This window comes from Rhipicephalus microplus, chromosome 1, assembly GCF_043290135.1.
Source record: "Rhipicephalus microplus isolate Deutch F79 chromosome 1, USDA_Rmic, whole genome shotgun sequence".
NCBI classification, from domain to species: Eukaryota; Metazoa; Arthropoda; class Arachnida; order Ixodida; family Ixodidae; genus Rhipicephalus; species Rhipicephalus microplus.
In genome coordinates, this window is record NC_134700.1 from 131,970,992 (window position 1) to 132,043,080 (window position 72,089).

At 45.9% G+C, this 72,089-nt stretch overlaps 2 protein-coding genes across 2 annotated transcripts; one reads left to right on the plus strand and one right to left on the minus strand.

Annotated features, from left to right (window-relative positions):
- The first annotated feature begins 2,865 nt into the window (after positions 1-2,865).
- Positions 2,866-22,727, plus strand: LOC142765723 (uncharacterized). Its single transcript, XM_075867221.1, has 3 exons — positions 2,866-3,508; positions 20,477-20,664; positions 22,550-22,727. Exons 1-3 carry the CDS (start codon positions 3,431-3,433, stop codon positions 22,725-22,727), a joined length of 444 nt encoding a protein of 147 aa, XP_075723336.1. The 5' UTR covers positions 2,866-3,430.
- A 31,498-nt stretch (positions 22,728-54,225) lies between these two features.
- On the minus strand, positions 54,226-55,404 carry LOC119172062 (piggyBac transposable element-derived protein 3). Its single transcript, XM_075867228.1, has 2 exons — positions 54,644-55,404; positions 54,226-54,472 (listed from the first exon to the last, which is right to left on the minus strand). The coding sequence occupies exons 1-2, from the start codon at positions 55,402-55,404 to the stop codon at positions 54,226-54,228; spliced, it is 1,008 nt and encodes a 335-aa protein (XP_075723343.1).
- Between the last annotated feature and the right edge of the window lie 16,685 nt (positions 55,405-72,089).

Sequence of the window (72,089 nt, forward strand, 5' to 3'; positions counted from 1 at the left end):
GTTCACATTCATGAAACATCGCTAATTTCTTGAAATTGCTTTTTCATTCTGACATGTGGAGCTGACCAGCTAGCCAGTTGAGTTGGAATATCTAAGTCCTTTATCTGAGGGCTCCACCCTGAGTGCAATATACCACAACGTATTGCAAATAAATGTTTGCCTTTCCTCCATCTCACTTAAAGAGATACTTAAGGCGGGCGAATTATCCTCTGTGCATGGTCTTTTCATATAGGCCACGCTGTTTGCGTTATTGTTATTTTTCAAGGAATGTTCTGAGCAGTTCTGGTGACATGCACAGAAATATGACGTAATAACAGTTCTGGCACAGTAATTTTCACCTGACCTCTCTTTTCATTAGCATGCTGCCTTTGTGACTAGTGAAATTCCTCTTTGCACCAGATTTTATATAAAACCACGTCAAAAAGAAGTGTTTAATTACGGGACAGTGATTATGGTGGTTCAGGTTCACAATTGATCGACCTTACCAGAACTTTTTCACGTTCAGGAACAAATAAGGGGAACAGATTGAACGATGGACACGAGTTGTCATTCATGAAGCTTGGTGCGAATTTCTTCCAGACACGTTGGCGCAACGACTGCGAAGTGCAAATCCAGGGCGATCTTGATGCTGACGTTCTTGCGGAGAGAGAGCTCGTGCAGCGAGAACTGCGAATGGGAATCGATCCGACACGGAATTCTATGATCGTCGACAATGTGCAAAAACGGTGCGCGCGTTCACTTCAGCGTCAGTAGTGTCTCTTTGTGGGAAATTGTGAACTTAGAGAAAGTCGAATGTACTTCCTACTTGGACCGACCTTGTGTCTGTGGTACAGTTGAACCGTGTTGCAACAAAATTCTGTATAGCAAACATGTAGTTATTGGTAACTAAATACGTAGCTTGATTGGTCTTACTGCATTTCACTTATCTTTATTATGCTGATAACAGCAAAAATGGGAACATGTACACTTTTGTAAGCAGTAATAAAAGAATACTTGGTGTTCACAAAGCTAAATACTGAAAAGCTAACCTCAGTTCGACATAGTTATTGCAAAACAAGGCACAGCCACAATTTTACTGGATCGTAGCAGTAAATGTGGAGGCTATAGTCTTCTCTGTCAAACGAACATTTATATATTGTCATTTCTCGTCATGTTCCCGGCTGTTTAGGTCTATTCACTGAATTGTGCATGCACCCCAACCACGGTCAGCTTTAAAATATACTCATTTGTTTTCATAGGAGCAATATTTATTGTTAGTCATACGGCCTCTGAAACCAGAATTTATTTGACACTGAAGTTTATTCAAAAGGCCTTGAAATTTTGATCATATGCGCTTGTTTTAGCGTGCACCTAAAGCTAAGCCCACGGGCCTCTAAAATGCGGCCTTCATTGAAATACTTTCTCCACAACCGTACTTTACTCCCGCGACTTCGTGTCAGTAGTAGGGCATCATAACCATTCGACCACCGTGGAGGTGGTTTCTTGCCACAGTAAAACATACGCGATAAATTTCCTGTTTCATTGCAAATGGCCTCCGAGAATTCAACAGCGACAGCGCCAGGGCTTATTCCGAAATTCAGAATCTTCCCCAGTCGTGTTTTACGTTTATCTGAAGTGTGCACAGCCGGCAACAGTACCTCATCATCAGTTTTTAAAGACAGCTCATGGACGCACGCATGTTTATTGACGCATATTGGCTTCCAAACGACACACGTCTTGTATCAAGATAGTGATTTTCATGTACAATTCTCGCTGCACATTTTATGTAGGGCTTGGTGTTATTGTTCCTGCTGCTGTGATGGTATGAAAAGTAGCGAGAATTGAAGCTCAATGCAGCCTACGTGGTCATGCCATTCAACTTTATCGCCAAATTTTCAGCCAAATTGAACAGGAGTGGTAGTAACAGTAGTATTTCTATGATTTTCCAATAGTTGATACTTTTTTCAATGAAGAAAACCACAAAAATAGGGGCACATTTTCACCTCATGCCTGGTCGACCAACTAGCACGTCGAAATTAAAATAAAGAAATACTATACGTGCAGTGCTACGCGCGTGAATAATTTACAAAGAATGCCGGGACTCGCAAGATCCAAAGCTCTTTTAGTAACATTCCTGCAAACAAGTCAGAGTGCTCATTAAAAGTTGAAGCAGCTTTTCATTGAGGCCGCAGATTAACATTGATTAGTGGCCCTAAAGCTTACACAATACTAGTCTAGCTTCTGATAGTCAAATATCAGAGCAGTGAAGCAGTGAGCAGTGATAGTCAAATACCAGAGTCAAAGTGAGCAGTGAAACTTCCTTTTGTCTCGCATTTCGTATTTTAAAAGTTCACTCGTGTACACTCGTTGCGCGTCTTAACTAGAAAAAGAACTAGAAACTCGCGCGCAGCTTCAGTATAAATAGTGGGCCAAATCAGCAGCATGCAGGTTATACATTTGCCGACGTGCGTATGACTTCGCCACTTCAGACGCCTCGTGCGTTGTACTGCGGTACCTCGACTAGTGTGCTGGTGTGGTAGGATGCATGCGCGTATCGGTTTACAGGAAGCGGTGGAAGTAGGGCGGTTCATCTGCAAATAATACTGAACATCGCTACTTAACACAAGAGAAAGAAGTTAAAGGTGGCCAGAAAGTAACTATGGCGCCAACTAGAAGTTTTTGTCGTGTGACAGTGTTGTAATATAGCCAAGTTGATGCAAAGTAGCCACCAACGGCAATGCTCCGTGCAATGATATTTCAAGTCCTTATCTGTGTATACACGTGGGCATAATAACGAGGGTGGCTTTTATTTAAAAAAAAACTGGTACTCCATGTCTTATTTCAAACTTCAGGTTGTTAGCGAATCGGCGCATTTCTGGTGTGGCATCAAGCCTCTGAATTATCCCCACTCTCAAAACCTTATACAACAGCTATAAAACGAGTGCCAAGGTCTGCCAATCTCTCTCGTGCAGTTAGCGCGCGCTGTTCCGTGATAAGAAGGCGTCGAAATTTCGACTTGACGGGCTTATAACCTTATAATGAAGTGTTGTTGCTCACATTTGCCGAATTCTAGTAATAGTGCTGCTGTGAACTTCCAGTGAAAGAGTTTGCAGTGCGATGGCGCTCACCAGGTGACCCTAGAAGATTGTCAATCAACTATCATGGTGGTGGCCGACAAAATGCCCTGCGAACACGCCATATGAACTTCTTGTCGGTATAAGAAGGCTCGGGGTCAGCTGGGAGCTTGAACACTATTGGTAGCATGTCGGCAACTGCACATCAATGAAGTGCATGCGGCAGAAAGAAATACAAGCATGTAATATTCAGCAACATTTCCTCACACAGCTATGGACGAGCGCACGTCGTACGCGGCGTGAGTCTGGCGGTGCGTCCAGGGGAGTGCATCGGCCTGCTTGGTGCGAATGGAGCCGGCAAGTCCACCACATTTCGCATGCTGGCTGCTGTCACGAGAGTCTCCGAGGGGGACGCCTATATGAGCCAAGCCGTTCTCTCCAGGGATCCACGCCAGGTAGGTAGACAGATGAGAGAATGTGCTCAATACTTTTCCAAGAGAAGAACCCACGCTTCTTTGTATTTATGACCGCAAAGTATGTCTGGTCACACATTAAGCTTACATATGTTTCCCACGTCAGACAACCTTCGCAAAGATGGTCGACTGCGATAGTTGATGCTGGTGACTACCAAAAACTTAATACTGCCCCCAATACTTTTGGGAGCTTTCGTTTTCAACACTAAAATATAATAATAACGCGTGCCTTGGTGAAGTCGTTCAGAATAAATTAGACGACCTGGAGTTCTCCAATGTGCAAATCAATTTAGGTGCATCGGTGCGTGCACAGTTCAGCGCTATTTATATACATATGACAACGCCGAATGTAACTGCACCCATACCGTGACTCCGCCTCTTTGGCTCTTTTTTCAGCGGCGCTATAGAAATAATACGGCTAATGATACCCATAATTATTCGTAAGCTAGTGGAACACGTTGACAATAATACAACGACTTAGCCGAAAACTTATATGCTACGTACCCACCAAACTCTCTTTTCTATTGCAATATAAAAAGACGCGTACCATAAAGAAAGAAAAATTAAGGACGAAACATATTTTTTTTATTTCTCAAGAGGCGCGTAGTTTTGTGTTTCAATGACCGTGTACCAATTAGCCCAACCAAATATTTTAATAAAGCCCATTTTCTGTGTTCACTTATAGTGACCGTAGGGGCATTTTCCTACGCAATCGCCATGTAAGTGACCCTTTTAATCTAGTATGAACTAACTTTCTACCGGGTTAACAAAACTCTTTCATCACTACACATACCTATCAGGATTGACCCAATTCTGTACAACTACTTCGACCATTTTGATATCTTGCGTGTTGATTCAACATTTTGCGGATCCCGATAGGCTAAGTTCAACGATAGAGACTTTCGCCGCTAGAAACTATCGACCTCGAGATCTTAGAGTGGCACCCTCTCGCGTGTGACGTCAGTTTGTGGACTCCGCTCTCAACCGCGCTGCAACAGCCACTGCTCCTGTGCGCGGGCCGCCTGCTTTGGGCGGGAGTTTTGTTGAACGAACAGCCCCGCCTGGGTCGGCTAACACCCATAACAAATCTTTTCGAGTGCTATTATGAATTTGTTTTAGTTTCAGCCCGATCTGGGGCAAGGATACCTCTTAAATGGCCGATAAGCACGCTGATGCTGCCGACTGCATTACTCGTCAGAAAGTGAAACTACATGCGCGAGTGTTCTTGCTCGTCATCTGCAGTTTCCGCCGTACGATACTAAGTAGTTCGGGTGTTTCTACAGTGTGCCTTTCTCTAGCATCTACAAGCATGTAAATTCAGCAAGCGAAATGTCGCGGCGTCTCATCGATGTCACAGTGGTGTACGGTGCAGGCCACGTTGTTCTATGTGGGCAGCCGATGCCGTCAATGAAAATCGCATAGCCGTCGCGGCTCTGGTCCTGAATACACGTGGACTTGCGAACCCGCCACAGAACGTCTCCATGGCGAAGGAGTGCTGTGCAATGGTGAAGTACTGCTCCGTGTTGCGGTGCGCTTCTTCCGCCCGTAAAAAGGACGATAGTTTTCATAACAGTCCTCAAAAGAAAAGCACGCCTGCCCTTTTTCTTGGGATTTTTTTTGCAATGCAACGATAGTGACAGTGAACACTGGAATATATGTGAGAATCGCTTATTTCTGCCACTCTGGCATTCGCTAACAACACATGAGATAATTTCTTTAGAGCTTCTCTTTAAATTGCTGCTTCGGCAGTCAATAGGCCGTTCATGGCATCTACTAGAGATGCAAATCAGCACAAAAAACCTAGTTCGAGATAATCGTGCTTGGATTGCAGTTATAGGCATCGGCAGGGTACAAGCCCGTGTTGTATCACAATAAGAAACGTCTTGAGGAGTGGAAGCGGGTGTGACTCGGTAATGGGGCAGATTCCGGCTTAATGCAACTGCAGGCCGATCAAAGTCACTGCAGTTTGTCCCAGTAATGTTTGTTCAACGACAGCGACATCATGAAAAAGTTCATAATATTATCAAACAGGGCCGTCACTGGGGTATGATAAGAATAGCTATCGCTGATTGTATATACCGCGTACAGTACCCCAAAGATTACGTGACACCCTTTAGTGATTGTGCACTGAACATCGACAGCAGGTTTCGCTTGTGAACTTTTGGTAAGCAGTGCGCTAGGGACACGTTTGTCTTTATCAGTAAACTACGCGTATATGTACGTACACCATCCAAATAAAGCTGTAGCGTCAGGTGTCCTGCGCCTCTCAGCTGCACTCATGTGGTGTGCTTACTCGAGGCCATTCAGAGACCGCGTCGTCAACTCCCTATCCAGGGGCCTCCGCGGTGGATGTTGGGGTGGAACCTAACCTGGCGTAAGTCCCATACGCCTGTCACCTGCGTGCAATGATTGGCCTAAGCACCGACAAAGCGCTGAAACATGGTTGAAAGCTTACCGAATTGTCGTGGGTAGGGCGGGTGTAGTAAACGTCGCTGTCAGCGAAGTGCCGGCTGCACACTGTCTGTGAAAGCGTGGGGTCTCCGAGTATGATTATCTTTCCGTCTCCGAGTATGACCATCCACTTCTTCCTCTGCTTCGAGTCCTTAGGATAGCTATGAAAGCTAATGCTCTTTTCACGGGTGGGGGATCATATAGAGTCGCAGAGCAGTAGTCCACCATTGCGGAGCACTCATCGTGAAGACAAGCGATGGCAGTTTTAAGAAATGAAGCTCCGTGCATTTAAAATGAACCTAAAAAGCAGGCACCAATGGTTGTTAGATCAGCATCCGTAGCTACCACACGTAAGGCAGCCAATTGAACTGCGTCTTTGCTGAGTTTTACCGCTATATGGTTTCTATACAGCACCGCACCTCTTAAGTGCACGAATCCTCACACTGAAATCATACAAGCGTGGTTCATGGTGCCGCCATCGGTGGAGCGCCGACTGCAATAGTGACGCTGGAGCGAGGCGAAATGATTACATGTTCTTCCAGGACATTCAAAGCATGGTTTCCTGATGGCGTGCGCGGCGGTAGTGCTTCTTTTGTGGATAACGTTATCGACTTCGTTCTTGGCTTCGCGACAGCACCATGAAGGCATAAGAAGTATATGCCAAGGATGACATCTCTCGAGCAACGCTGTAGGACTACGAAGTCTGTAAGACAAATACGGCTGTTAATGGTGACTCTCGCTGTGCAGATTCCTGCTGGTGTTACGACATGACCTCCGGCTATGCGGGATTCGGGGCCTTCCCAAGCTGTCCTAACTTTCTTCTTCGCGGCGAACGACGCACTAATGACGGAATAGTCGATGCCAGTATCGACGAGAGCGGTCACACTGTGGCCGTCGATAAGAACGTCGAGGTCGCTTGTTCGCCGTCTTGCGTTGCAGTTAGGCCATAGCGTCGAGTCACGGTTTCTTCGGCTTGTTCCGCTGCGTCTATGTTGCGTCGAAAGGTCACCTTCGATGAATGAGGTTTCGTCGTCAAGACTGCCTGGTTGGCGTGGTGTTCGGAAAGCTCCATCGCGTCGTGGTCGTCATCGGAGGATCTTCGGTAGTTCACCGCACAGCAACCGCACCTTCATAGGTTGCTGCCCTTAGTTTCCCAGATACGGGCTAGGAGACCAGCCCCGCGTTGGGCCAGAGTACTGCCGGTGGTGCGTTGACAAGCGGCGGCTGGGCGACGGCGAACGGAAAGGACGTCGTGGGGCCCACTGCGTTCCTGTCAGGTAGTTGGCGATGTCGGGTGGCCGTTCCCCTGGCTACGGACGTAGGGCATTGACGGCGAAGCCACGCAGTCCCATCTGACGGTACTGGCAACGGCGGTATGTGTGCCCGGCCTCACCGCAGTGGGTGCGCCCAACGTTGGTTTTCCACGGCGCACTGCGCTGACCCGCTGGCGAACTGTAGGTCATCAGGGGAGATGGTGGCGGTGGTGGCGTCTGGCGATGGAAGTGCGATGGGGCGGCGTTTTGGCGTACGCGTGGAGGAGGGGCGTGGCGGTGGGCTGCTGCAGCATAGCTCATGACTTGCAGCTGTGGTTCTTGAGGCTGAGGAACGCTCAGCGATTGCTGGATCTCCTGGCATACGACGTCCGCGATGGATTCCACGTGAAGCTGCGTAGAAGGAAGTAACTTTTGCGGCTCCACTTGCACGATCACTCTGATGGTCTTACGCAAGCCAGTGGTTCCTAGAGCTTGAATGCCGGCGTAGCTTGTAGACGAGAAGCTACGGTTCTAATGCCGCGTGCGCATCTCGAGCGTCTTCTCTATCCTAGATGCTTCTGAAATGAATTCGGTGACCGTCTTTGGTGGGTTTCTGATCAGCCCGGCGAAGAGTTCCTGCTTTACTCCTCGCATGAGCAGACGGACCTTCTTCTCCTCGGACATGTCGGAGTCAGCGTGGCGGAAGAGTTTAATAATATCTTCCGTGAATAGCGCCACGTTTTCATTTGGCATCTGCATGCGGGTTTTGACGAGAGCTGCGGCCTTCACCTTGCGCAACACGCTTGGGAAAGTGGTGAGGAACCTGGCGCAAAAGACGTTCCACGTTGTAAGGCTTCGCTCTTGCTTCTCGAACGAGGTCCGAGCAGCATCTTCTAAGGCGAAATACTCATGCCGGAGCTTGTCATCGTCTGTTTAGTCATTGAAGGCGGCGACGTGGTCGAACCTTTCGATCCAGCTTTCCGGGTCTTCCAGTGGCAAACCGCGGAATGTTGGTGGCTCTTTGGGTTGCCGGAGCAGGAGTGGTGCGGGTGGAACCAGCGTTGACATGGTCACCGGTGTCGACGTCAACGTCTTGGTTTTCTGAGCCTTGTCCAGTAAAAGCCGGTACTCTGGTGGCAGACCTTGTTGTCTGCGGCTAACTCGCTGCTCTTTGCTGGCGTCGGTGTCTTCACGGCGTGGCCTGGGTTCACGGCTTGACAAAGGCGGCCGGTACTTGGAAGAAACAGCACCTCCACCAGATGTCACGGGGTCGTGACGTGGCCGAAGAAAGAAGACTTTATGTTGGGATTTAACTGTTTATTTGGGTGAACCTGTGCCCGGTAAACGGAAAGTCCGATTACAGTAGCAGTCTTAGGCAGATAGCAGTGAATGGAGCGTCAACCGTCGATAACTACTGACAAGCGGTGAAGTGCGTCGGCATTTATACTCTTGCCATCGAATGTTCTAGCCAACGTTACTAGATACTTTTTTCAGTTTGCAAACTGCGGCGCCGCGAGTGTCACCCTTCCCTGTACCGGTAAAAAAGCCGCAAGCGCGCCCCCTCTCGGCAGTGCCCGGACCCACGCCGGCGGAGTTACTGCAGTTGTTTTCTTATGCCGGGTGCTGCTTTGTTGCTTTCAAGTGTGCTTCGTAGTAATCGCTGTCACTGAGTCCCAGCAAGATTTATTTCGACGTAACTCGCGTAGTGTGAGCTCTCGCTGCAACTTACTACGGTAGCGATCAACGTGGTGCCCGGCGTGGCACTGACGCTGTCAGCGTTGGCGTGATCTGCATGGTGCTGGGTGTTTTTTAATGTCTTCAACTCAGTCATCGCTTTCCCTGTGAGCTACACAGCTCACATGTGTCATGTGACGGTTCTTGAATGTGAGCAAACATGCCTCGTTGCTTTGTGAATGGTTGCTGAAGTGGGTACGATTCGACGAAATTCGCGGCCGAAAAGAGACATTTTTTCAAGCCTCCCGCTGACGAGGTGCGCCTTCAACTGTGGCGACGGGCTATACCGAGATCGGATAAGGAACTGACAAGCTATCCGGCGTCATTAGATGGCTGTAGTGCGCGGCTCATCGTACAATAATATCGAAGGTTCTACGGGCCAAAACCACGATATGATTATGAGGCACGTCGTAGTGAAGGGCTTTGGAAATTTTAACCACCTGGGGTTTCTCTAACGTGCACCTGAATCGAAGTGCATAGCCCTCTAGCATTTAGACTTAATGCTGTGGCCCACTGTCAATGGTTTTTTTTTACATAGGCAATCGAATTTTAAAGAACAGGAACGCAAAAGAGCTGTATGAACAGAAGTCCCGCAAGATTCGGGCATCGCGCTCACGTCTCTGCCGTGTGGCATCGCCTTAGCGGCTCAACTGGGGATTTACTTGCACACTCGTAATAACCTTCGCTCACCCTCTCGGGAAATAACTCCCATTACACAAAATTAACCGCGTAAATTCCGTTTAACATTGCGTGAAGGCTCCGTTACGATGCGGCGACCGGTCAAATGGCGTCGGAAGCGCCACCTAGAGAGCGGGAAACGAAGGGGGCCGCGTTTCGCCACCGCATCTTAGTGGAGTTTGCAAACTGAGGTAATCTAGTAACGTTGGTTCTAGCGTTATCGCTGGCGGTGACGAGTGTTCCAGAGTAATCTTTACAGTTCATGGAGTGGGCATGATCTTATCGAAATGATCTACTACAGTTGCGAAGCTTCACAAAAACTGCATGCGCGGTTTGCGCTGACAGTTGTGTAGTGTATTGGGGCAATAACAAAGGTTGAGGAATGGCACATGGCAATGTTATCACCAGCGAGTCGTGTTTTTCGATCAAGTCGTAACGACTCAAAGACCGTACTATATAGAGAACTGGGGAGGGGGGGGGGACAAAACGCCGATTGAAAAAAATCACACCATATCCTCGAGGTGAATGATGACAAATACGGCTAAGTGGACGAACGGACGGATGAACGCATGGACGGACGCATGAACAGATGCAGGGCAAGTACCGCCATCTCGCATCTTTTTATCATATAATCATCATATATAAGTACCACCATCCAGCGCAAATTCTAACGACAAATGAGAGGTGCCTATTAATACGAAGACGACATGGGACATACGACCCGTGGCATATGAAGCTTCACCCCTAAAAGCCAAAACTGGCATTTCGGCAATTTGGATCTGGTCAAGATGTGCAGCGCTTCAGCACGGAAGTCAGGTGGCAAGCTTTGTTATAGGAATGCGTTCAGGTGGCATATATTGTGCTTTAAAACATATAGTTGTCTGCTAATAGCTGTAGTTGTAAAAAAGGGTAGCGTTTGGCTCTTTTTTTTTTCTTTGGGCTCTTTGGAATCGCGTTGAACTATTGAACATATTGAATAAAAAATCAAAGCATATGCACGGAGCGAATGATGATGACTGGAGTGAAGCATCCATCTGTCCGTCCGTGCATCCATCTGCCTGTCTGTCTGTCCGTCCGCCTGTCTGTCCATACGTGTGTCCATCCGTATGTCCGTATGTCCCCCTGTCCTTATGTCCGTCTGGCTGTCTGTATGTCTGTCCATACGGCCGTCTCTCCATCCGTCCATCCATCTGGTAAACCCTTACAAGTAACGCCACCTCGCAGCTTTTTCTCATATATTGATCATACACAAGTACCGCCATCTAGCGGACATTCTAAGAACAAAACGAGAGGTGGCTACCTACTACATACACGAGGACACACGACCCACGGATTATGAAGCTTCGCCCCTTAAAGGCATTTTCAAGGAGCATGATACTTGTAAAAATAGTCCCTCACCAACGGGCAGAAAAAGCGATACTTTTTTGTGCTATAGCTTATGACAATGGTTAGATGGTCAGCTTTCATTTGAAGTTTACGTGGCTGCTACAATGTCAGGGCTTCTAAACGATGAATATGTTGCAAATGGCCATCAATTCACAATACTGTTATGTTTTATTGAGGAACCGTTAACTTTGGACGGCAGTCGCTTAAGATATTAATGTGTGAATGTTCTGGAATACCGTTATCGGCTCAGCTCTCGTGAAGGGCCTCTCACCAGGTGGTGCAACCAATTTTAGCTAGGCTGTGGAAGTTGTTCCTCGCCTAATAAAGAGCATTTCGCTGCAAGACTGTTTGCGATTGGTGTATTAGGCGATGAAAAAACAAATGTTTTGAATCAGTGCAAAACCATTGTGTGAATAGAAGAGAGTTTGAATCGACTGCGCTCAGCCGGCCCGTGTGGCTTTCGCAAGGCCAACACCTTTCCTGTCCTCCTCGGCACGTGACCGGGTGGATCACATGACGCATACCTGTTGCACACACAAGGTCATGAATACATGAAGTACCCGAAATAGCTTGAGCCCCCGATACGCCAGCGGTGTTCTGTCGGCCTTCTCTGCGCTTCATTCATGCAGGCTAGGTCGAATGCACTCTCGCATATCACTGGGCTGTCAACCTAATATTGAGTATGAAGTACATTATATACGAACTTGCTTGTTGGATTCCGTGCTGAACGGTTGTGTCATGTGCGATCTCCTAGGCGCCATTGTAGCTCCCGCCAATCAGCAGATACTCCTGGTGCCGTTTAGCTTTCGCCGAGCGGTGCCCCGTCCTAGGACTCTTTCGACCGTGTCGCACCCTTTTTCTTCTCTCAATCTTTACTTCTAATTCTACCATTTTAAACTTTCCCTATCGCATTCCTTCGTGAGGCACTGCTAATGTGTCGCACTTAGATGTAGACAGTTGAGGGGCTAACAATTTTCTTTTTACTCCTATATTAGAACCACCTCCCCGTGTATATTTCCGTACGCAAGACTTGCGGTATCACCGGGAAGTGCAGCATTAGTTTAGTTATACTCGCCGACACTTTTTCTTTGCATTGAAGCGGTGACTACCGAGCCAAATAGCATGAATCCTACCACCAGTGAATGTAGTTCCACAATAGAGACCCTATTTTCTACGTGAAATATTCTACGTACAGCTTTCTGAGACAGGATGCAGCACACACAAACAAGACAGTGGTATTTATTTACATTTACAGCGCTTTCGGTAGCGCGAGAAAGTGCTGCCTTTTTGTGTGTACCTCAAATGCTAAGCGGCGCCTTCGTCTACATGAAACGCTGATGGTGCCCCACCGTCACTTTCCACAGCGTTACAATACACGCGCCAGTACTTTGTGTAGGACTACATGTGCAGAAGCTCCGCTCCCGTAGCTTACCTTTCCATGGCAAGAAAGGTTGTCGCCGAGTACATACGCGGGAGGATAAGTGAGCCGAAGGAACGCTGGAACGTTGTAGACAATTAGCTCCGCTGTAAGGGGGGGGACCTGCACGAAGTGCAAAAGCGAGCATAATAAAGCATGCGAATAGGGAGACAGACTACAGTATCGTATCTCTGTGAGAGCTAGAAGGCTGGGCTGGGCTGCGCTCCCGCCATTTGCATCTGTGTGATCTCTGATGTGCCAACACTCCAAATATGAATGTGCCAACTTTCATCCGCATTTTAGGGGCGAAGCTTCTTAAACCGTGAGCCATGCGTCCTCGATGTATGTAGTGTATGTATGTTGTAGCAGCAGGTAGCCACCTCTGGTCTAGTCTTTGAAACGTCCGCTGGATTTCAGTAGTTATATATGAAGAATATACGATAAAAAGATGCGGAATGGCGGTGCTTGAAGTGTTCACTAGGTGGACAGACGAATAGACAGACATACTGACAGACAGACATACAGACAGATGCACATCAAGACGCGCGGATGGACAGACAGACAGGCAGACAGACAACATACTGACAGAGAAATGGACGTGCAGACAGACAGACGGACGGATGAACGGACTGACAGACGGACGGAAAGACAGACTGACGCCTGGATGATAAGACAGTCAGACAAACGGACGAACGGACGCATGGGTGGACGCGTGGGCTGATCAACGGATGGACGGATGCACGCATGAACGGACGAATGAATGGACGCATTAATGGACGCATGATGGATGTATAAACGCACGGACAGACGCACGGATGGACGGACGGAAGCACAGACGGACGGCTGCTTCGCTTCATTCAACCTCATTCACAAATTGATATGTGGGGTTTATCGCCCTTAAACCGTGACATGATTATGAGAGACGCCGTAGTGGAGGGCTCCGGAAATTTGGGCCACCTGTGGTTCTTTAACGTGCACTCAAATCTGAGCCCATGGGCGTACAGCATTTCCACCTCCATCAAAAACGCAGGTGCCGCCGCCGAAATTCAATCCCGCGACCTGTGGGTCAGCAGCCGAGTGCCTTAGCCACTAGACCACCGCTGCGGGACCTCATTCATTCCGTTTATATGCTGTGATTTTTTTGTTTCCGTTCATCGAGTGCACTTTGTCTACCCGGTCCCGAGGAAGAGCGGATTGTCGTCTTTGAGTGAGTTTTGGACACTTTTCGTCACCTGTAACTTCACGCCTGACCTAGTTACAGGAAAGCCAACCGCTCTAAATGGCATGGGCACCACTTTACTTTCAATAGCGGGGAGCGCATCGACGCCACTTCTGTCGACGCCAAGCATCTGCAACCCTATCGAAAGGAGGGAAGTAGACTAAATCTTAGCAATCGAAAGAACTGAATGGCAAGTGGTTCAGTCGGAGTTGGCCTAGAAGAAGCACGCGGCGTCAACCTAAAGCTTCACGACGATTCCAAGACTACGCCAAGGTTGGCGTCAAAAGCAGCCGCCGGGCAGCTATTTTAAAGAGAGTGATCACGGCCTCCCATGCCAGGGCTATGTTCTACGTGCCAGAAGATTATCGCCAGGCTGCGAGATGGTCTGGATGTAAAAAAAAAGTTGCCTCGGCATTTCCACTGCCATCTTCATGGCGGCTGGTATAACCGTCATCCAAGCCTCAACCGATTTGACCTGCACCTACGCCATGCAAATCATTGCTGTGTTTTGCCCCAAAAAAGAAGACGACACCCGCAAAATATTGCCTCTCAAGAACATTCGCGTCAATGGCAAAGAGCACGAAGTAGTGGTGTACGCCACTGCCGAAGGCAACTATGTTAAGGGGGTCATCCGCGACGTGCAGCGTGGCATGAGCGATGCCGACCGCACAAGGCTCATCATAAACCAGGCAAACCCCTCGGTTGCTGGAGTCAACAAGAGCTCTCGCCAGTGGTGCCCCGTCCTTGCGCTCCTGCAACCGTGTCCACCTTTCCTGTCGTCTCCCTGCTTCTGTCGTTCGGTGTCGCTGCGCCTCGCTCTCTCCTTCTTCTCTCTCTATCTCTTTACCTTTTAATTCTATCCCTTTGGTTCCTTCTCTACCCCCTTCCCTCGTGAGCAATTGTAGAGTTGTCCTCCCCCTTAGAGACAGTTACGGGGCGCACATTTTTTTTTCACCTGAAATCACTTCCTCGAACGCATCTTGGAAATCATCTCGGTGATAGTTCTTTTCACGCGATAGCGTTGAAGAGCTCGTGTCGCAGAAAACCCGCCGCTGGCATCGGCCCAGTTGGGTGTGAGTGAAAAATAATCCAAGTGTCTGTGACCAAAACATTGAGTTACTGAGGTAGCCGTGGGAGGCCGCTACTTGTCCACGCGTGCGCGCAATCACACTGAGAAATCCGCGCATTTGAAGAAAAAAAAAGTGCTCGGGGTCACAAGGCACGGTAGTTTTTTTGCCTTGCCACCCCTCCCTGCTTAGCTTCCAGCGCTTCCGTCAAGACGAGAGAAGAGATAATGCAATTGGAGCAAGCGAAAAACCTCTGTAGCTCCACTCGCACTGGACAGATTCTTAAAATTTTTGCGGTGTTGAATTTGTGAGGCGATAAGCTCTTTAAGTGAATTCCTCTCATTGTTACTTAAAAGGTGTTTCAGGGCCCCTTTAACGCATTTTGTTTGGCTGGTGTCACGAGGAAAACGAGCAAATTCGGCTATAATAGCGCGTGCTGGTCCAATGTACTGTGCGCGTATATGTGTGCGTGCGTGTGTATGTAGCAAAACATATCAATAAGTATGCACTTAGCGGTTCAAGGATGCACTAGGGTCTGGATTTCGCTATCACGTTCAACTCCTAAAGGCGAAGCTTAAGGAATCCCCAATTTTTTCACAGAGGAGGTTTGCCAAGCTACATCAGAGTCAGTGAGAAAATAGTCTGGTGGTACCTTAATTAGATATTCATAGCTAAATCTCCTAATTTGTATGCTGCATTTGGATTCAAAGGATGAGCGTGTCGAGAGAGCGTCGTTCACAAATGGAAAGTGTATTCAATGCAACAACATTTAGGATGTTCTCTTGTACACCTGTCTTGACTTTACAAAACTAAAGGCATTTAACTAATGCCCCTTTGTAGAAGTATGCGGATGAATTCGTCATGGTAGTTTAGAGGTCATGGTGGTCGAATGCTGACCCAAAGTTTGGGAGATCGAATCTCGGCCGTGGTGGCCGCATTTTTGATTGAACCGAAGGTACCTTAAGCCCGTGAACTAACATTAGGTGCACATTAAGAACCCCAGGAGAGAAAGATTCTCCGGAACTTTGCAAAACGTGTCACTCCCAATCATAACAAGACTTTGGGCCCTAAAAGTCCAACAAATACTAGGACAGGTGTGGATACGTCTGGTATTTGAGCACTACATGATTTACTGAAATGGTGTCAGGATGTCATGCCATGCTGGTGGAAGCGTCCTACAAAAGTAGATATTCGAGTCAATATAATTGGGTTAAGTAGCAGGCTTAGAGCCTTTAAAATATTCAGGCTATTCTGTACGTGCTGGGGATTCTGCTCCATGTTGTTTTATATGTGTGTTCCAAAATATTTCGATGCATTTGTGCTTACTGACTCAAATACTCGTTTCATGTGATCATTGGTGCTTGTGATTCAAGAAGCAATCTATAAAGCAAATCCGAGTCTATGTGATAAAGTTAAGGCAGAACTTATTAGAAACGTCGCGCTTAGATTGCACACAGTTATTCGGGGAACCCATGTATAATCTGAGCGCTGGCTTGACATCCGAGGTAGCTGTGACTAGATGGTATGAATGTTTTATTTGGGGCTCTGCTTTTAAACTCTACTTTTTTGAATTCAACCTATTCTTTTACGGCTTTCCACTAAAATAAAAGAATGTTCTTCGTATAAGATAATTTTTAGCTTTTAGGTTATTATAGCGTGTTTCAAGGGTGAATGTGAGGGCACTCGCTACTGTGATTCATTGAGAAATTAATTTAAACACGAGCTCTATATAGAGACATGTATAACGTCACATAAATTGTACCTTAATCATGTGCATACAAGGTGAAGACGAATTGCTTGCAATTTTATTTCCAATGGTGGTCTGCGGGTTACCAATTTATCATCGACCAACAGCTTTGTAACACGGCTTTACACAACGGAAGAGACAGTTACACAGAGGAAGGGACGGCCACATTTTGTTCTGTTACGATAAATCGCCACATTGTGCCCCTAAAGCAGTACGTTGCCGTAGGTGCACAATGTGTTTCGAGGTGGCAGGCACAAATAAATTAGTAATAAACTAGGCTATAATGCACACAAATTATACAAAACATGAGCTAGCTCTCAGACAGAGCGCTCAGATTTATGATTTCTACTTTATTGCATACGCTTTACTGGTGCCTCTAAGTAAACTGCAACTGATTTCCCCCACCTACTCCCGTTAAACTGAAGCGGGAAAGGAGGCCAGATAACATGATGTGTCAAGCACACCGTTGGACTACCTGTGCTTTCACAGGCCAGTGCTTTTTCCTAGTATCTGCGGTGCCATGTCTTTTTACGGGAATTGACGCTGCCTCGTGGACCCTAGTGAAAGCGGTTAGAAGGCACTCAATAGGACAATTGATATCCTGCGCACTCGATCATAGGGTGAAAAAAGAACATTCGATGGGACATCACCGTGTGTGTATCTTCTGAGTTGGGTTCTTATTTGTAGTGAACTTCGGTGACTGTGAGCGCATCTGTCTATCTATCTATCTATCTATCTATCTATCTATCTATCTATCTATCTATCTATCTATCTATCTATCTATCTATCTATCTATCTATCTATCTATCTATCTATCTATCTATCTATCTATCTATCTATCTATCTATCTATCTATCTATCTATCTATCTATCTATCTATCTATCTATCTATCTATCTATCTATCTATCTATCTATCTATCTATCTATCTATCTATCTATCTGTCTGTCTGTCTGTCTGTCTGTCTGTCTGTCTGTCTGTCTGTCTGTCTATCTATCTATCTATCTATCTATCTATCTATCTATCTATCTATCTATCTATCTATCTATCTATCTATCTATCTATCTATCTATCTAGCTAGCTAGCTAGCTAGCTAGTTAGTTAGTTAGTTAGTTATTTAGTTAGCTAGCCAGCCGCCTACGTCTTTTAGCTCTTCTGGCCGTTTCGCACGTTAAAGAACCCCAGGTGGTCGAAATTTCCGGAGTCCTTCACTACGGCATCTCTCATAATCATATGGTGGTTTTGGGACGTTAAACCCCACAAATCAATCAATAAATCTTCTAGCCGTTTGGATAATGCTGTCGATACCAAACTTGGTATGGAATAACATAACTGTATGAAGAACATATTTCACTAGTCATAACTTGAAAATCATGACGTGTATGTCCTGAATGTCATAATTTACATTTTATGGTCCTGCAGTTGTTGTAATAGTTTCGTTCACATGGCATGTTTCAAAACTGGTAGTGTATGACACCATTGCATGACGAACACAAGCGACCGACCCTAACACAAAACTCATGTCATGCGTGTAATGTAACAACATGACTACATGCCAAGCTCATTATGCGTTGGTGGCCGATTCGCTAACTTCCCTTATACTAAATTTGGTATTACGGGACGTGAATGGATGACGAAGGTATGTGACTGGTGCAAACATTATAATCGTGAGATGCGTGTCATGTAACCACATGACGACATGCTACGCTCATGAGGCGTTCGCGGCCGTTTTTCTAGCTCCACATGAACTAAACTCGGCATTACGCGATGGGAACGGGCGACATAGGTAACTGACATATCCAAACATAATAATCATGACATGCGTGTCATGTAAGAACATGAGCACATGCACCACTCATGATGCACTCGCGGCCATTTCGGTAGCTTCATATATATATAGGCCAAATTGCGTATTCATCATCATCATCATCATCATCAGCCTGACTACGTCTACTGCAGGTCAAAGGCCTCTCCCATGTTCCGCCAGTTAACCCGGTCCTGTGCTTGCTGCTGCCAATTTATACCAGCAAACTTCTTAATCTCATCTGCCCACCTAACCTTCTGTCTCCCCCTTACCCGCTTCCCTTCTCTGGGAATCCAGTTAGTTACCCTTAATGACCAGCGGTTATCCTGTCTACGCGCTACATGCCCGGCCAATGTCCATTTCCTCTTCTTTATTTCAACTATGATATCCTTAACCCCCGTTTGTCCCCTAATCCACTCTGCTCTCTTCTTGTCTCTTAAAGAACTGCGTATTAAGCTACGTCAATAGATGACGAAGGTATGTGACTGGTGCAGACGTGATAATTATGAGATGAGTGTCTTCTGAGAACATGACTACATACCACAGTCAAGGCCCCAATAAATTTCGACGTGACGCGGTGCGCGTGCTCGCCGGCGTTTATTTTATCGCGTCACGCCGGCCTTGCAACGCGAGGCGCTAGTCCGCACGGCGTTGCTTTGACGCATGCGCGTTTCAGCTCGTCCGGTCCGGCGTCCCTCCGTCACAAAAGATAGATACGCAGTGTTTTCTGGGTAAGGTGTTGGCGCGAAACGCAGCATGTCGCCTTTAGCGCCGGTTGCCGTCGGGCCACGCCGACGGATGCTGGTCGCGCCGGTCGCGCCTAGCGTCCGACTAAAGGCTAATGCACACCGGCGACTAGCAGTGGTCGTGCGACCATTTGCGATTGGCGACCGAAAAACGAATGGTGTTTACACCGGCAGAGGCTGCGTGAGAGCGACCAGAAGTCGCAAAACCAGAGAGTCACGTCCGGATCTCGTTATCAGCGACAACTCTGGAGACCGGCGCCGATCAGCTGATTTGCGAGAGTCGTACGTATTCATAAACGGTCCATAAACTTGACTTGCCATAGCCAACAATGCAGCACAAACGCGTCTCGAAAGCGGCTTCTTAAGTCGTTGCCAACGCATGAAGCATAAACGCGTTCCAAACGCGCTGCATTGTAAGCGGTGACAAGTCAAGTTCAAGACGAAAAAAAAAATGTTTCTGAATATGGGGAAGAGATAGTGCACAATTTAGTTTCTCATTGCTTTGACGTTGTTCAGCTTCTTGCGATTGCCGCCACGTGAATTCGACACTTTGCTCGTGCAGCTGCGCCCCACCGTCTTCAAGCCAAGTATTCCGTGGTGGTCATGGTACCACAGACCCAGAGGGACGCACTCACTTGTATCTGGTGGCAGATAGTCATTGCAATAAAAAAACAAAAAAACAAAGGTAGAACATCGCTGATTGGTTCCAGCAGCTTTGCGACTGCAGTCACGCGACTGAAATCGGTCAGGAAGCGACTAGCCAAAGCAGTCGCTTTGCGACCGTTTGCGACCATTTGCGACTGTTTGCGACCAGTCACAAATGGTCGCGTGACCGCTCTGAGCCACCAGTGTGCAGCAGCCTTATAGAGTGCTCGCGGTTTGCTAACGTAGCGTCGCTGTGCCCAGTGTGCACGCGCGTCAACGCTACATTGAAGTATATTGGTCCCTTCATGATGCGCTCGCAGCCATTTTGCTAACACCACATATAGCGAATTTGGCGTTACGTGACGTCACCGGATGATGAAAGTATATGACTGGTACAAACATGACAATGCTCACAAGCGTGTCATTTAGGAAAATGACAAAATACCACGCTCTTAGTGTGCTCGCGGCCGTTTCGCTAACTCCACATATACTAAATTTGGTATCACGTGACGCGAATAGATGTCGAATGTAAAGACAAATTAAAACATGATATTCATGACAAGTAAGTCATGTACGGCATCACTTACCTCCACCTCGTAACATTGTGCTAATTATAAAGGGACATATTGACCTTCCTCTTTCGTGCTTTGCATATCATCGACTCCCACTGCACGGGGGATCTGCCAATTGTTTTTTTAATGTCGAGCAAATCTTGAGCTTTGTATTTCTATGACAGCATGCCAAAAATATTGTGTTACTGAAATTAAAGTAACCTGTGAACATTCGTTTGCTTAAATTTTGCAGTGGCAGTCAGCTATTGGCTACTGCTCGCAGACTGATGGGCTCCTGGACAGCTTGACTGCAAAAGAGTACCTACGCCTCATTGCGAGGCTGCGTGGCGTTCCTGAAGGCGACATTTCGAGCCTCGTGGATGACCTTCTCTTTACCTTCAGACTATCAGGCCACGCAGAGCGAAAGTGTGGGACATATAGGTGAGAAAACTATCACTAAAAGTAGTTTTTGAAAGGCTTGCTTCTCTGGACAAAAATTGGTTCCTGCTAAACGTAAATTTGGAATATAGATCAATATCTTCAGGGCTTTCATTATCAAGTGGTTGCTTGAGCTAGCACTGATGCATTTGCAATAATTAACAGGCAAATTGTCAGCCTCCTTTATGTGAAAAAAATTCCGCCATATCCACGAAGTGAATGATGATGAGTGGGCGATGCTCCGGAGGTAAACCTAGTAAACCATGAATCCTCTGTACATTTTGCCCACTCGATTTTATTACATCGCTACCCCTAGCGTACGTCGCCGCACTAAATCGAACGATTGCCTTCAACCAATGACACGCGCCATATGTGACATCATTCCTATTTTATAAGATCTCGCGTCTTTCATCAACTACAAGTACCGCTTTCTAGTTTATAACATCTTGCATCTTTTCATCATCAGCTACAAGTATCACCATCTAGTAAACACTACAAGAACTAAACGAGAAGTGGCTACATACAAGAGATTGTACCGCCATCTAGTGACCACTGCAAGAACTAAACTTGAGGTGGCTACATACAGGGGAGCGTACCGCCATCTAGTGAACACTGCAAGAACTAAACTAGAGGTGGCTACATACAGGCTACAGGGGACGCACAGCCCACGCCCTAAGGAGCTTCGCCCCTAAAAACTCGGGAAGTATTGTTGAGAACGACGTAACATGTGATGCAACGCTAACATATAGGAATAATAAAAGAGCCAGAGGAACAGCTGAAAACATTGGAGAAGAAAGAGGGGTAGCTGGCGGTCAAAAGACAAGTAAGTAGATCTTGTGATGTCAAGTACTGCGGATGACAGACAACCTCCGGTCAGTTCGATCAACGCAATAGCAGGGAATGCGAGGTGTAGCTGACTGCATTGGAGGTCTACTTGAAGTGATTAAATGGGGAAGTTGGCAGAAAAGAAATAGAAAACAGCTGCAGCAACTTATGGTAAAATGTAAAAGGAAAATTATTTATCGCGTATAAGTGGATTACAGTTTCAAAATACTCAAAAAACTTACTCTTAGACCAACAGGACCCAAAGTAAACTAAAGAACTCCCGAAAAAAGAGATGCGAATGGCAACACCACTTGAAATTCTCGCACTAAATTACATGACGTCAAAACTTTTGATGGCATAGAATAAGTCGTACGAATTTCGTGATCAGTAAAGAATAAGTACAGCATCCTCTAAAGGGACCATGGACAACAAGTTTTAGGAAAATTTGCTGAGTCGATATCGGTAAAATACGCCAATTCCGTTTCGATGCTCGGGACTTCTCTCGCGAGTTCTATTACGTGAAATTTAAAATTTCATTCTGTTTCATTAACATTGTGACAAAAATAAGATGATTAATGTTCTCCACCCATTTCAGAGTTTCACTTTGGCGCGCCCTCCCTGAGCAAATCCGTGGCATTGAGGTGGGCACCAAGTAGTCTGATTGTGATGACCGCACATTTATGAATATACCGCACATAGGCGTCGTGTTAAATGTGTCCGCTATGGCTTCATTAGCCTTCTAGTGCTTACGCAATACTCATTGAGTTAGATTATGCATTATAAATAATAGGTTAGGTATCAGTAAAAAGATTAGGGGCTGATACAAATCTAATTGGTACAGTAGTTACAGGGTTCGCGAAGTATGATTCATTTCGGTAGTTTTTTGCACACGATTTTTCCGACAGACCAAATATAAAACACTGGGTCAGAAAAGAAAAAAATACCTTATAATAATTGGCCATTCATGACAGTAAAATTAATCGTGATGTACGTCCTTATGCTTTTTTTTTCTTTCTTCGTGTCGACCTTCGGGGCTATACGTTCTTTCATGAATTTCACTCAGTGGCGGCAACCGGCGGAAGCTGTCCGTGGCAGCCGCACTGATCGGCCAACCACGTGTGGTGTTTCTCGACGAGCCTTCGGCCGGCGTCGATGTGCTGGCGCGTAGGGACATCGTGGCTGCACTGAGAGCCATCAGTGGCACCTGCGGAACTGCGGTTGTCATGACATCCCACAAGTAGGATTGCGCATTAAAATCTTGCGATCTCATTGCATTCTTTGCGAAAACTTAGTACCATGCTCGCTGCTATAGATCAAGGTGGCCCTAGGCTAGAATGAAATAGAAACCAGGGGTGGTATGTGGTATGAGTCTAACTTCTCGGGCAGAAGAGTTAGCTCCGAGCTCACTCTATGGTGGCCATGACATGACGAAAGTGTGGAGCACGTGATAGCAGCGTTAATAAAAATGACTACAAGAATGCGCGTAGCATTGGAAACGCGTGCGGGGCATTTATGGCGGTTATCAAAAAGCACCGCGTGCGAACACGTCAGCACCGCCTCTCAGTCAGCATTTTAACAGTGCGCGACGTCAGCGTGATTGCCACGCTCATATAGTTTCCTAAAATTAACTAGAGAGGACTCTGGCGCTGCGATCGTTCAGCGACAATGGGAATGATGGGTAGAACGCGAATAAGGAAAGAATGAACCCTTTTGAACTTCGTGACCTGATTTGGAATGGCAAGCGTAAAAGTTTAAGTTAGTGAAGATAGATAAATATGTTGCGTTTAACGTCCCAAAACCATCATATGAATATGATAGATACCGCAGTAGAAAGCTCCGAAGATTTTCATCATCCGGGGTTCTTGAGGTGCACCAAAATCTGATCACACTGGTCTACAGCATTTTCGCCTTCGTTGAAAATGCAGCCTCTACAGTCGGGATTCAATACCGCGACCTGCAAGGTGGTGAAATGCAACCGCGGAACATTCGGTGATTTTTGTGTCGTGACAGAACAGCTCGAAGCCACATGACCACACACGGAGCCAGATTTACGAAGATTGGACAAATCCGTGTACTACCCATCATTTACATGCTCGCTTTAGCGCCATGCGTTGCACCTCACATAGAGACATGCGCCAGACTTCCCTCAAAAGAATATATAGGAGAATACATGGCCGCGCTACCTTTTTGCCAACTCAAGACGAGGCTCCCACAGGAGTGTTCGTTTGCGTATGTCCTCTTTCGGGTAGTTTCTGTTGTTCCACCTGCCACATGAAAATTTCCACTCTCGAAGGCAGCAAGGGTGCACACGCAGCACTCTCATGCTACTGTTGTTGCTTCTTTCAAATACTGCAAATGAATATAGGGACAGGTGTTCACCAGGGCCGCTCGCATCATGGCAGCAACATGGCTGTGAGTAGATACGTCGTGAGCGCGTTTTATTTGAATGCGAGACACCGTAGTCGCGTCGGGATATCACGTTTACTTCTGCGTGCGTGTGTGCATAGTCAGCGCGAAATAGGATAAATGAATCGTGCCGCTCGGCGTGAGCACTGCTCCCCGGCAAGATCAATCGTGGTGGGCGTACCCGATTTTCGCCGCGGGCGTCTTTTAATCAAACTGATTGATGCGTGAACTTGAATACAAACTCGTTGATTCTTAGAAGGCCCAAGTTGAACTCGTGACAGACATGGTACCGGTAATACTTACAAGCGTTTCACACGGTGGACGCAAAGCAGCGTATTCTTTGCATATAAAATAATTATTTCAGCTTCCACCACTTGTGTGAGGCTGGAGCCATAGTAGAGCTTGTCATAACCTAGCTTTTTCCAGCTTTTCAAGTCGGTCGTCTACTCATCTGATTGGTCGGCTTCAATTGACTAAGGTAATGACCATTACACTGAATCGTTTCGTCTTCTGATAAGGTTTCAACTAAAATGCAATTATCTCAGGTGGAATTAGGAAGGTAATGATCAGTATGTAGCTACAAACGTAATCCTAATTAGCACGACTGGAATCATCACCTTGTTAATCATCACAATTCTAATCAGCATATCAGTAAGTGCTAATTAGCATGGTTTTGCTTGGAGTGCCTATGACTACTGTCGCTTGATTTAGCTTGGGTTAGTTAGCTCAACTAGCATGCTTTGGTTAGCTCTGTCTTAGCTTTACATGGATTCATTGGCATTGGTCTACTTAAGATTTTGCATAATTACTTCAGCCTTACGATGACTTGACAGGCGTAATTAGCTTGGTAATAGCAATTGCTGGCCCAACTATAGCCATGTATACAGCTCAGCAAAACTGCTAATTAGCCAGAGGCATGTGCACTGGTGCTAGCAGACGACCAAACCGACGAAGAAAGTGGGTACTGGCCGAGCAGCACGCTGAAGTGTGCAGGCCGACTACGGCGATTAACAAGTGGCCTTGAGTTTAGCTGCGATCGTGACATATGACACTCGGCCGGAACAAATCTCAGAGGCCCCCGGGCTGATTATTTTAAAACAGACTTTGTATAGACAATAAAAGCTTCAAAATGAATTTAAACACCCTGTGCCTCTTAAAAACATCATGACGAAGCGTTTCTGACACTTATAATCCATGAGTGCACTTCTGCACACAGTGACCGAGAAACAAATGAAAGACGAATCCTGTTTCTTGAAAACACCACCCAACTTAGTCGACCGTCCTTGACGTGATACCGGGTTTCGTCGTAACCAATGAAATGCATCTCGCAGAGGGTGTATTTGGCGTTGTTGGTCGGCTGGCTCATGAAAAATGGGTGACACCAAATCTCGAAAAGATCCCGAAATGATCCAGAGTTTGGCCAAGCTCGGGCATTCCTGCCTAGCGCCCCAGTCTCTAGTTAAAAGTTGCCAAAGTATCCGAACCATTGGGTCATATTCACATAATTGCGGCGAAATGGTTGGAAACTGGTATTATGAAACGTATTTTTCAATCAAGCGATAAATAATACTGCTTTCAATCGGCAGTCAAGTAGAAATAACAGCAGAGTTTGTTTTGCCCTTGCTTGGTATGTGTCACGAGGCTAGTCAACCCACAAGCTCTCGTGTAGGTTCTTGTGCATACAAACCAATGAGAAAACCCACATTGTTAAGGAGAACACGAGACCGTTTATGCACACACAAAAAAAACAACTAAATATATTTTCAATAAACTAGATAAAGAGAAAGAAATCAGAGGAAAAACAAACAAAGCACACAAATTCGAGAAGAAATTAACCTAATGACCGCGAAATGCTAAGGATGCGTAAGTTCCGCAATAGCAAAAGCGACTGTCACCGTTCGGTCGCGGCGCTCTTGTAGACAGCGAGGGTTGATGCGATGGGGTGCAGACAAGGTAGATCAGAGGTCCAAGCGTTGCTCGGGTTGAAGGTAGCTCCGGGCGCACCAAGGTCAGTGACCTCTCAGCGTTCGTCCTCCGACGCTGGGACGTAGCCCTGGAAACGGGACGAGCCTGGCCAAAGCCAGATGGTGAGAAGCCTGGCCAACGCCAAACGACGAGCAGCCTGGCCAACGCCAGACGACGAGCGGCCTGGCCAACGCCAGGCGACGAGCGGCCTGGCCAACGCCAGACGACGAGCGGCCTGGCCAACGCCAGACGATAGATGATGCTCGGGTGCCCGACCAGGTGGGAGCCCGCAGCAGCCTTGCCTCAGGAACTCGGCCGCCGCCCCCGCGCCCTGGTAGCCTGCTTGCCTCCGTCACGTCCCGGCCACGTCTGCCCGTTCTTCGTTCGGGCTTCTTCCCAACCAGCGTGGGGGCCTCTCATTGGTCCGAACTTCACGCGCCTCGTCTGCCCATCGTCTTCCTCACCGAATACATTGCGAGAGCGCGCGTCCACACCATCGGTCGTCGTCGTCTTCTTCCCTATGCCGGTGCACTCGCGCACATTTTCACCCGAACACTGGTAGCACTCGCGCACTTCACGAAACGCGCACTTCACTCATCACAGTATGCAAGCCGTAAACAAACTGTTTATAAGTTTCATGCAACTCCATAGAGAACAGTTTTATTGTAGAACTTTTCCATTTTTATCATTTGTTTAAAATCATCAATCCCCGTTACGACCAATATCCCGTAATGGGTGCGAGTCGTACTCACAAAGCGGAGAAGAGCAAGAACTTCGTCACTCCGTATTTGTGGGGTGCCGTAACTAAAGTGCCTCGGATAGCACCGAACTACTGGATAGGAAAAGACATGTGCGTGCATGGGCTGACGCATCTGAAAATATTATTATTATTATTTTTTGATGGCTGGGGTTGAACGCCCCAAAGCCATCCTGTGATTATCAGATGGCGTGGTGGAGTGTTCGGGGAGCTTGAACTACCCGGAAACCTTCAACAGGCACCTAAATTGAAGCTGTAGAGCCTCGGGCAATATCACCTCTATCAAAATTACGCCGGTAGCACTCGGAATGAGATCCCGCGAACTACAGGTCAGCAGCAACCACTAGACTATCGTTGCTTGGGTAGTCGTTAAGCTTGTTCGGTGTTTTGCCTGGAAATATTAAAAATACTGGCTGTAGTTAATACTCCAAAATATAAATTTAATGTAACTAGGATGTGGCCATGGCAGCAGTCTACAACTTTTCGTCGCGATGGAGACGGGCGCAAATAGCGAATTCGAAGCAATCTAGCTACCAACAGCAACCATGGTATACATAGGATTGTTCAGTTTTTCGCGCGCTTAGTACACTTTTAGCCTAGGCAGACAACTGTTTTGTAACATCTGTCCTAAGCATTACGCGCAAAGGAGCTCTTAGCATGCCATGATTACCATGCTTTTATCAGGCTTTCGAAAATGATTCAACTGGCGCCCAATGGCACCATGTTAAGAATGCGGCAAACGCACAACAATGTTGCTTCTTGAGCAGCTTAACATCATACATGGCGGCCCTAACGTTACAATGTTATATGGCATATATTTCTACTTGGAGTGTTGTAATATCCTGTAATTTTGATTCCCGCCTGAATCTACATTTGTTTACACTCAATACACAAAGAAATGAGATATTACAGAGAGCCAGCTTCATTATGATTGCCCCCGCAAATATGGGGGTTTAGCCGGATTATCAAGGTATAACGCTAAAAAAAAAACAGGTGTGTATGAGTGTGTGTGTCAGAAAGACATAAAGAGAGACACAGGAAAAACGCCTCGCTCTTTCAGTCAGAGTTGGCCGCACATTGCAACGACGGTGGATAGGAGAATGGTGAAATGAAACGATGGGAACTGGAAATCACGATTGAAGAGGCAGCAACCTAAAATGAATGACTACTTCTACAGCTCCATTGTTGTGACTATATGTAGCTTGAAATTATAGCGCTGTTGGCCGGTGTCTTTGAAGTGTTCTCTTCAGGTTAGCGGAAGGATGCTGGGGTGGATAAGAGGATGTGTGATAAAATGGATACTTCAATATAATCAAAACTAACAGAAAATAATGTCATAAGATGTGTAGAGGATACCTTTAGGAGTGATTGTCATGGAAATGCAAAGAAACGAAAGGGAAGTAAAAGATAACTTGCCACTGGCAGGAACCGGACCTGCGATCTTCGAACCGGCGACCTTCGAACCGGTGATTTTCGGCGGAAGTTATCCAGTATTTTGCAAGCCCGGCGCGTTATCTGGCCGGAAAACAGTTGCACCGGATTTGCAAGAATAGCAGGTGTTTACTCCAGCAGGATTCCTCTCCGCTCTTTCATGTAAATAGGCTTCGCCATGTAAAGACCCTGCCTGAAGTCTGGGCATTTAAGTAAACTACATGCGCAAACGTGCGATTTCATGCAGACACTATGTACGAATGCTTCGTTTGAGCTAAATGGCTGAAATGCAGAGCAAAGCTTGGAAACAGTCTCTGAACAAATTTGCCGCATATAACAGCTGCTGCATACCGTACTGCGGCGTAAATTCCCCCGAGACAATAGGCTATCTTACATATACATATATTAGGAATGTATATAATATGAGAAGTCTGTTTTCAGCTGCCGTAAAATAAACAAGAAAAGGGTATACACTTTTGGAAAACTGCTTAATTCTAAATGTTTCGATCGGAGCTCAATCTTCATCAAGACTGAATTCTCCAGGCTTCGATATACTTTCGTACCATTGTCCTGTGGGCCGAGAGAGAAATAAATAAATGTCAACAAAAAAGAAAAAACGAAATACTAAAAACAACCAAGAAACAAGAAAAAATATCGGCAGCAGCTACTATACCAGCAAAAAGAATTAAAGCGAGAGACAGGAAAACTCGGTTATAACATCTGGAAGTTACCCCCTTAGAAGTGCCCCGCCACGGTGGTCTAGTGGCTAAGGTACTCGGTTGCTGACCCGCAGGTCGCGGGATCGAATCCCTGCTGCGCCGGCTGCATTTCCGAAGGAGGCGGAAATGCTGTAGGACTGTGTGCTCAGATTTGCGTGCACGTTAAAGTACCCCAGGTGGTAGAAATTTCCGGAGCCCTCCACTACAGCGTCTCTCATAATGAAATGGTGGTTTTGGGACGCTAAACCCAACACATCAATCAATCAATCAATCAATCAATCAAGCAAGCAATCAGTCAATCAATCTACCCGCTAAGGAAAACCAAATTTTAAAGGGACATATTACCATCTTGCAACAGTGTGAACGACTGTCAAGGCTTTTTTCTTCCACTCCGCGATTTGTGTATACACGCCCAAATAACATCAATGGTGGTGTGCGTTGAAAAACTGATAAGACGCCTATACCCGCATGTCGGTCATGTGGGAAGGCTCACTGGAAGGTGCGCAAACATATACGGGCAACTAAAGCGGCTGAAAGCACTTTTCGATTTCACTCTATTTACTCGAACCTTAAATGCAATAGCTTTAATGTAGGCAAACATCTGTGGTGTATACCTCTCGGCAGACGTGCTATTCCCAGACGGGGGTCATAGCACGTCTGCCCAGAGGTACAACAACACCGCGAGACGTACAACCGAGACCTACAACGCTGCGAAGCAGTCACACTACTGTCGTGGTGTGACTGCTTCGCGGCGTTGTAGGTCTTGGTGAGGTGGTGGGTGGAGGCGTCTGCTCGTTCTGTACCAATGCAGAACGTCACCACAGGTTGTGATAGAATAATCTTTGTCTTCGGCATCGGGTGTTTGCGGCTCCGAGAAATGTGTTGGCGGACACCCGCGGCTAGTTACCACGTGTGCCTTCGTAACGGATATATCCCAACACGGCAAGAAGGCGTGAGCCACATAAAGAAACCACCTCTAGGACTGTGCGCCCCCACCTGGTGGCCAAGAAGACGCAATGTCAACTGTCATCAGCAACAATATCATCAGTCGAGAATCAGGCAACCAAGAAGGCGTGGTCCAACACGTGCTTAGCATCCTGAACTCCAGGGACCAAAAGCGGTGCCCCCATGGGCTTGACGCGAGTAGGTGGCTGCTGAGGGACGTCCGAGCAGGCTAGTGTTTCACTGTGATTCCGCTACCCCCTCCCACTTTATGCCGGAGTGTGAATAAATCGCTTCACTCACTCAATAGCTGAAGATTATGCTCTACCTTCTAGAGTGTAGCATATGCAATATTCAGTACATTATTCGGTCAGAATAACATTGCCTTTGCTACCCAGTTTAGTAACCATCGTTTTCATGTTCATTCAATTTTGAATCTGCCTATGTCACTACATATATAATACAAAACCACTCGTCCTATGCAATCAAGATTACACTCTTAGAAAGCGGTTTCTCCAATACAAGGAAGCGTGAACAGTGCAGATAACATACGGTTTATGAGTATAATACAAGGCTGGACTAAGAATCAAGCAGGAAACGCCATCTTCAATACGTTTTATAAAAGATTTACGGTAGTAATAATTTTTATTGAAGCCTCTTTTTATCTCTCGGACATCACAAGGAGCCTTACATAACCTAACCTGATCTAACCTAACTGAAGCAGCTTTTGAATATTCCTACCTACAATGAAACCACTGCTGCAACACTCGAGAGACAATTTCATCAAAAAGAGGGCATTCTACATTGTCTTCCGAAACACTAGCTTAAGCAATAGTACGGAGAACGCGGATGTGTGTTTTTCGTTGCAGGTGTACCCGCTTACATTTGGCCCACCTGTACTCGGTCATATATATATATATATATATATATATATATATATATATATATATATATATATATATATATATATTGTCACATGCGTCCCGCGAAAAAGACGAAGGCGACAGCGCATACGCGCATCTGCACGCTTTTATGCATAACGCAACAACGAGAAAGATAAGGAACTCTCTCTCACGCGGTTAACAAAAAGACCGACCCGCTGCTGTTTTCTCAGCGTCTTCGAGTACGACCTCTCTCTTGACGTCGCGACACTGGTGGAGGTGCTGGGGCCTGCAACCTGATGCAAGAAAGCGTTGTTCGGGACCGTACACCCAGCCCGGAGCCTCAACGTCTTGTTGCGACTCCAGTACACCGATTCAGCCGGCGCCTATTAGGCCTAAGCCCAGAACTCTTGACGGCATCTCCTGTTACCAACATGGCGGCCTCTTCAGCGTCTGCGAATCTTCCCCCGGCCCAGACGACTCACCCTTACCAGGTAACTTTTGAGACTCCTCGTGTTCCCGAAGTCTTCCGTGGAGAACCGTATGAAGATGTCGAGGACTGGCTCGACCAGTTCGAGCGGACCGCTGTGGTGAATCGTTGGAGCGTGCAAGAAAAACTTGGCCGTGCCTACTTCGCAATGGAAAATAGCGCTCGCACATGGTACGAGAACAGGGAGCCTACTTTCCAAACCTGGGACAATTTCCGCCAAAAGCTTCTCGAGACGTTCCTGAGTGCGGACCGACGGGATCTCGCACAGCAGATGATCGAAGCCCGCATGCAAAAGCCGAACGAAAGCGTGGCCATGTTCGCTGAGGATATGGCCCGCCTATTTCGCCGCGCTGACCCTGACATGCCCGAGGCAAGGAAAGTTCGTCATCTGATGCGGGGAGTTAAGGAACCGCTTTTCGCCGGCCTTGTACGAAATCCGCCAACAACAGTGGATGAATTCATCAAAGAGACGACTGTCATTGAGCGGGCGCTCCGGCAACGATGCCGCCACTTTGACCGCCTGCCCGACCAAACGCCTGTTGGTGCCGCCGCTCAAAACGCCGCCGTTTCTGAAAACTCTTTACGGCAAATGATTCGACAAATCCTGCGGGAAGAGCTGCGGGCCCTCGGCCTTCCGTCTACCGATCCCCCAGTTGTTTCTGTTGCAGAAATCGTGCGCCAGGAACTACGGCAAGCCTTTCCCTCACCGGCGCCACCACCCGAACCACGTCCACTGACCTATGCTGATGCCGTCCGCCGTCATCCGCCTGCCCCAGAAGAACCACCCTTTCAGCCACGGCCCGTTACCTTGCCGTGGTGGCAGCGTGAACCTGTGCGGCGACCACCAGTACGTCGGACCGACTTGTGGCGCACCGCCGACCGTCGACCCCTTTGTTTCCACTGCGGCGAACCAGGCCACATCTCGCGCTACTGCCGTCATCGAGAAACCCGGTTTGGAAACTTTTCTCGGCCCGCTTCTTTTTATTCTGGAGACCCTCGTGACCATGGTGCTGATCACCTACCGACCAACCAAGCGTCTTCACCAAGTCGTCGCTGGCGGTCTCCCTCACCTGCACGAGGTCGGAATTCCCCGAATCGCCAAAGATACGCGGACGCCATCAGAAACCGCTCCCCAAGCCCGTGCCAGGGAAACTAACTGCCGCGACCTCCAGGGGCAAGGTTGCCAATTGCCGAGACGCCAAAAAGACCCCTTTGCCTCTACACAAAGACGACGTGACGACGGTGATGACGAAGACGACAACAACCACGAGTACTACTGCCAATGAATTTGTACGTGCCGACCTCACCGTTATTATAGACGGACACCACGTAACAGCACTGGTTGACACTGGTGCTGATTTCTCTATTATGCGACAAGAGCTCGCCGACCGCCTTAAGAAGGTTAAGACGCCGTGGAGTGGGCCGAGCATAAGGAGTGCTGGTGGGCAGCTAATGACGCCAACCGGTAAATGCACCGCTCGGCTCGTAATCGATGATTCGAACTTCGTCGCCACGTTTGTCATTTTACCGGACTGTTGTAAAGAGTTGATTTTGGGTATGGATTTTCTGCGAGAGTACGGTGCTGTCATCAACATCCCAGAACGTATCGTCACCTTTTCCGCCCATCCTTACGTCGACGCCACCACTGAAGAACAACTGCAACGTTTACGTGTAGCCGATGATGTGATGCTCCCGCCGAGATCTTGCTGCCTTGTGTCGGTGTTGTGTGAACGGCCGTGCCGTAATGAGGTGATAGTGGAGCGAATAGACACGCTATTGCTCACGCAAGGTGTTTCAATAGCGAGAGGCATTCTGGCACTAATTGATGGGCGGGCAGAAGTCCTCATCACCAACTTCAGCAACGAGCGTCGTCACATCCAGAAGGGCACCGCGATTGCCTACTACGACGACGTGGACCAAGCCAGAGATTGCTTCGCTTTGCAACCGGACGAGGCGACCATCCCAGCCTCGACACCTTTGTCTGTCAACATTTGCTCAACCCTGTCAGCCTCGGAAAAACAGCGCCTACTAGAGCTGATACACCAGTTCAAAAATTGTTTTTCGTGCACGTCGAAAGTCAAGCAAACACCACTGACCCGGCACCGAATCATCATTGAAGAAAATACGAGACCGATCCGTCAAAACCCATACCGTGTGGCTCCGAAAGAACGTGAGGAGATCCAAAAGCAAGTTCAGAAGATGCTCCAAGATGACGTAATACAGCCTTCCAAGAGTCCCTGGGCATCCCCCGTGGTATTGGTTAAAAAGAAAGACGGCAGCTTGCGTTTCTGTATAGATTACCGCAAGTTAAACCAAGTAACGAAGAAAGACGTCTACCCACTGCCACGTATAGATGACTCTCTTGATCGGCTGCGGCATGCACGCTATTTCTCATCGATGGACCTGCGAAGTGGCTATTGGCAAATAGAGGTCGACGAGAGAGACCGTGAGAAAACTGCTTTCGTGACGCCCGACGGTCTTTATGAATTTAAAGTGCTTCCATTCGGGTTATGCTCAGCGCCAGCCACTTTTCAGCGTTTAATGGACACTGTGCTATCAGGACTTAAGTGGCAGACATGCTTGGTTTATCTAGACGACGTTGTCGTCTTCTCAGCTACATTCGAGGAACACCTAAGTCGATTATTCGCAGTTCTAGAAGCTATACGTTCGGCTGGCCTGACTTTAAAGCCAGAGAAGTGCCATTTCGGTTTCAACGAACTTTGCTTCTTAGGCCACGTGGTCAGCCACGAAGGTGTTCGACCTGACCCGGGCAAAATCGACGCTGTCGCAAAGTTTCCCGCACCACATGACAAAAGAGCAGTGAGACGCTTCTTAGGCCTCTGCGCTTATTACCGACGATTCATCGCCAACTTTTCGTCTATTGCGGCGCCTCTGACGCGGCTCACACGAGAGGATGTCCCCTTTCTTTGGAGCGAAAAGGAACAAACAGCGTTCAACGAATTACGCCAACGCCTCCAAACACCTCCGGTTCTGGCGCACTTTGACCAGGAAGCGCCAACAGCACTTCACACCGACGCAAGCAATGTAGGCCTGGGCGCAGTACTGATACAATGGCAAGATAACTCCGAGAAAGTGATAGCCTATGCCAGCAGAGCTCTCTCTCGCACGGAAGAGAACTACTCGACTACCGAGAAAGAGTGCCTCGCCGTGGTTTGGGCGGTTCTCAAATTTCGACCGTATCTGTACGGCCGCTCATTCAAGGTCGTCAGTGATCACCACTCGCTTTGCTGGCTCACTAACTTGAAAGACCCATCCGGCCGTTTAGCACGCTGGAGCCTTCGGCTTCAGGAGTTTGATATGACCATTATTTATAAATCAGGGAAGAAGCACACCGACGCAGACTGTCTCTCGCGGTCACCCGTTGAGCCTGCCGCTATTAATGACGAGTCTATGGACGCCGCATTCTTGGGAGTCATCAACGCGGCCACTATCTCACAAGAGCAGCGCCGTGACCCTGACCTGCTTTCGCTTATCGATTTCTTAGAAGGACGACGGGAAGACGTGCCGCGAATTTTTGCGAGAGGAGTGCCATCTTTTTGTTTAAGGAACAACGTCCTATACAAGAAAAACTTTTCTCCCACCGGCAGCCCATACTTGCTCGTCGTCCCTGCATCACTGCGAAAAGAAATCCTGGAAGCCTGCCATGATGAAGTCACCTCTGGTCATCTCGGTTACACTCGAACATTGTCCCGTCTGCAAAACAGTTACTACTGGCCTAACCTACCTGCTGCTGTGAAACATCACGTCCAAACATGTGCCGACTGTCAAAGACGCAAAGCACCACCCGGCAGGCCGGCAGGCTTATTACATTCCGTTCAAGTGCCAGCAAAGCCATTCGCCCAAATCGGAATGGATTTCCTGGGCCCATTCCCAACTTCTACCACAGGGAACAGATGGATCATTGTCGCCACTGATTACTTGTCTCGCTACGCAGAAACTAAAGCCATGCCGAGGGCCACAGCAGCAGAAGCGGCTCATTTCTTCATAGAAAACGTCGTCCTTCGGCATGGTGCTCCAACAGTTCTCATCACGGATAGAGGAACTGCGTTCGTGGCAGAACTTTTGGAGTCGGTTCTCAGGCTCAGTGGTACAGCTCACCGGAGAACAACGGCGTACCACCCACAAACGAACGGACTAACAGAGCGGCTTAATAAGACCCTCGCAGACATGCTCTGCATGTATGTCGACACAGAACACAAGAACTGGGACGAAATCTTGCCTTATGTGACCTTCGCTTATAATACTGCCCGGCAGGAAACTACCGGAATGACGCCGTTTAGTTTAATACACGGGCGCGAAGTCACTACAACGTTGGACGCTATGCTGCCGCACGAGTGTGACGACACTCACGCTGACGCCGAAGAATTTGGTCAGCGTGCCGAAGAAGCCCGACAGCTAGCCCGCGTGCGTATTTGTCACCAGCAACACAAAGATGCGAAACGGTACGACCTACGACATAAATTGGTAACCTACAAACCGGGCGACAAGGTATGGGTCTGGATCCCAATACGTCGACGCGGACTTTCAGAAAAGCTATTACGACGATACTTTGGCCCATATCGAGTCACCCGACGATTGAACGACATCAACTACGAAGTTATTCCCGACGGCGATTGCAGTTCCAGTCGCCGAAACTGCTCACCCGAAATCGTGCATGTCATCCGGATGAAACCCTACTTGTCCAGCTAACTCTCGTTTGTCCTGTGCGTGCCGGTGCATATGTGCGTTTTTATAAGTAGAGTGCCTTGGCTGCGCATCGGGACGATGCCATTTTTGGAGGGAGGCAAATGTCACATGCGTCCCGCGAAAAAGACGAAGGCGACAGCGCATACGCGCATCTGCACGCTTTTATGCATAACGCAACAACGAGAAAGATAAGGAACTCTCTCTCACGCGGTTAACAAAAAGACCGACCCGCTGCTGTTTTCTCAGCGTCTTCGAGTACGACCTCTCTCTTGACGTCGCGACAATATATATATATATATATATATATATATATATATATATATATATATATATATATATATATATATATATATATATATATATATAAGGGGAAAGAAGTGTATACCTAAGGGCTCGTTTTTTCCGTGTTTTCAAACAAAATAATGAGATCTAACAGACAATAAAGCCAAGGAATTTATAGGGGAAGTTATCAGAACCAATGTAAAGTAAATAAGAAGAAAGAAAAGTGGGTGAAAAAATACTTTGCCGTGAGGAGAATATATATGTATATATATATATATATATATATATATATATATATATATAGGAGAATAAAAGGAGTTTGACTCACAAGTGAAAAGATTTTTTACTTGACGTTTCGACCGTGGGCCCGGCCTTCGTCAGAATGAAACAAAACACAGCAATGGTAACCACTTATATGCCAGTTGGTCACATGGATTGTAGATAGGTACAATCAATACACGTGGAAAAAATGCGTTCAAAATGTATCAACATACTGTTCGTCAGTAACATACTCGCGTAACAAGAAGATTCAACAGCAATTGACAGCTCATGTGGTGACGAAAAAAACACCGATAACAGAAGATTAACACGTGAAAAACAGCACCTACACTGTTACGGACAATTTTCAAGGATATAATAATAAAAGGTGATCAATGCGCATGACATATTACTGGCGCAAGAACGTTAAGGTGCCGGGATTTTCGTTGAGACCGAAAGCAATGGTACTGAATTTGTGGATGAGATATGATTCCCGGACTTCTCTGTCACGATGGGAGCTAAAGCCTGACTCTAGAATTGTAGCTTTTATCTTGCTGAAGGAATGACCTGGAAGCGCAACGTGTTTCGATAACGGTAAGTTAGGAAGGGAAATCGCGTGTGCTTTATGATTATTAAAACGTAGACGAAAGCTGGTCTCGGTTTGTCCAATGTATTGCATACCACATACAGAGCACTCCAGAAGATAGATTACGTTCGATGTGTAACAGCAAAAGTTACCCTTTATTTTAAGACTGAAACCGGAGGCGGTACTCTGAGCTGAAAGTGATGTTGTCATATGTGCACAAATTTTGCAGCGTGATTTATTGCATGGATGGCAACCCGAATATTGCGGTTTAGTAACTTTAGAGGATGTGACTAAGTCGTGTAAATTTTTAGAGCGTCTGTAGATTACTTTAGGTGGAATCGGGAAGATTGTTCGGAGACGTTGGCTTTGCAAGAGGATATTATGATGCTTTTGAAGAATACAGTTTACTCTGGGAGCCGAAGCTGAATGAGTGAGGACCAGGTTGGTTAGGCGTGAGGTGGCAGTCTTTTTCGGTGCCTTTAATAAGGTCTTGCGTTCGACGAGGTCAGCCTTTTTGAAAGCGTCTTCTACGAGACGGACAGGATAATTCTGTTTAACTAAAGATTCCCTCAGGGAAGTGCAGTTCTGGTGATAATCAGACTCATGTGTACAAACGCGTTTGAAACGGAGTGCCTGACTGTATGGAATGCTGGTCTTCCAGTGCTTTAAATGACTACTGTGAAAATGAAGATATTGGTGCCTGTCTGTGGGCTTCTTGAAAAGCGTGGTGCTTAGTCTGCCGTTCCGCAAAAAAACAGTAATGTCAAGAAAATCTGCGCGCTTGTCCGAGAATGAATGGGAGAATGATATGGAACTGTGAACATTGTTGAACGCTGTTATAAATGAAAGTAATGCATGCTCCCCGTGTTCCCAAATCAGGAAGATGTCGTCAATGTACCTTTTATAAAAAAGTGGCGTTAATGTTTGACTACTCAAGAATTCTTTCTCCAGCACACCCATGAAGATATTAGCGTAATTGGGGCCAATTTTAGTCCCCATGGAAGTCCCGTTCACTTGTACGAAATGGTCATCGTTGAATTCAAAGTTATTGTATTGAAGAATTAATTTCAATAATGTTGCTAATGTTGCGCCATCTATAGAATGGTCGGAGGCCGAACGCTCGTATTCCTGACGAACAGCTTCGATTCCGTCCTTGTGTGGAATGTTTGTATATAGGGAACAAACATCCAGAGTAACCAAGAGGGATCCTTCAGGAATAATTAAATCGGCAATGTCGCTCAAGAATTGGCCTGAGTCTTTGATGTAGGACGGGTAAGTTTGCGGAATATGGCTAATGAGGGTGTCAACAAAACTGGAAATCTTCTCAGTTACGGAACCGATAGCCGAAACTATTGGTCTGCCGGGGTTGCCTGTCTTATGAATTTTGGGTAGTAGATAAAACCTTCCTGCTGAAGGACTTAGCGGGAGCAAGAAAGATAGGTCCTTGACTGTTAACTTTTTATCTGCCACGAGTTGTTCTAATTCTTTTTTGATGACACATTTAAAATCGTTAGTGGGGTCCATTTCCAAGCGTCTGTAGAAGGTGTCATTTCGTAACTGTCTGTAAGCCTCTGAAATATAGTCAACTCGATTCATAAGAACAATGGCGCCTCCTTTGTCTGCTTGCTTGATGACAATGTCGGTATTGTTAGCCAAGCTCTTTATTGCCTCCTTTTCCTTAATAGAAATGTTGCTCTTAAATGGTTGTTGTTTTTGATATGCTTCGAGTAGATCTCGCTGGACCGCTTCAATGTAAAGATCTAAGCATTTCTCGCGTTGAATTGGAGGTGTCCATCGCTTATTCGAAAACAAAGGAGCAGTAGAGTTACTCGACGTAGGCATATTATAGAAAAATTCTCGAAGCCTCATGTTGCGGGCGAAGTTGTCTAAATCTTGTAGGAACTGAAATTCGTTATACCCACCGGAAGCGGGGCAAAAATTGAGGCCACGTGATAATACAGACTTCTCGTCATCTGACAAACAGTGATTGGAAAGGTTTACTATGTTATCATGCTCGGATGTTCTACAGGAAGTTCTTGACGTAGCCCGTGACGCGAAAGTCGTCAGAGTGGCCGGTATAGGTACATTATCACGCGCAAGTTTGCTCATCTTAATCTTGACAATCTCATCTCGTTTCTTAAGCCGATACTCATCGAGAAGTATTACTTGTTCTGATGATAACCTTGATTGGGAAAGCAGTTGTCGTACAGTGTTCGACAAAGATTTTGCTGAGTGTTCATAGTGATTTAGGATGATACGGGTCAAATTCAAGGACGCATTCTTTAGTGCATCGTCCCATTTTGCTTGGTGAGTGGGCGACAATTTAACGGCTGGATGATGCACAATCATGAGACCTTTAGGAACCACTGATTCTGACACGTAAGCATTCAATGCGGAAACATGCAACTCTGATCGTATCGTTTTTTCAACTACCTTTCTAGTGCGCAAAAAATAGGTATTGTTGGAGGCAGAATACGTACCATTGCTAACATGTAGTCATTCGGGCTGTAACGTAGTGGCATCAGAGTTTCTGCACTGAACGAATGGGTTGCCAAGAAAACCAGAGGATGCAGCGCTTGGGGGAGAAGCGGTGGCCCGATGGCCACTAGGTGGAGAGGAGGTCAGGTTAGGTCGGACAGGTGGGGGGCTTGGAGAACCAGAGTCAGAAGGACGTCGAAGACGCTTGTTGGTCCTCGCGGGAGGGGCACAACTAGAAGGGCCAGGAAGCGAAGAGGATTGACGGTGTGCACCAAGAGACCCAAATGTTGGTGTACCAACAGATACACGGGAAGAGTTCAGAGTAGAACCGGAAGGAAGTCTGGAAGAGGTCATTGACGCAGGCGCTGTAGTGGAAGGAAGGGTGGAAGACTGGGTAGAGGCGGGCACGAAGGTGTCGACTGGAAGCCGCAGCAAAGGACTTGGCGATGGGTGCGCATTTGACACGGCAGGTAGAGCAGGGAATTCGGAAGTGAAATCGGCATTTGGTAAAGCGTCAACCGAAGAGGAATCGCGCCATGAAGAGGGCGTGCTTCTAGGAAAAGGACCGCACAGCCTGCGAATATGGCTGGCGATTAAAGCGACTCCTTCAAAACTTGGATGTAATCCATCCATGCATAGTGTGCGGCTGGGGGGAAGCCATTCCAACCCATGATCAATGAAGAACACTTGTCGGGAGAATCGGCAATGGTTGCGTAGCAAAAAATTCAAGTGACATGCTTCTCGATTGCAACGGCGAATGAATGCTCTATTCCTAAACTTTCTTCGACGACTTTCGGAACGTGGAAGAATAAGGCTTACGTAAATGCGCCTGACATTAGGGTGCTGTGCAATCACCGCTTCTAGTAGCGAGCAGTACTTTTTGAAGGCGAAGCGACCTGAAGAGGACGCAAGGTCATTTGTGCCGACATGGATAATCACAGTCTGTGCCGTATCCGGGATGAAGTCGAGCAAGTTGTGAACGTCATCAATGAGAGCACCGCACAACGAAACAAATGCAGGTGTGCCGGGAACAACGGGATCGAAATGTTGATGCAAATACTTGGTCTGCGAATCACCCAACACGATTGTGGAAACCTGGCATCTTGGAAACATCCATGATATTCTTTTCACTGTGGGTCGACCGGAATCCAGAGTAAGAGACATTGGAGGAGCGTTTGTCGCCGGATCCGGGAATAATAGGAGAATAAAAGGAGTTTGACTCACAAGTGAAAAGATTTTTTACTTGACGTTTCGACCGTGGGCCCGGCCTTCGTCAGAATGAAACAAAACACAGCAATGGTAACCACTTATATGCCAGTTGGTCACATGGATTGTAGATAGGTACAATCAATACACGTGGAAAAAATGCGTTCAAAATGTATCAACATACTGTTCGTCAGTAACATACTCGCGTAACAAGAAGATTCAACAGCAATTGACAGCTCATGTGGTGACGAAAAAAACACCGATAACAGAAGATTAACACGTGAAAAACAGCACCTACACTGTTACGGACAATTTTCAAGGATATAATAATAAAAGGTGATCAATGCGCATGACATATTACTGGCGCAAGAACGTTAAGGTGCCGGGATTTTCGTTGAGACCGAAAGCAATGGTACTGAATTTGTGGATGAGATATGATTCCCGGACTTCTCTGTCACGATGGGAGCTAAAGCCTGACTCTAGAATTGTAGCTTTTATCTTGCTGAAGGAATGACCTGGAAGCGCAACGTGTTTCGATAACGGTAAGTTAGGAAGGGAAATCGCGTGTGCTTTATGATTATTAAAACGTAGACGAAAGCTGGTCTCGGTTTGTCCAATGTATTGCATACCACATACAGAGCACTCCAGAAGATAGATTACGTTCGATGTGTAACAGCAAAAGTTACCCTTTATTTTAAGACTGAAACCGGAGGCGGTACTCTGAGCTGAAAGTGATGTTGTCATATGTGCACAAATTTTGCAGCGTGATTTATTGCATGGATGGCAACCCGAATATTGCGGTTTAGTAACTTTAGAGGATGTGACTAAGTCGTGTAAATTTTTAGAGCGTCTGTAGATTACTTTAGGTGGAATCGGGAAGATTGTTCGGAGACGTTGGCTTTGCAAGAGGATATTATGATGCTTTTGAAGAATACAGTTTACTCTGGGAGCCGAAGCTGAATGAGTGAGGACCAGGTTGGTTAGGCGTGAGGTGGCAGTCTTTTTCGGTGCCTTTAATAAGGTCTTGCGTTCGACGAGGTCAGCCTTTTTGAAAGCGTCTTCTACGAGACGGACAGGATAATTCTGTTTAACTAAAGATTCCCTCAGGGAAGTGCAGTTCTGGTGATAATCAGACTCATGTGTACAAACGCGTTTGAAACGGAGTGCCTGACTGTATGGAATGCTGGTCTTCCAGTGCTTTAAATGACTACTGTGAAAATGAAGATATTGGTGCCTGTCTGTGGGCTTCTTGAAAAGCGTGGTGCTTAGTCTGCCGTTCCGCAAAAAAACAGTAATGTCAAGAAAATCTGCGCGCTTGTCCGAGAATGAATGGGAGAATGATATGGAACTGTGAACATTGTTGAACGCTGTTATAAATGAAAGTAATGCATGCTCCCCGTGTTCCCAAATCAGGAAGATGTCGTCAATGTACCTTTTATAAAAAAGTGGCGTTAATGTTTGACTACTCAAGAATTCTTTCTCCAGCACACCCATATATATATATATATATATATATATATATATATATATATATATATATTGAAAGCGTTTGTTATTTACATCGTCCTCATTCCTGCATGATCATAATCATCATCATCCACTTGTGTCTATGTCGTCATCGTCTGGATGTAGGCTCTGCCCGTTCATTTTGCGAGGGCTTGCCGCAAGTAAACGCCGTCGTAACCAAGCCTTTAATATATATATATATATATATATATATATATATATATATATATATATATAAGCCAACGTTAGCGTTCTTGCTTTGCTGTTCATTATAAGAAGTCATATCACGGGCGTGTGTTGCAGAATGGATGAGTGCGAGGCTGCCTGTGATCGTGTTGGCATCATGGCCGACGGGCAGTTTCGCTGCCTGGGATCGCTACGTCATTTAGTCCAGCGCTATGGTCGTGGTTGCACGGTTGCCTTCACTCTACAAGAAGAACCTGACTCCCCCACACGGGTAGCCTCAATTGTTAACGAAATACTGCCGCATAGCAAGCGGCTGCGTGCGTACAAGGTGAGTGCTAATATTGCGATACTATGGCTCCGACTGTCGCAAAACACGGAGTCCATATATAATTAAAGATTGCTCTAGTGCTGGTGAAATGCTCAGACGTTTTTGCCGCTCACTACATCGCGGATACAGTGAACGACATGTAAGCAACGTTTGACCTACCTTGTACATAGGAGTCACGCTCATTGCGTCGCTTGCGCGACATGGGCTGCGCACTGTCGATACGCCTGGCCCACTCACGGGCTTTAAAAGTGGCAGCCGTGGTATAGCGAAGACTGTCGAAGACCAACTGTTGTGCGCGCGGTAGTGGTATGTCCCGCCTGGGCGAATCTTAGGGGCTGTGCCTGAGCCCGTGCTATCATATGATGTAGCTTTTTGTAGGTTCGGAGTTCATTTTATTCCATGTGTCAACCTTCAAGTATTAAAGCACAAAGTTCCTCGTAGTGCAGTCATGTCGCTGGAGCTTTACGCATTACACACGCACACTCACTTGTACACACACTATCTATCTATCTATCTATCTATCTATCTATCTATCTATCTATCTATCTATCTATCTATCTATCTATCTATCTATCTATCTATCTATCTATCTATCTATCTATCTATCTATCTTTCTATCTATCTATCTATCTATCTATCTATCTATCTATCTATCTATCTATCTCAGGTGTTTCAAGAAACGTCCACATGTTGTGAAAACTGAGGGAACTGAACTATTATCTCCTTGATTTTATAAGTTCTTTATTATTTCAGTTGAGATGTTACGATAACACGAGACATTAGATGGCAATAATTACTCAAATTTAATTTACCTTTTTGTTGAGACGAAACGGATGTTTGGATCTGCATGGACGACGGCTATCCTTCATACGTGTGTATTGAGCAGCATTCTAGGCAAGTTGGCGACCCATTATTTGAGAAGTAGGATTGAACAACGACAACAAAAACAAAATAAGAGGTCACAATAGCAAACGAGAAGCCCAGTGCGACGTTCTTTTATTTCTCCGGGTCTTTATATGTGAGCGGGTATGTGTGTGTGTGCGTGTATGGTGGAATCATTTCAAGATCCGCTAGAAGAGCCTATAAGTGCGTTGAGTTTTCTATAATGTGGCAGTTCCATTCTTTCCATGCTTTCATTAGAGATAGACTTGTCATGTTCATCCAATCCAGCCTCACTATAAAGGATAGTGAATGCGGCACGAAGGTATAAATAATAAATCGAAAACGGAAATGCTCATCGCAGTCACAAGGGCAGTAACAGTTTTCTTCGTGCCAATAGGTTAATTTGCGAGTGTTATTGCAATAACTAACAAGTAAGAAAGGAGAAGTACGGATTCAAACGCACCTCCTAAACACTAATTTCAATTAGACGAGGCTGTATGAAACAAGTAATATTCGCGATGTTTTGGATGAGTGCAAAAGAAGCAAGTTCTGTTAAAGCTGTATTTCGCCCTGTGTCTCCTCCTCTCCGCTCTGTAGGCTCTATGCAGCACCATTGCCTCAAGTATATTCCATAGCACTTATGTTGTTTCCTTACGGCTAATTGCCACAAAAGGCGAAGAGTCGTCTCAAGAATTTCTGGCATGCAATGTTTATTGTAACAAGCAGGCTGTAATATGAAACCTTGTATCTTATATTCCCTAAGTATGACCGTAATGTATAGTGTTATTATGTCTACTATTGCTAATTATGACGAATATGGGTGAATAAAGATGGCCTCCTGTGTGTATCGGCTATATAGTCATGTTTGCGCCCCTTCTGAAAGAAAAAAAAAGATCTTCCTTGCTACGATAATTAGATACAGGCATTAGCAGGAAGAACCACCTTGAGAGTACGCCGACAAAAGATCTAAGGGGACGACGAATAATAGCGCCTTTCGGACGCTACATTCTTCTGGGACGTCGAATACTCTCTTTACTCGTGCGTGGCCACAGAGCTCTATCCACGTCATACTCATGACTGTGTACGAGTTTGCATGCTCCTAAAAGCACACTATATTTTTTTTTCATGGTTACTATGTTCTTAAGATCTCACTTCAGTCTCCGACTCCGGAACCTAATTCTGTATTCTGAGGTGCAATAACTTGATTTTATGATCTCAATTATGAAGCTGCAAAGTACTGCCTAATAAGTTGAGCACCAACGCTTACCTTGAAGCAAAATTCAAATATATCAACTGGGATGTTCGCCATGACTTATCGGTTGTAAGCGAGTACTTGTCAATGAAAAAAACACAGACATTCCGAGTGTGCGATTTCGCTGCTAGGAGATGTTTTATGAAAACATTTTGAAGACGGCACATATAGCTTATTTTCACCCACTCTTTTTTTTTCAGATTGGTTTCTGACGATGTCTTTTCGTGACAGCAGCACGCGCGTGAACACCATTCATAAACTGTACGAACAACGCCGGAGCAACCACTTTGCAGATTATTATACAGTTTCATCGAGTATGAGTGCGTCGAGTATTTCCAGAGCTTAAACCTTCGAAATTCATGTTTCATGCACATAGCATCCACTTAGTTTCTATAGAAGTTAGTGATATCAGTAGCGCAATACAGCACCCACTACCAGAATATGACGGGTTGGTTTCATGTTCTGTCCGGCCTATTTCTCCCTTGCTTCTTGGTTGAAGTGTGATGACGTTCTGAAGCTTCCTAGTGATGGGAAAATACTTGGATCATTGAAAACAACTGAGATGAGAATGAAAACTTTTGACTGAATAGTATTTGCTCTGTAGCTGGTAACAACGTCATATTAACATAAGTTCCACCAAACCCAACACTGTTCCGTGCATAAAGAGTTAGCGTGCACATGCTCAATTAAATTACGTTCGCCTACCCTGGATACGTTGATAAGTTCTGCGTGTCTGAGATATTTTAATTATGTCATGCGAACCCAATTTGTTGCGGTGGTTTTATGTAGTAATTATGACCATGCCAACACCTTTTTTCATAAATTATAACATAACCATAAGGGTCAGGTACCACGGCAATAACGAGAATATCGCCCCGTCTCCAGCTACCGAGGCCAGCCATCTTATTAGCTCTATAAAGCGACCGCACTTTCCTCTGTACGTGTATACAATTAGTTCAATAATTCATGTAGAAATGATATTTCAAATGAAGACACTAACAATACAAGATAACACTTACGACATTCCAGACGGTCAGTTAGCGCTAGAGCGTATGCTTCTTGTGCTGCTGTCTTCGCGCGCCGAGTTTTAAAGTTATAATAAACCAATTAACCCATTAACAATTATTTCCTTAAATCCAACCCTCGGCTACATCTTCCGAAAAAACTTTTATACTAACACCCCTGCTCAACTGTACTGACCCCACGAATAGTCTACAACTGAGCACCTATTTATAAAGTAATGAATGGACTTTATTGCGACATCAGGCTAGTTGCTGGTCCAGGCTAGATCACTTAAAATGGGGATGGAAGACTTTGTCTCTCAGCGTAACACAAACAGATAACTTTAAATGCAATGTTGCACGCTTTTACGAATAGTTTGGCGCGGTTCAAAGTTATATTTGTGTTTATTTTCTTTTTATGTATGTAGTGATTGTAACAGTATTGTTTAACTTCTATATACAAATTATCGGTACTTCTTGTGATATTCAATACGATATTAGTATATGTGTCTATATATGTCCCTCTGCAGTATGCCTTGCACAGGGGGCCCAAATATTTGGCAAGTAGGCACCGCTACTTTTTGTTCTGACTTTCCTTTGTTTCCTATGTAAAATACACTGAATTAAAATAGATATTAAGAGCCATTATTTTATTTTCCTTACATATGTAGTATTTACGTTAACAAAAACTGGGCACCAAAGGTTCGAGCGAAATCGAGCTGGTGCGACTTTCTTATGAAGGTAAAGAATGGGCGTTCTGCATTTCTGCTGATGGAGTTTGTAGTTTTCCTTACGCTCTAACCAACTAAAATTTGTGAAAAATCTCCCATGTACAAAGCAGGATTCGTTACTCAAAATTGTTCGCACTTTCTCGCGCAGGGAAGGCACGAGTATCAACTGGACAAAGCTCTTTCTTGGGGAACCATCTTCGCCAAGGTTGAGGAACTAAAAGTGGCTTTGCACCTAGATGACGTTTGTCTGACACCAGCTTCACTGGAGGACGTATTCACTGAACTGGCCGTCTTAGGCACTGCCAGCAATTGAATGTGAACTTTGATTTTACGCAATATGTAGCTACATCTTGTATTCCGCGAAGCAATACTTATGCTCACTTAGAATTATGTACGTGAATTTGGTGGATGCGACTTTGTAGGATTGATCAAGAATAATTATTTGGTTTGATAGTGCCGTACAGTGCCTTCGGCTTGCCTGTCCGAATGTTTATGTGCAAGAACCAATAAATTGTGAAATATAATGAAGCGAGAGAAAATGTGTATGCGTTAGATTCTATCCACGTTTTTTCTAGTAGGCTGAGGAGTTCTCATGCCTGTGGGTGCTCATCTCGAAAAGAGGCCCCACAAGGATTATACTGCCGCATTTCTGATCAGCCTAGTCGAAATATGCATTTCTGTGCCAATAGAGCGCTCGAGAAACCGAGATGACCATGCGTGCGGTATTCTGACATTTATTACCAATCAACGTGAAGAAAAAAAACGTTTAACACAAGGTACACTTCCTCAGTGTTGCCTAGTTTGGAACCAATTGCGCCAAACTCGGTGGCCTAGTATACTTGTCTACAACCCCCCGCTTAAATAACAGGATATACCTCAGCGATATCATTGCGTTTTGCTGCCCGTACAGACCAAATGTAGGACATTTTGTAGGTGGCTTCGTGCTAATATGTTGTGACGCGAAAGGTACAGCTTTCGCTGTCACGACATATAAAGCCGAAATACGAGACTGTACACATCGCAAGTGTTTGAAGGGTTGGTTTAGGGAAATTGCACTTGGTGTAAAATATATAACTGGGAGCTGAATACTTTCTGAGTGCTGAAAATAAAGGAAGGAGACCTGCGGCTGCACGTCAGAAAGGAAAAAGTTTATAGCGGCCGGAATTGTTGGCCTATCGGGACTTCAATGCCGATTTTGCAGACTCAAGTAGCTCCGTGCAAATGGAGCTTCTCAAGGTGACGATCCTTAAATAGGCGTGTGACATTGAGGCGTGTCCACTAGGTTCGGAAACCTGGGGCCTACGGGAGTTTGTTATCGCACCCCTGACAAGATCTCAGAACCCCTCTTTCTACACTATATGAAAGCGAACGTGACAATATATGCACCATATGAAAGCAAACGTGACAATGTTGAGTTGTTTTGAGTTAGACAGGAATTAAGAATGGCCATTTACAGCTGACATGACAACCCACGTTTGTGAATTGCAATCTTGCGACATGCGTGCCGAAATTTTTTTTTCATTTTTGCACGTAACGGTGAACACGCCGAATTTTTTTCTTTGCTTGCAAAGACCCCATCGCACTTTTTTTTCCTGGCGTCGGCTTCAGTGCATTGCCGTGTCTCTTTAATGCATCTCGGTTCACAGCCTAAAATGATGGCCGACACCTGCACTGGAGAGCTGAATGCCAGTAAATCTAGACAACTGGAAAAAAACAGAAATAAACTTCCAGGGGTCTGAATTTCATTTTCAATAATTGTGCATTGTACTTGCCGTTTTTTTTTAGATTGAGGAGAGCGTAAACAGATGCTGAGCTTCCCACGTTCACGCTGCAGGCTTTTTTTTCTGAGCGCACTGGTAGAGACACCCTGTCTGAATAGCATTACGGTGTGGTGACGGCGGTTAAATGGACACTAACGGCAACTATTAGGTAGACGGTAAGTGTAGAAATAGTAGTCCAGAAACCTCTTAGTGTTAGTTTTGTGCCAAGGAAGTGCGTGTTAGAAAATAAAATCACGTTTTAGTTGTCCAGATCTGGTTATCGCACTTAAAACTACCCGTCTATTGCTGTTGCTGCGCACAACGTTGGCTGGCTTCACTACGCGGTCGCTGATACTAGTAGCAGCAAAACAAAATCAGCCGAAGGCAAAGCATCAACAAAAGCCATTAGACATTTTCCCGTCATTGGCATGGCAGACGTGTTTCGGTTCAACCGGGCCCCGCTAGATCGCGCGACCTGGCCAGTTTAACCAGGCGAAAGTTGAACTTGTGAACCACTTGTGCCATTCCCTATAACTTAATGCCCGTCGGTTCTTTTTTCCATGTGTCCAACAGAAACGAACAAGAAGCGTTTTATTACGTCTCTTGATACACGGTAGGTTATTTTTCTCAGTGCATCTAGTTTGATTACTAGTGAATAATTAGAGTGGTACGTCTGACGTAATATGGACCAATTTGCAAACTTTATATCGTAGCGCATGAATTTTCGTATATTTACCTTATTATTTGGTAAAAATGGCACTTCTGATAATAATATTTTCGTTTTAGACGTGGTAATACATTGAGATTTTAATGTGACATAAACTTTCATTTGACTTTAGTGTCCTTTTAAGGTCGAAGTTCCGAAAGAGAATGGACAGTTTGCAATGATCTGGAAGGTGGCTCTCCTTTAAGGTTTGTTTTCCAACAAAAACTCTTGTTTACAGACTAATTTTTTTTTGCTCATTGTAATGTAATCGCGTGCTCGCGTGCCTTCGTTGCACAGTGAGCGAGAAAAGCAGTCAGTGAACGAGAATTTTTGGTTGGAAAACAAGCTTTACAGGTACGCCAACTTGAAGATTATTGCAAACAGTGTAGTGTTTTCGCGTGCTGCATTTTGGCTTCATCAATTGAGGCCCTCATACTTTATTTATAGGAGATTGAATACTTCGAATAGCAAAAACTTTTGGAGAATCAAATTGAGTAGTCAATATTAGAAAGGTAGAGCACCAGCATACTCTGTACTCGACCCTTCACGATATATAAGCATCATTCCATGCAAACTCTTCCAACCTTGGTGACCGCCGATCTGCTATTTTTTTCATAAAAAACAGAAGACCTTATATTTAAAGAGAGAAGTTTTGAATCTTTAAAAAAAACAATTTCTGTCTCGAAAGCTGCATGGGAAAATTTTCCAAATCATCCAATATATATAACGTAAAGTGTATAGGCGAAAGAAAATCTGACCTTCTAAATTTAGATCACAAGTAAGCTTTTTCCAACAAAAGCAGGGCTATGTTTACACTTGGAATAAGTTTTAAAAATTTTTACACTTTCGCATTTATAGAAAGTATAAACCACCTTCAAAACAGAATTGTCAAATATTTAAGAGTGCTTGCGATAGTAATGTGCGATCCTGTGTGCATAGGCGTGACGTGGAGCCTCGTGAAAATAGATTGCCTTAGAATTGATGGAATAATCCGGTGATATAAATTGGGGTTATTTGTTATATACTTCTTGCACACCTTTGTATGACCATATTTAGCATCATACATTTGTCTAGTTGTCATCATCATCGCAATGGTGCGTCGTTATTAGAGGCCGGATATTCAAGCACCAAAGGCGCGTTCTAGGTGCCCAAAATAGGCAGGCAAAACGCCGTTTTAACTGTCCAAGCTCATAATTATAGCCACAATATTTTCACGAAAGTTCAAATAAATTTAGGCCGAGAAGCGGGCAGCCTGTATTTACGAGAAGAAAGAAAAAAAAATTGTTTTTACGGCAGAAAGGCGGCAACGGTTTCGCATAGCCACGCAATTGTACTTTTTCCCTAACGGTTCGCAAAACATGGTCTCTATTTTTATGTCTAGCATAGGGGTGCAAGTGTACGCCGTCCGTTGAACAAACTCCTGGGCCACATTTTTTTTGTGGCATCATTTAAAAGTGCAGAACAGAAAATAGCCAGGCCACTACAGGACCAGAATGGAGGGATATCTCATGGTGGTGGGTACTGCCCACGTAAGTTCAATTTCTCCCCTCATGGTTAATATCGGAGAGGACACCTCACAACGCTTGAGCGTTTTGAGCGAACAAGCGTATCACACGTACTGAGTGCTCCCCATCACATCCGCCAAAATTTGCAATGCCACACGTCACCGAAGTTTAAAACGTCAATTTCTGAGCAGAGCGTATCTGTCAGCGCTACTCTTCGGCATGCACCCCATGCATACAGGCGGTGACGTACAACAATTACTAGCCCTGCATAGTTGCTCGTGCTATTACGTCACTTCTCTTCATAGATATTCGTGCTTAAACGTCCCTCCCAGCAGAACGTGATACTGCCAGAATTACTCGAGAGCGACATGTAAATTTGTGTGATCTGTTACTTGAATCAAGGAAATAAATCTTGGAGAAATACTGAAAAACACAAATAAGAATCTTTGTGTGTGTTGAAGCGTTTGCTTCGAATCACCGAGATATGAGATACTACTTTTCCTCCATTTCGCACGAGTGCATGCACTGTAAACACAAATTAGTCAAAATAAGCCTTTTAAGATCGTCATATTACCTTTGTTCACACTCATACATCCTTAGGGTGTAACAAAATAAATTAGCAGATCTCACGTACAGTGGGAATCGACGATATGAAAAGCACGAAAGAGAAATGTTGATATGTCACTTTAAAATCAGCACAACGTTACGAGGTGGAGGTAGATGATGCCATACATGACTCCCGTGTCATCATTATTATGTTTGGATGTGTCGTTTACCTTCGTCATCTGTTCACGACATGTGATACCAAATTTAGTATATGAGGAGCTAGCGAAACGGCCACAAGCACGCTATGAGCATGGTATGTTGTCATGTTCTTACATGACACGAGTGTCAGGATTATCATCTTTGCACCAGTCGTATACTTTTGTCATTCATTGACGTCACGTAACAAAAATTCGGCGCCCCACCGCAGTGGTCTAGTGGCTAAGGTACTCCGCTGCTGATCCCCAGGTCGTCGGTTCGAATCCTAGCTGCAGCGGCAGCATTTTCAATGGAGGCAGAAATGTTGTAAAACTCTGTGCTCAGATTTGAGTGGACGTTAAAGAACCCCAGGTGGTCGAAATTTCCGGAGCCCTCCACTACGGCGTCTCTTATAATCATATGGTGGTTTCGGGACGTTAAACCCCACATATAAATCAATCAATCAATCAACACCAAATTTGGTATAAGTGGAGATAGAAAATCGGCCACGAGAGCATCATGAAGGGCCCAATTTACTCCAATTTAGTGTTGACGTTACGTTAGCAAAACGTTAGCACTCTGTAGTCTGACGCCAAGGGCCACCAGCGTCTGTCGGCGCTGCTCGACAGCAATCAGCGTAAAATGCGACATGATGCATTTCGCACCGATGCGTTACCCATACAATATTGCTCTCCCTCTTTTCGTGAAAGAGGGACGTCGGACGCGCTGAAACGCGCATGCGTCAAAGCAACGCAACCTGGCGTGTGCCTGCGAGTATACGGCAGGACCAGCACCTGGCGTTGCAACGCGGGCATAACGGGACGAAATGAACGCTGGCGAGCACCCACACTGCGTTACGTCGAAATGCATTGGTGCCTTGACTGTGGCATGTAGTCATTTTCTAACAGAATTCGCTCGCAGGATTTCAAGCTGGACGGTTGTGCCCTCGCGATCTCCGACATCAGCGTAGCTCCCGCCGACTGGTTCGCCCTCCGCGGTCTCCTGACGCCGTGCAGCTCTCGCATTGTGGCGCCCCGCCCTTGGACTGCTTCGACCGGATCCCCACTTTCCTATCTCCTTCTTTTTTCTCTCGCTTGGCGGTCTTCTTCTCCGTCTATTTTCCTCCTATTCTTTTTATCCCTCCTTCCCCCCACTCCTATAAGGCACTGCGCCTTGTCGCCTGAAGGCAGACAGAAATTAGATGCCTTTTTCCTCTTCATTCTAACCACTACCATCTAACATGTCACGTATCCCATGATTATCATATCTGCAACAATCACAAACCTTTGTCATCCATTTGCGTCCCGTAACACCAAATCTTGCATACGTGAAGCTAGAGAAACGGTCGCGAGGGCATTATCAGTGTGGCATGCATCATGTTGTTACATGACACGCATGTCGTGATTATCATGTTTGGATTTGTCATTTACCTATGTCGTCCATTCGCTTCACAAAATACCGAGTTTGGTCCATATGAAGCTCGTGAAACGGCCGCGAGCGCATCATGCGCGTAGCATGTAGTCATGTGTTTACGTGACACGCATCTCGTGTTTATCACGTTTGCACCAGTATCATACCTTTGTCATCCGTTCAAGTTCGGTAATACTGAATTAGGTATAAGTGAAGCTAGCGAAATCGCCGCCAGTGCATCATGAGCGTGGCATGTAGTCATGTTGATACATGACACGCATCTCATGATTATCATGTTTGCGCCAATATCATACCTTCGTCATCCATTCACGTACTGTAATACCAAATTTGTTATATCTGACGCTAGCGAAACGGCCGTGAGAACATCATGAGCATAGCATGTAGTCATGTTGGTAAATGACACTGACGTCATGATTTTCCTGTTAGGGTCTGTTGCTTGCCATCGCCTTGCAATCATACCATACCATACCAGTTTTGCAACATGCAATGTGAACGAAACCGCAAGAGATGCAGGATCATGAAACCTAAATCATGACATTGATGACGCAAATGTCAGGATTTTCATGTTATGACAAGTCAAATATGTTTTTCATACAGTCATGTTGTGCCATACTAAGTTTGGTATCGATGCTAATAGCCAAACGGCCAGGAGAGCTAAAAGTTGTAGGCGGCTAGATAGATAGATATATAGATAGATAGATAGATAGATAGATAGATAGATAGATAGATAGATAGATAGATAGATAGATACGCTCAAAGTTGCCGAAGTTCGCTAAGAAATGCTTTGCATTTAAAAAGAGTAAAATGGTTCTGCGACCTCAATTTTACTTAGGAAATAACGTGGATAAATGAAGGAAGAAAGCAGGTAAATTCACAATCTGACGTACTTCATTGTGAACGAGACCACGAGGAAACTCGCATTTCATCTCCTCTTGCATATTTCCCGTTTATTTGTTCCCGGAGCTTTTTGCGAATTGCCGTCGGCGCTGGCCGGCATGGGTTATGCTGTGCAGGAGATGAAGTGCGTTGTCGCACGAAAGCACAATTTTATCAGAATGCCTAATTAACTCACAAAGCGCTAATCAATTATTCATTTCTTTAATCGTCGAATTATATCCGTTGTACGGAATTCTGCAGAGGGCTAACTTCAGACAGTTGGGCTCGGTTTCAACCAGCATTGGGACCACAGAATAACTTCACGTGTGTTGTTTTGCGGCCAAATCAATAATATGCTAAAGGAAGAGCCAGCAGACCTTCGATGCGGCCGATCGGCACCGTATGCACCGTCAGTACACCCTTTTGGATAACATATTGGGCAGGCGTGGCGTGTATCAACGAACGGAATAAAACCAGGTGCTGAGGAGACCCGGAGAAAAAATTGGTTCCAAGTCTCCATGTTAAACCGCGAATGTCGTCGAAAGACGACATTTGCGGTTTAACCCTTTGATACCCAAACTTTTGTTTAAATGCACAACATGAAGAAAACTCTGGCATGCATAAAGAAAGGTCACAATATGCCAATTACGATGTCAGAAAAAATTTGGTTTATTTATAGGTGAGTAATGAGGTGTTGCTCTTGAGCAACATTGGGCACTTGAGGCACTACTTCACGTGGAATGCCTTGAAGCAGTTGCGGCTTGGAAGGAGGCACAAGTGCATGTTGAACTTAGCACAGTACAGAAGCGTGTAGCCGAACTTGCAGAACTTGTATCGGTTCTTTTTTTTTTCGCCGTACTGTGGCCAGTGCTTCATGCCATCGTACCTCACGTCCACTGTGGGCCTCGGTGTCACCGGAGAATGGATCAAGTGTTTGGCGGGCACGATTCCAGCTTCAGCAGGCATACCTGACCTTCTTTTCAAAAAATTTGACTTCAGATGTGCAAGGGTTTGGGCAATCTGCAATCGAAAAGCTAGCAGAGACAACCTTCTTTTGATAGATAGCTGGGCACAGTGGCGTTTATACAGGAGCCACCCATTGACAATAGAAACATCCATCATCCAGTAAAAAATGCGCATGTACCATCTTTTCGATTTGTGGTCTGTACGGTACAGCTCAATAAGCATGTTGGCGAGATCAACACCTCCCATGAAGGCATTGTACTCCTTTACGGCGAAAGGGCGTGGAACATCAATGCTGAGCTTTTCTTTGCTGTTCCACTGCTTGCAAAGATCGGTTGGTTGGACACCAGCGTAGCTTGACCCGAGGTGTACGGAGTTGCTGTCAAACCATTTCATGACTCCAATGTTACAGTCCTTGTCCACGCGAAAATTCACCGAGCCTCTTCCTTGCGCCTTGAGAGTTGCGTCAGGTGCCAGCGGACGCTTTTCCGTCCTGTCGACTCTAACGGTACCAACACTCAGAAATCCTTTGCGCTTCAACTCGTCTACCAGGTGCAGACTGCTGAACCAGTTATCGCAAAATAACTTGTGGTTCCTGCATTCCGGAAGATCTTTCACCAGATTGATGACTATATCACCAGAGATGCCGAATCCATTGTCATGAGCAGTACCTTTACCTTCATAGATGATGAAGTCGTGCATAATTCCGCAGACACCTGCCCTTGTGAACACCTTATAGCCCGACTTGTGGGGCTTCGATTTCATGTACTGCTTTAGCGGTGAGCGCCCCTTGAAGAGAATAATTTGCTCGTCCGCACTCTGCCGTTCTTCTGGGGCCACTGCCTTCATGTTCTTCTTCAGCTGTTTCACAAGTGGGCGCACCTTGAAATGGCGGTGATGGCACTCAGCGTCTCGTGGCTTTGCCTGACAGTTGTCGTTCATATGTAGGCATTGATGTATGGCCTCGAATCTATTTCTAGACATGAGGTCCGCTACAGGCTCAAACCTCGTTCCACTCTGCCAGAACATCAGGAAATGAGGCACCCTGACTGTCCCCGAAATCACTAATATGGGGAGATATTTCCTCATCTCCTTGGTGATGTTTGCACAGGTTCCATTCTTCTGGGTGGAATACAGATTTGATTGATAGCACAGTGTGTCTACCATCTCTTCATCGAAAAAGGCACAAAAGTGTTGGTATGGACTTAGCACATCGTCGGGATGTGGGGGCAGCTCACCCTTCCAGGCTGTGTCATCAAGCATAACGTCTTTTGTTGTCCATTTTCTGCGAACGCCTTTCATCTTTCGGCGCTGCGCGGCTGTGTGGCGGGATGTTCCTGGAACAGCTTCAACAGGGTTGCTTGGCATTCCTCCGTCGTCGTCTTGTCGCGGATGTTGATCACGAAGATTTATCAAAACTTCGAGTGGACAGGAATCAATCAATTTTTTTATCATCTCTAGGTTCATATTCGGGATCATCTGGGTCACTGTCAAAATCAACATCGGATAATTCACCATACGGAAGGGAGATTAGCTCCTGTATTTCTTCATCTGTCAGCCATTTCTTTTCTTTTGACATCGCCATCTATACATGAAAGACAAAAGAATATTGTCCAATAACTATCACTTATCGTATTTTGTAGAAATAAGATTATGTTATTGCCTGGTTGTGCGTTCAGTCAAGCAGAGAAACGCAACAAGCGTCCAACCCTATATCGGCTTGCACCTCCGCAAATGCCAGACGTTGCTCGTGAGCAACAGCGTTTTTGGAGGGAAGATTTCTAACGCGTAAAATGCGGCCACATCATTCAGCCTGTTCATAAGTGTTCTACAACGCCTTATGCGCAATTTTGAGTATAAAATAGCTCACGGTAGCGTCCCGTTCCGCCGTAGTAGGATAAATTTACTCACGTGTGCGTAGGGTGCCTCGATGCGCGCTCGCTCATCGAGGCACCCTACGTGTGCGGAGCTTGCATTGCCACTTCTCAAACGCTCGAACAAAGTACTGGATGGATGGATGGATATGGCTATACCCTTTAGATAGGGCGGTGGCTAGCGCCACCAAGCCGTGATACCTAAAACCAAAAACTATATTTATTTTTTTCATTAAAAAGTAAGTTTGAGGATTCTTACTTTGCAGTGAAGAGTTTAATTTTCACTCGTGCCTTGACTTTAGCCACCAATCAGATAACCTCCTTCCAGTTAAGTCTACCCGCTTAAAGTTTATTTTGCCCTCCCGGTCCCTAATTCGCCCCGCCGCGGTGGTCTAGTGGCTAAGGTACTCGGCTGCAGACCCGCAGGGCGCGGGTTCAAATCCCGGCTGCGGCGGCTGCATTTCCGATGGAGGCGGAAATGTTGTAGGCCCGTGTGCTCAGATTTGGGTGCACGTTAAAGAACCCCAGGTAGTCAAAATTTCCGTAGCCCTCCACTACGGCGTCTCTCATAATCATATCGTGGTTTTGGGACGTTAAAACCCACAAATCAATCAATCAAATCACGGTCCCTAAACCCCAGTGCTTTGAAAAACTCTGCGCCATCATCCTGAACTATAGGGTGAAGCCCTTTACAGAACATTATCAAGTGTTCGGCAGTTTCTTCTTCCTCTCCACACGCACTGCATACTGTGTCTACCCCTTCGTATTTGGCCCGACAGGTCTTGGTTCGTACTACTCCCGTCCTGGCCTCAAACAGTAGAGAACTACCCCGAGTATTATCATAGATCCTTTTCTTGGCAATTTCCTGCTTAAAAGTTCGATAGATCTCTAGTGCGGACTTCTTAATCATGCCCATTCTCCACATGTCAGTCTCCGTTTCCTTCACTTTCTTCTTAACCGATAGTTCTTTTTGGTTTGGCCACCTGCTGTTTTCTAAGTATTTGCCAGTCAACTTCCTGGTTCGCTTCCTCCATTTTGTATCGACATTCTTCATGTACAAGTAGCTGAAAACCTGCCTAGCCCAACGCTCTTCCCCCATATCTCTCAATCGCTTCTCAAATTTTATCTTGCTGCTAGCTTCCCTGCCCTCAAATGATGTCCATCCCATATCACCTTGTACTCCCTGATTTGGTGTATTCCCGTGAGCTCCTAAAGCAAGCCTACCTATTCCAAGTTGCTTAATTTCTAATCTTGCTTGAACTTCTGATCTCATGCACAAGATTGCATTGCCGAACTTCAGCCCAGGAACCGTGACCCTTTTCCATATTCCTCTCACAATATCATACCTAATGTAATTCCCCAGTGCCCTATTTTTCATGACTGCTGCATTCCTGTTACCTTTAGTCGTCACGTATATTTCGTGTTCCCTCAGATACTCGGTCCCATTGCTTATCCATACGCCCAGATATTTGTATTTATCTGTTATCTCTAGCGTGACCTCCTGTATTCTAAGCTCACTACCATCGTTGTCATTGAAAATCGTGACTGCTGATTTTTCCTTACTGAATCTAAAATCTAACCTATCTCCCTCATTACCGCAGATGTCCATCAATCTCTGCAAATCTTCCTTGTTGTTGGCCATTAGCACTATATCATCTGCGTACATTAATGCTGGTAGTGCCTGATCAATAAGTTTTCCTTGTTTGACTAAAGAGAGGTTGAAGCCCAGTTCACTTCCCTCTAATTTTGCCTCTAATCCTTGTAGGTACATCATAAATAATAAGGGTGACAGGGGCACCCCTTCCTAAGCCCCCGTTTTAACTCTGCAGGCTTGGACACCTGTTTTTCCCACTTTATAACTATCTTATTACCTTTATAGGTACCCTTTAAAAGATTAGTGACTACATTTTCCACGCCTAGTGTGTCCAGTATTCCCCACAATTCCTCTTGAACCACGCTATCGTACGCTCCCTTGATATCCAAAAATGCTAGCCACAGGGGCCTGTGTTCCTTTTCTGCTATTTCGATGCACTGTGTCAGTGAGAACAGATTGTCTTACAACATCTTGTGTTTCCGAAACACATTACTAGAAACAGGTGATGCTGCCATCTGTGTGTATTTCTTTGAAGTTTTGGACGCTTGGTAGACTTTGTCTCTTTCCACAGATGGCGCTAGCAGTATCACACAACAACGTGCTTTTGCGGAAAAGAATATTTTTGGGGTTGTTGCCCCAGAGCAACAGTGGGCATCAAAGGGTTAATATGCAGATGTAGTCTAACATATGTAGTCTAACAAACTCACTTATGTAGTCTAACAGATGTAGTATAACATGCAGATGTAGTCTTGCATCTCGAGAGAGCGAATGTTTGTTGGATGTTCTGCGCAAGAAAATCGGTGAAGAGTATTCTGGAGGCGCTGCGAGCGTGTAGCGGAGACGAACGAGCGCATCGAGGTACGTTAGACACAAGCGCCATCTGGCAGTTATTTTCGTAAACGAAGGCGTGTAGCCCACGGAGAAAAATGCGCACCAGTCTCGGAGGTGATAAGGTGTAGAACGCAAAGCGACGGGCAGGTGCCACCAATGTGACGCCTTAGCAAAGCGTTCGAAACAACGTTTTGAGCATCGCGTTGCACTGTCAGCGCACCGCGATAAACGCTCCGTTCCTTTGAGTTAGTTGTGTGTTTCTTTTCGAGTATAAAGGCAGACATATAAAACATCGAAGCGTTGTTGTGGTGCGTCAGATATGCGCAATAATTGCTTTTTAATGAACAATCGCACAGCTATGAACGCTAAACCTTGAGCAATATTGGTGGGCGCTGCGGATGGGGTTGGCCGTTTAGTTCCGTTTTAGGTGCCGCTAGGGTGGACAAACATTATGTTGCCATAGTGCCTGTGATCAGTACATATCGTTTTTTTGTATTCTAGTGAATGTTGATTATATTTTTGTGCAGTTCACTCGGTATAGTGGTGAGAAGCTATGTTTATTATCTTTCTTTTCGTTTTAAGTTCATTATCAGTATGGATTATTCTAAATACTGAGACAATATTTGGCAAGGTATTAATTTCTGGTATTGTGTCTCGCTCTTCTTTTGTCATCATTATAATTGTGATGTTTATTTTTGCCAATAATTAATAACAAGTCACCCAATCAGAGACCTAAACGGAGAAGCCGGGGTTGTTCAATAAATTAGTGTTCCACGCGTTTGATTACAAATGGGTATAATTGTATGTGCTTAACGTCTAAAACCATCATATAAACATCATGGTACCCTAATGGGGAGGTACAAAAATTTTGACCGCCTGTAGGTCAATAGTGTGCACAGAAAACTATGGACAAGAGCGTCAAGCATTCTTTCTTCAACGAGAATAGGTTTGATGACAAAGTGAATTCTATCAACACTTGCATCTCTTTACACTACAATGCTAACTACAGTGGGATCGAAATCAGTCGGAGTAGTGCCGCACAGGACAAGAGTTCACTTCTGATGTTGTTTTGAATTTCTTCACCATCATGTATTCTTTACCCTTTGTACTTTAAGTGAAAAGTTTACAAAGAACTACTTACGAGCATCTCAATTTTGCATTTGTTTCATGCTTTTTAGAAAGTCTGCAATGGTACTGTTAAGTGTGAGCAAGCTGTAAGACATTTATTTTTATTCATATAGAAAGCCTAATGGACTATTTTGTATCCTTTTCAGGAAGACATTTATAGGAAAGCAGCAGGAGTTGCTCACCCACCTGTTTGAGTACAAGACAGTGTATTGTGGAAACTGTGCCTCACAGTACACTAACTCATATATTTCGTACATCTTACAACATTTGGGATAATACTCTCACTGTGTTTTAGGGGCGAAGCTCCTTATAGCGGCACCCGTTCGTCCTTTGTAGTCGTAGTAGTAGTCGTAGTGTGTAACCAGTCTTACATTTTGACCTCTAAGGTGGAGACGGTGAGAGATTTCTTCAGCGCATTGTTGAACAATAAAAACATTCGCAGCGTGCGCCTTAACCAAAAGCCGAAATCTCCTGTCTCTCATTCCCCCTTAGCAGCCATTGGAATGTACATTGAGAACTATCTAAAAAGAAAGGATTGCTACGTTATACTGGCTAGGCATAACCTCCTTGGTTTTAGAAAGGTTTAGCGAGCGTTGGGCCGCAGTGCCGTGAATACAGTGAACTAGTATATACCATGAACTTGAGGTGGTTAAAGGTGGGAAGTAGACACGAAGCGCAAGCTGTAACAAAGTGTGCGTGTGCCACCTCTCGTTTAGTCCTTGGAATGTCCGCTGGATGACGGTGCTTCTATATGGCGAATATATGATGAAAAGATGTGAGATGGTGGTACTTGGAGTGTTGATAAATGGACGAACGGACACACAGACAAATGCACGGATGGACTCATGGATGGCTGCACGAACGTATGGACGCATGGACGGACGCAGGGGTGGATGCATGGACGAACGCCGGGTCGGACGCACAGATGGACGTGCGGACGTACGAACAGACGCAGGCACGGACGGGCAAATGGACGCATGGACGGTCACACAGACGGACGCATGGACAAATGGAAGCAAGAACGAATGGACGAACGGATGCTTCACCCCACTCTCCATCATTCACTCCGTGGATATGCTGCTATTTTTTTATACACGAGAAGTGGTATGCATGGTAGTACATGGATCCTGTTCAATAGCGTGCTCATTTTAAATTTTGCATTAATAAAAACGACACTGGGTGTAACCGGCTTTTTACAGCAAACTTATTCCTAAGATGGACAGTTGGGCGAGTTGATGAGTAATAAGTTTCATAGAAAGAGCAGAAAAGAGGCCCATATCATAAGGAAAGGAGAATGAAACGCACATGGAAATGCGCTACTAGAAAGGAAAGTGTGCTGCCAGCCACAAAACGATACACACAGAGAGTACAAAAAATTACAAGATTAAAGTATCATGTAGTCACAGAACGAGTACGAACGTGACTAAAATAACCTTACACGCGGTAAACTTCAGATTTAGTACTGTGTTGCTCTGTTCTCTTCATTTCTAGTTTTATTTTGGTTTGTATCGCACTTTTTGCAATAATGGACTAAAGTCTGAACTGATTTGCCTTCTGTATGCAGCTGTGGTCAAATTAGTTTCAACCTCATGGCATACCAATCTCTAGGACGCAATATGCTAACTAGCACCTACTATATATAGGAAGTTTTGAATTTTAGGCCTTTGATTGCCTAACTGTAAGTTGCCTATGCAGCCTAGATATTTGGATTATTTTAATGTGTTAATATGCATTAGCCATGAAGTGAGGAATTAAAGATAAAGAACTTCTTGGGTTGCAGATGGCATTGCCTAGCATGGAAATATTGCAAATGAAGCGGGGTTTATAGGCGTAAGTAGTACTTGTACAGCAAGTCTATTGATACGGAAAGTGGGCGGCAGCAACCGAAACAAGAATCGCAGCAGTCGGGGCGACAGCTCGCGCTCGGCTGCTCGCGCTAAAAGCGTGACCCACTGCGGCACATAATCTTCTTCCTCCCTACAACACCCCAGCGACGAGGACGAGCCATACTGGCAAATCAAGGCGACGAGAGTAGAAGTGGGTCGTGATAGGGCTTAAGACGACTCACGTGGACAGTCTCACGACCAAGGCGTCACCTGTCTGTAAATGGCGTGGCCGGCTCGATCACGTTTGTGACATGAAATTGACGTTCGACGACGCGATAAGGACCGTGAAACTTGGAGGCCAACATAGCGGACAGACTTGGAGAATGGAAGGGCAGTCGGAGCCAGACGAGCGAGCCCACGGCAAAAGTCTCGACTTGCTGGTCGTGGTCGTGGCGGTCTTTTTCGAGTGCTTGCTTGTCCGAGGTGATTGATCGGGCCAACTGACGACACTCTTCAGCGTGGTGCACAATTTCAGAAATAGGGTTGAACACTGAGACGTCGAGACGATACGGCAAAACCGTGTCAAGGGTGGAGCATGGCTCACGCCCATATAGAAGATAGAAAGGCAAGATGCCTGTGGTTGACTGCGTCGCGGTGTTGTACGCATAAGTCACAAATGGGAGAATGACATCCCAGTTTGATTCGTCGAAATTGACATACATTGCGAGCACGTCTTCTAGAGTTCGGTTGAAGTGCTCTTTTAGACCGTTGGTCTGCGGGTGGTTGGCTGTGGAGGTTCAGTGAGCCGTGTGGCATACCCGAAGGTGTTGTTGAACAACTTCGGATAAAAAGACACGCCCTCGATCACTCAGTATTTCACGTGGTGCCCCGTGACGCAGTACGAAGCGTCGCAAGTTGAAATTAGCTACGTCACGTGCACCGGCTCTAGGTAGTGGAGCTGTTTCAGCACACCTCTTCAGATGGTTGACGGCCAGCGGCAGTGTATGGAAGGAGACCATATAGGTCGATTTTAACGCGGTCGAAAGGGCGCACCGGACATCTAAGAGGCTGTCATAATCCGGGTGAATGGGCTGCTGTCTTTCGTCGTTGGCATTATGAACAGGATCAAATGCATTTTTGTACAAATGTGTACATACCATGCCAGTAGTAGCGCTGGCAGATCCGGTGATATGTTTTTGACACACCTGCGTGAGCGTGTTGTGAGTCGGCATGAGAATACGCACAGGCATCAGATCGCACGTGGCGTAATATAACCAAGAGCCATTCATGACCATCCACATGGTAGTTTCTGTGGTATAGCTGCGCGTCCCGTATCTCGAAATGTGTGGCTTGGCCGCGAAGAGCGCGTTAGCACGCAGATGTTGAAAAGCCGGACAGAATGTTAAGGAGAGATCTTATCCATGGGTATTTCCGCTGCTCAGAAGACATGCTTGAGACGGGAGTGGGAGCGATGGCGAAGTTGGCATCCGAATGCAGGTTTGCGCTGGATTTCACTGGTGATCGTGAGAGGGCGGTAGACGACGTCTACCACTCAGCGGTCCTCAGCGGAAGACGACACGAATGTCGAATTCTTGTCGGCGAAGAGCCTAACATTCAAGGCAACCTGAAGGATCCTTTAGTGACGCCAACCAAAAAAGTGCATAGTGGTTTGCTACAACGTCGAATTTCTGTCCGTACAAGTAAAGACGAACCTTGCTTAACGCCCAAACGATTGCGAGGCATTCTTTTTCAGTTACTGAGTAGTTCATTTCCACTTTAGTGAGTGCGCGACTTGAATATGCGACGACGTACTCTGGAATACGAAGCTTTCGTTGTGGGAGTACTGTTCCAGACAAGCGCCACTGGCGTCTGTGTGCACTTCAGGGGGGGCACTAGGCTCGTAATGGCGTAGAATGGATGGTGACGTAAGCAGGCGGCGCAGTGTAGGGAAGGCTTTGTCACATGCCGGGGTCCAGTTACAAAGATTAGCTGAACCTTTCAGTAGTTGTGTAAGTGGGGCTATTATTGATGCAATGTTGTGGACGAAATGGTGAAAATACTAGCACAAGCCGATGAAGCGCCTAAGTTCTTTGAGTGATGTCGGCTTCGGAAGTCGGCTACGGCTTAAAGTTTGTCCGGGTCAGGGCGAATTCCATCCTTTGACACAACATGGCCAAGTATAGTAAGTTGGCGAGTCCCGACGCGGCACTTCTTCAGATTAAGCTGGAGGCTTGCCTTAATAAGGCACTGGGGCTGAATGCACAAAGCTTTCTCTTGGCTATGCATTTTCTTAGCCAAGAATTCTCTTACCTGGAGGGATTACTATAGCGCGGGTACGAATTTAACTTATTCGGCACGTGAGAGGAAGAGGAGAACACACGATAGCCGATGAAACGACGAAGAAAGAAAGAAGTGTGTGCCGATAATATCAAGGTTGCACGCAAAGCGTCTAGCATGAAGTGTATACGATGGTAGCCAATGGTTTGCTGCATCTCTGTTTAATTTCCGTGGGCGTCTGCTACAGCGCTTACGCGATGCCGCGTTTAAATAGACACGTGTGTGTTTGGCGCAAAGCCAAGCGCTCGCGCCTCATTATTGACCGTAGCTAAAAAGAAATGGCTCGATAGTCTTAAGCAATATTCCATGCAATATCTCGCCAAGCCCAAGTAAACAACACCCCAGGTGCACCACATCAATGAAACCACGCATAAATCGATGCATGCAATGTTTGAAAATGTGCCTCAAGTGTTTTCTTCCGCTATTTAACGCGACCAGTTACCTTACATTTTAATGAAGCCACGCTGCTACTAAACTAATCTGGTGTAATCGAGCACGGTATAGTGGTGAACGTAAGGGGGTTTTGTACGTAGACGTGAGATGTTTCCTTTCTTACAATATTCCTATTACAAGACACAGGAACGACTTTAGTGCTTGCGGACAAATTGTGCTGAAATATAGAACAGCAGTAATCAAATGAAATTGCGAGCGGACTTTCGCAGGTTCCATGCACCGCAGCATTTTTATAAGGGTGAAATGCGAGAACATGCATAGGCCTATGCTTAGATATTTGTCGACGTAAAACGAGGGAGACTCGTCGGGAGGTGTTTAAGTGCTAATGCTTTCCACAAAACACGGTGCAAATATTTTGTGCAGCGTTGTTTGAGTGAGCAAACAAACCAAGTGACGTGTATACGAGTTTTGAAGTCGAGAGGCCTTATCACACGTGCAAAAAAGACGAAAAAGGAGAGAGACTCTCGTTTCGTCTCCGTGAAAGCTTGAAATCGATAGATAATAAAGACAATTTTCTGGCCCAGCAGACGTCAAGGAAAACTTCCTCAAAGCAGCATCGGATGCTTTGAGAGCATAAAAAAGTAGAGTATGCGTTTTATGGGAGCGACAGCCACACAGAAAGCCAGATGAAGTGTGACTGTCTTTAGATGTGAGAATCAACGCTAATTACAAGCTTGATGAGTTAATGAGCCAAATATTCCTTAAAGAACTATAATGGTAACAAAGTGAGTATTCATCTAGTGAAAGTGACACTAGTGACAGCAAATTCATAATAGTTGATTAGCATTGTCACAGGTTAATATATATATATTTTTTATTTATATTTGGCAGACTATGTGAAAATAGCGTAAGGTAGAGCCGGCTATCCCAACATCATGAAAGTAATGTACAAGATAAATAGTGCATGGATATACAGCCACACGTGCCGGTTTCTATCTGATAGTAACCTGGGGCAAACGCATTCTAAATATTTTTCCTACTTTTGACGAAGTTTCACCGGACGTTTTTGCATTTGGCGTCATTCGAAGCATTGACGATATATCAGCAATAGGGCGAATACAAGCACTGCTGCAGTGGACGAGTGGTTACAGCACTCAACTAGTAACTAGCAGGTATTAGGTTTGATCCGCAGTGTCACCGAGCAATCTTTTTTAAGAGATTGCCCGGCCCGAGATTATGCGTGGCAGCGGGTACTAATTTTTTGTGAAAGTGGCTTTTGCGCTTTCTTCTTTCACTCTCATTTTGACCTGAAAGCGCTGTGACGTGCTCCTTTATAAATTACATAACTCGGGGTTCATAATTTTTCCCTCCATCCTCTTTTATCACAAAAGTGCCCAGTGCTGAAATACCAATATCATACCTGGTATATTACTTTTCACGTGTTTGGATATTCGACCAGTGATCAGTCGTCATGGTGTTTTGAAAAAAAATCTAGACATGCAGCGAGGTAATTGCTTGCGGCAAGTTGACTGCCTCTGTCGGGACACGTTTTCGTGCTAGTTTGGTGATCACCATCACTTGCAGCAAGGCAAAAGAGCACGGACAGTTAGAGAAGACACAAACAAAGTGATTAGTTTTTGTCTTCTCTCCCGCTATCTGTCGCGCGGCGCGCTTCAGGGTGATGTCGCTGTCAATGGTTAAAATAAACTATAGCAGTTAATCAAGTTCTGCTGAGAGGGTCCCCTATTTTTTAGAGTGAAACAAAACAACGACAATTTGATTTATGTCATAGAGAGATACTCTGCTTTTGGTTACTACAATAAATTTTTAAACCGAAGTTTATTTTTGATTAACAGCAGTTCCAGTACAGATGAAAGATGCATGGACGAAATTCGTGTATTCAGCTTGACTAGGTTTGTGACCTTACTTGCCAACCGGTATTACAATATGCGTAAATATCACACACATATACAACCACGGGTGATAGCTTGTTTTTACTTGGTAAAGTTGATATGTCGAAATTGACATATTCGACTGACGCAATGTGTACAAGATATACCATGTAAAGTAGCTATGCTCTAAACTAATCTTCGCTGGTTGGTTCCATTTTACTCAATTTCTTGCTCTTGACTGTACGTTGGCAAAGGAAACAACTTCTTCGAATGCACATATTTTGTGTAAGGTTACGTTTATTTTTATGCAGTAAAAACAAATTGAAATGTATAATAGCTCAGAAGAAAAAGAACTAGAAACTGCGTAATCATTACCAAACTTACTCATCATGGATAAACGCATTCTCATTTAAAAGATTACATACATACATACATACATACTTACATACATACATACATACATACATACATACATACATACATACATACATACATACATACATACATACATACATACATACATACATACATACATACATACATGTGGGCTTGGTGGCACCGACCGGGGACACACGCTCATGCGGTTCTTTTGTGTAACGCAGGTTAATGAGAAAAATTCAATATCATCAATTCGAGACGATGATGTAACCCTTACGGTGCTGCCGAGCCCACAGCGTCTTATTGCCACTATGTTTGATTGTTGCCATGTTATTAGACTGTTATTACTAACAACTGGGGACATGGAACAGAACCCAGGGCCAACTTCTGACTCAGAGTGTGAATCCACGTCAACCACGTCAACCAAATCAGGAGAGAATACGATAACATAATAAAGGCAACATAAGCATATCTACCATTTAAGGCAACGTAAAATGCTGTCCATCATTCGTTCAAACGTTACAGGTGCATTGCACAGACCGAATGGCATAATTGTGAATTTGTATAGGCCATCTGGCGTAACGAATGCTGTTTTGGGAGGGTCACACTCTGCCATCAAAACCTGCCAGTAACTTGAACGTAAGCCTAATTATGAAAAGGATTCGGCACCTTGCAGGCAATCGATAGCGTCGTCAATGCGGAGAAGAGGGTATGCATCTTTCCGTGTAATTTTGTTCAGTCACCGGTAGTCGACAGAAAATCTGATCAAACCGTCTTTTTCTTCACTAGCACAACAGGTGAAGACCATGGGCTAGAAGGTGGCTTGATGACACCGCGCTGAAGCATATCGTCCACCTGCTCCGCAATTACAGTTGATTTCTTGGGTGATACGTGGTAGGGGTGTTGCCGCAAAGGAGGGTGTGTTCCAGTGTAGATTGTGCGAGTGATGGTGTTAGCGTGACTCAGTGCCATTTGAGGGAGGTCAAATTAATCTCGGAATGCATGCAGAAGGGTTATTAGCTGTTCCCGTTGATCCAGAGGAAGCTTGCTGACGATAGAACAATTGAAGATATCCGAAGAGTAGTCATCCCACATAAAAAGAGGAGTAACAGCGTTCAGTTGAAGTTGCTGGCCAGTCTCGTGCGTGTGAACAGGCACAGTAACGTTGTCATCAAGAGGAATAACATAGCCAAGTGTTTCGTGTGCTCTTAAATTTAGAGGGCATGAGCTAGGACTGCAAACGACAATTCCGGAAGTATCTTGGTGAGGTGGCAGAACGGCGTATGGCAGAGACGCACCGTGGCGGCGACAGAAAACGTCAGATGGAGAGACCACAACGGTAGAGCCATACAATTCAGTGCGATTGACGGGGACAACGCTGACACTAAGAGAAAGAACATCAATGTCAGAAGCAACAAGAAGCTTGCCAAAGTGAGTGCACTGATTGTCTTTAGATAGCGCATCAGAAAACACGGAAAATTTCACCTGCGCGGGAGCGCAGTAAATGACGGCGTGGTGGCACAACTAAAAATTCCATCCAAGTATCACGTCGTGGGAAGTAGTCAACATGAGAAACTCGATGTGATACAGGACTTCTTGATTGATTACTCTCGCCGCACATGCTCCAACTTGTCGAATTGGTTGCGCACTCGCGGTATTCAGCAAACCGTTGAATGGCGTCGTCGTTAGTTTTTGTATCGAACGGCAGAGTTTTTGACTCATCACAGATACAGCGGCACCGGTGTCAACAAGCGCAAGAGTTCGTAGACCTTCAATAAGCACTTCAAGAACGTTTATGGGAGGCGGACGAAGACTTATACAATGTGACGATTTCGCAGCTCGTGCCTTCGGAGCTGCGGCAGTCAGTTTTCTGTCTCTACGGGGTTCGGTCGGCGACGCCGAGGGGACGAAGAACGGTAGCAGCGTGGTGAGGATTAGCGACTGGGAACGAATGGTTGGTAGTCGGCAGCAGGGTGATGGTCTAGTTAAGTTGGTGACGGGTCGCGTTCAACTGATTGTAGGTCGCATTGACGGGGCGATTCTCGTTGCGCATTGTACGGGGCCAAGAAAGAGTAGTCTGAGTACCTCGGAGGTGCAGCCGGGCCCATTGTGAAGCGCCGGCGACAGAAGCGCGCCACGTGTCCAGGATATCCGCATGCTTAACAGATCGGGCGATTGTCAAATGTGCGCCAAGGAATTCCGTTATCACGCTGCTGGGTTGCTGGAAATGGCGTCGTTGGTACTCGTACAGCCTTGGGAGTCGGCCCAAGTGGAGGTCGGGGCGGAGTAGCAGCAACAGCAGCGTAAGTCAATGGCGCGATGACAGGTGTTGTCTGAAAGACGGACGGCAGTGCCTCAGAGACGTGCGCCTGTATTACCTGCCTGATGGCGGGCGCGAGACGGTCAGAAGAGGGTTTCGTTGGCGGTAGATACGACAGGCACGAAAGTAGTCAGGCCATCTCCTCGCGCACATATCCTTTCATTTCCGACATTATTGTGTTGTAGTCTCCCCCGAGGGTCAATGCCGCGTGAGTTTTGTCGGTAGCCGCTGGCCGCCATGTTATGACCCGTTGTTCGCGCAACTCCTCGAAGCTCTGGCAAAGAGTGGCGAGTTCAGACACGGTACGTGGGCCCTTGGTCAGCAGCATCTGGAAGGCGTCGTCGTCTATACCCTTCAAGATGTGTTTGATCTTGTCTACTTTTATTATTGAAAAGTCAAGGCGCTTGCACAAGTCGAGCACATGCTCGATGTAGCTTGTGAAGCCTTCTCTCTGAAGCTGTGTGCGTCCCCATAGGTGCTGTTCGGCACGAAGCTTGCGTACCTCGGGGAGACCAAACACATCGGCAATGAGTAGCTTAAAGGCACCCCAAGCGGCGAATTCTGAGTGGTGGTTGTTAAACCTGAGACTCGCTACCTGGTTCAGGTAGAAGGGCACATATTGCAGCTTCAAATAGTCGTCCCACTTCTTACTTGCGCCTACCTTTTCAAATGTCGACAGCCAATTTTCTACGTCTTGCTTATCGGTACCATAGAAAAACGGTGCATCGCACTCGTGTAGTGCAGTGGGCACGTTGACCATCGTAGGCTGGGTCGTACCTTGCTGGGTGTTTTCTTCAGCCATTCCTGGGATGACTGGTAGTTTCCTGTTGTGGAGTTCTAGGTATAGTTACCCAGCGCCTCCAACACACTGAAACGGGGTTTATTGGCATAAGTAGGGCTTGCACAGCAGGCGTATTGATAGGAAAAGCGGTTGGCAGCAACAGACACAGGAATCACAGCGCTCGGGGCAACAGCTCGTGCTCGGCTTCTCTCGCTGAAGGTGTGACCCACTGCGGCGCATAATCTTCTTCCTCTCTGCACAAACACATCTGTACTAATTATGTACAAATAAAGCATTGGTGTACTATAGCTGTGTGATAATGCCGGTAAGTTTGCAAGCATAGGTAATTGCAGAAAATTACGTTTTTTTTTCAGATTCGTGTGAGTAAATACGTGAAGCCATATATAAATTCAATCTTGTTATTTTGCTTCCGTGACTGAGCACTTTTACAAATTTTGGCAAGCGGATGTACAACCAACTCAACAGGTCTCATGTGAACTTTCATGCAAAATACTGAGCTTACCATGATGTCACACAAGTTTCGATGCCATATGTCCAACTAATGCAATAAAAAGCCATAGCATGCTTACCTGAATGGTTGCATCTTGCGTAAAAGTAATACTAGCCTTATAATACTAAGAGACGCTGCCGGGAACGCAACGCTGCGGACGCGCTTCACCTTGGCTCAGCCTTTTATGAATGTGTTCCGTAGTTTTATCCAGTCACATACCTGGCAATCGACCACCACCGGATAGAGCGGGTCCATCCGAACGCTTTGACACCAAAAACCTAGGCGAGAGACTCTTTTCGAAGCTTTTTTGACGTGAAAAACCACCCGAGTTACAAGTGTGCCCAGCTAAGCCTACACCAACAAGGCCGACGCCGGCTTCGGGAAGGGTGATCAACGGTGCCGAGTTGTAAGCCAAGGGATTGGACGCACAGTTGATGCAGAAGAGGGAGAAACTCCAAGTAATGATTCCAGAGAGCACGATAGCAATCCGACGAGACGAGACGCTGACGGCGACGCGGTGGACTGGATCGAAATCACGTATAAAAGGAAGGGCCGTGTGAGCTCTGGCGAAGAGACAACACATAAAGGCACCCGCTCAAGAAGTTTGACGCGCAGAGGTGGGAAGAGCATCGTGAGCAAGATTTCAAAAGCAAGCAAGATGCAAAGGCTACCTGCAGATGACATCAAGATAATCGTCCGACCAAGATACGGGCTGAGCACTAAACACACGTGCAGAGCTAGCCTTGACGAAGCGATACGGCAAGAAGCCGGGGTGAGCAATGACAAATCTTCGCGATCTGCCCCAACCCTACACAAAATATCCTGGCGATCAGCACACCAGACGAGAAGACGGCGACGAAATTCGTCAAAATCAAGGATTTAAAAGTCAACGGGAAGAAGTGCGAGACGAACGCGTACGTCTCGGCACCGGAACACATGGCCAAGGTGATAATACGCAACATTCCCCTGAAGTACACACATGATCAGCTCATGCATGCACTGGTGAACGCGAGGAACCCTTCATTGGCGTATGCCAAGAGACTGGGAAGCACGACCGCCGTGATACTACTGCACGAAGGCAACAAGGTCCCCGTGTGGGCTTACTTCAACAGCATCATGATGAAAGTTTCCCGCTACCGGAAGCAAATAGACTTTTGTAAAGAGTGCGGGAGGCTCGGGCACAGGCCCGATGTGTGCCCAACACCGACAGACAAGTTGTGCCTGGCATCTGGTGCCAAAAATCTTACCAGAGACCATGAATGCACTCCCAAGTCCAAGCTCTGCAAAGACGCACACCCCACGGCAGACCGGACTTGCAGGGCTAAATTTACGACTCCATACTTCGTAAAGCACAAAGGTGGGCCGCGAGGAGCCACGAGGAATAACTCCAGTAGGAAGCCGACTCACCAGACCAGGACACCTGGGGAAGCAGCAACACACAACAAGCCCATCAACCCACATCAAGGTCCAGATCCAGATCCAAGTTCAGGCTGGGAGCCTGGAGGCTACGTCGCTTGGGGCAGAGGTCCAGAAGCAGACCCAGGACCAGGAGCGGGCGGAGATCCACCTGGAAGGAAACGACGACCGAAGCGACAACGAAGCAGCAAGGAGAACAGAAGACGCCAGACAAGGTGGGCTGGTCAGACGTAGTGGCCAATCACGATTCGGCAAGGTCCGGCAATAATAGTAACGCAAGGGATAATTACAGAGACATAGAGAAATGCGCAGAGGAATACAGAACGGAAAACATGCTACTCAGACA

Coding starts and splice junctions, on each gene's coding strand:
- LOC142765723 (XM_075867221.1), top strand. CDS start 3,431: ATGCTGGCTGCTGTCACGAGAGTCTCCGAGGGGGACGCCTATATGAGC. Junction 3,509..20,476: donor TCTCCAGGGATCCACGCCAG/GTAGGTAGACAG, acceptor TAAATTTTGCAG/TGGCAGTCAGCTATTGGCTA. Junction 20,665..22,549: donor CGAAAGTGTGGGACATATAG/GTGAGAAAACTA, acceptor AATTTCACTCAG/TGGCGGCAACCGGCGGAAGC.
- LOC119172062 (XM_075867228.1), bottom strand. CDS start 55,404: ATGAACGACAACTGTCAGGCAAAGCCACGAGACGCTGAGTGCCATCAC. Junction 54,473..54,643: donor GACCACAAATCGAAAAGATG/GTACATGCGCAT, acceptor TTTGAAAAGAAG/GTCAGGTATGCCTGCTGAAG.